At 48.3% G+C, this 71096-nt stretch overlaps 2 protein-coding genes across 4 annotated transcripts in view; both read left to right on the top strand.

Annotated features, from left to right (window-relative positions):
* Positions 1 to 24186: 24186 nt before the first annotated feature.
* On the top strand, positions 24187 to 42740 carry GRAP2 (GRB2 related adaptor protein 2). Of its 3 annotated transcripts, none has more exons than XM_081249162.1 (7): positions 24187 to 24390; positions 30602 to 30693; positions 33708 to 33827; positions 37549 to 37717; positions 39571 to 39759; positions 41211 to 41333; positions 41944 to 42740. In XM_081249162.1, the coding sequence occupies exons 1-7, from the start codon at positions 24313 to 24315 to the stop codon at positions 42124 to 42126; spliced, it is 954 nt and encodes a 317-aa protein (XP_081105288.1). In that variant the 5' UTR covers positions 24187 to 24312; the 3' UTR covers positions 42127 to 42740. The 3 variants fall into 3 exon arrangements, with proteins under 3 accessions (XP_081105288.1, XP_081105287.1, XP_081105286.1); XM_081249161.1 differs by lacking the exon at positions 24187 to 24390 and adding an exon at positions 25443 to 25539; XM_081249160.1 differs by lacking the exons at positions 24187 to 24390; positions 30602 to 30693; positions 33708 to 33827 and having other exon boundaries at positions 37222 to 37717.
* Positions 42741 to 64208: 21468 nt separating this feature from the next.
* The window catches only part of FAM83F (family with sequence similarity 83 member F), a gene marked incomplete at both ends in the record, with an annotated part of 29133 nt that continues 22245 nt past the window's right edge, over positions 64209 to 71096 (top strand). Inside the window, one exon of the mRNA XM_081249562.1 lies at positions 64209 to 64691. Coding sequence (XP_081105688.1) covers positions 64209 to 64691 — 483 coding nt within the window. The remainder of the gene's footprint in view (positions 64692 to 71096) is intronic.

The raw sequence follows: 71096 nt of genomic DNA, 5'->3' as shown, positions 1-71096 counted from the left end.
CAGATGGTAGGGTTGCTCAGCCAGCCGCCCCTGCTCTGTGCTGCCGGTAACCCCACCGCTTATGTCCCTGAGGCCAGTTCAACAAGGTCGCCTTGTAAAAAAATAAGACGGAGGAAGATTCTGGCTTTTCAGCCCCAAGAGTAAATTCCATCACTCTGAAAGTAAAACCATAATATGTAAATTTGATTCAACTTATGTCAGGTCTGATAAATACATGCACCACATACGTATTGGTGCATGGATGCTTAAACCATGTACGCTGACTGCCGAAAACAAAACAACTTACTGTCTCATTAGGAAGACAAGAGCTGGTAGGCCAACTCACCAGAATAAAGAAAAGAAAAATGGATACTCTAACTTCTATACACACACACACACACACACACACCACACACCACACATTTGTGTAATGCAACCCACAAGACAGTTGCCCAGGCAGTGAATGAAAATTAATGTTTTCCAGGATTTTCCTGTTCAAATTTAAACTGGTCCCATGAGCTTAGTGAGCTTGGCTTTAGGCCTCCATCCTCAGATGGAAGGCTGGCACAGATTTCAGCCTTAGTAGGGCAGTAAGCAGAGTAGGTAAGAAAGAAGGCTCAGGAGCCAGACACCCCAGGCTGGAATTTCAGCTCTACTGTCTTCCAGCTGTACAACCCAGGTAAGTTACTTATCCATCCTGTGCCTCCATTTCTTCACGTGTAAAATGGGAATAATATAACTAAAACTAACCCCAGTGGGTTTTTTATGAAGAGCAGATGAAATAATACGTGGTAAAGTGTTTAGAACAATGCCTGGTTCAGAGCAAGCCCCCAAGATATGGGAGTTATTTGGGACAGTAACTTCAAATGGGCTCACATATCCCAACAGGAAACTCTTGAGTTCTCTTTTGTTTTTAACTTTAATCTTCTTTCTTTTCTTTTTTTTTTTTTTCTTTTTGGCCGCACCACGCAGCGTGCAGGATCTTAGTTCCCCGACTGGAGATCAAAACTGGGCCCCCAGCAGTGGAAGCGTGGAGTCCTAACCACTGGACTGCCAGGGAATTCCCATCACTTTAATCTTTGTAGCACTTAGTTTCTTATTTCTTCTTCTTTTATGTATGTGCAGAAGGAAGGTGTTTAGCCATCCTTGGAGTAAAATCTTTCCTTTCATTAAAAACCATTATTAAGTGTCTTCAAGCTTCTTTTCTGCGGAAATGATCCAGATTACTTAATCGTTCTGTTTTACATGCTGTAATCATGTATTTGAACTTCTCAACCATCTCTAGATTTACTACACGCAGAAACATTGTCTAGGAAAATTTGGTTTTGGAATCCTTTATCATCTACAGTCCATTAGCTCAAATATTTAAAACTATTGTTCATAAGATCAAAGTTAAGTTCTTTACCATATTTGTCAGTTGGTTTTATTCTGTCATATTGCCATAGTCAACTAATTCTCAAATGCATAATTCAGCACAAGCCAAACCAGACAAGACCAGAAGTCATTCATTCATTTACCAAATATTTGTTGAGGGCCTATGATGTGCCAGGCACTGTGCTAGCCTCTAAGATTACAAATGAGACATGCCCTGCTTAGAGGAGCTTAGAGCTTGGGAGGGAAGACATGGAAGTAAACAAAGCATTGTCATAGTCTTTCATTAGATGCTGTACTTGAAGTGAGAAGGTGGCAGGATAACCTTGGGGCAGAAGGGAGGGAGAATTCAGCCCTGCTTGGTGGGTCTAGGAAGGCTACACAGAGAAGGTGACTTTTGAGCCATATTAAAAAATGGCAAGGAGGGACTTCCCTGGTGGTTCAGTGGTTAAGACTCCGAGTTCCTGATGCAGGCGGCCCGGGTTCGATATCTGGTCAGGGAACTAGATCCCGCATGCCACAACGAAGATCCTTCATGCCACAACTAAGACCTGGTGCAGCCAAAAAAAAAAAAAAAAAGAGGCAGGGGAGAAAAGGAGGAGAGTATTCAAGGAAGAAGAAACCATTAGCTTCCGTGGTGCTGGTATGTCTGGGGCCAGGATCTAAGGAGGATGCAGAAACACAAAGCTGCCCAGGTTGGCTGGGGCTGGGCCCACAGTGACCAGCCCAAGAAGCTTGAGCTCCATCCTGCAGGTCCAGGGAGAGTGGGGAGGGTGTGTTTTACACAAATCACTCTGGAAGCAGTGAAGAGGGGAGACTGGAGGCATTTGAGTCTGGAGTCAGAGAGGAAAAGCAGGATGCTGGGGTCATGGAGAGAGACTGTAAAGCCTCACTAAGGGGAGGGTGAAGGAAAGAAGGGAGTCATTTTAGGCATATTTAAAAGACAGGGTTTAAAGACCCAGCAGAGAGGGGTGCCAGAGTTGGGAAATAGGAGGAAAAGAGAAGGAAGAGTCCAGAAGGAGTTCGAGGTTTCCATTGTGGACCCCTGTGAGAGCCTCGGTGCCATATTGCACCATAATGGAGCGAATACAAGTTGGCACAAATCCTTCTCCTAGAAATGCTCCTCAAAGACATGTCTTGTTGAAGGTCAGTAGGGAATGTCAATGTTGTATGCAGAGGGCAGTATATATATTCCCTACTAGTTATTCTTTTTGAAAGACCCCTTAATATATGTGGCTTACATGAGCTAAGATAATATTCATTTAGGAGTTAATTAAAAATTAAGTTAATTTTTAACTTTCTGGAAATTAATTTTCCAGATACAGTGAGATGTTAGCATTATTTCAGTTGTCTGTGCCTGATAACCACTAAGATATCTACTTATCTGTTTACTTATTTATTAAGTAAGACAAGCTCCATGAGGTCAAGGACTTTGCCTCTTTTGTTCACATCTGCATCCCCAGCCCCTAAAACAGTGTTTGCCTCACCGTAGTTGTTCAATAAATATTTGTTGAGTAAATGAATGAATTTTCCATACGGGTGAAAAGAAATCATCATATCCTTTACTAATGAGGAAAGAAAAGAAAAAAAACCTGGACTTAAAACAATTTTTCATGAGCAGATCCAATTTGCAAAAATGGAACTGACGTTTAAAAGCTATTTTTCTTCCTGAAGCTCTACTTCTGGGAAAATCACAGCTGCCAGCTTAGATGGTGGTTTTAACTGCCCAGTTACAAATTCTGCACAGTTGTACACATTGGCAGAGCTCAACTTCCTTAAATGCTGTTGGACCAGGAAGGAAATGGTGATTTTCCTTATTGATTTCATGCCAGTTCCTCTTTTGTGAAAATTCCCGTGTGCTGTTCAGTGGAACACGTACAAGAAAACCCGAACACTGGGGGCCAGAAATTAAGTCTCTCATGTTCCTCTCTGGTGAGGTGATGTTAAACCATTTCTACTTTCAGGCTAGGGTGTTCAATTGTTTTCCCCTTTAAATTTAGCAGAGAGATTATTCCTCCTGGTGGATTGCACATATGCTCCTTTTGATCTGTGAAATAATTCATTCCCGGATAAACTTTAAGCTCCCAAATGATGCATGTAAAATACTGTCTTATGAATCGTGGGAGAAATGTTTCACATCCTCATCACTCCAACACGGTTGCTCCAAACCACTCTCTCCGAGGTTCCTTATTTTCCAAGAAGGAAAAAAACTTCAACGCACAGCACTAAGATAACAGTAATAGCAATCACACTTCCCATGGATGTTACTCAGTAAGTAGCCTCCTAGAGGCTACAATGTAGGAAACTCAGCAGCAGCAGCAAATCTTTTCCATGAGCTGGATACTGTGCTAGGTCCGTACACTGCAAAGAGGAGCAAGGCAAGGTTCCTATCCCTTGGGGCTTACAAATTAGCTGGGGCAGTAAGACAGAAACCACAAAGTAAAATTAATAGTTACTAATGAACTACATGGTCAGTAAGTGCTACACAGGATTGAGAAGAGGACAGTGGTAACCAGATGGTGTTCCTAGAGGAGATGGACTTGAATTTGACTTGGACCTTTAGTGGGGGACTGCAGTGAGAAAGGGCAAAGTGGTAGGAACATTCCTGGATGCCATTGCTAGGGGTCCCACCGGCTGAGGTGAAGGTTGTAGCAGCTAAGGTAGGGGCTAGATTGGGGGTGGCCTTGAATGCCACTCTATGATTGTGGGGCTTGATTCTAGAAGTAAAGTGGAATCATTGAGAATTTTGGAGCAGAAAGGATGTGAGCTAAGTAATGCTTTACAGAAATTAAATCAAACAGAGATCCACGCTATGAATTTAATTGGGGGTCTTCAGAATTGAGATAATGAGACCATGACCCAGGCTGGGGACAGTAGGATATCTCCATCATGCAGTACATTCCTGTGAATGCTTCTTATAGGGATTTCTATGAAATTGCACTCAATGTGCCTGACTGGCTCCATACCGTAAGACAGTGATTTTGTGATACTGCGTGCTGCTTGGAAGTAGACTCATTCCTTTAGAGCTCCACAGTGTGTACATGGAACAGGCCCAGGTGTGATCTCTCTGTAAACATCAGAGAATCTAGGCAACTCAGAGGATAAAAGCTGGGAGGAATCTCAGAGCCCACGAAGTCCACCCCCTCAGTTTACCGATCCAGGGGCCGGCCCTTTCTCAGGTTCACACAGCTCGTCAATGTCGGGCTCAGAGCGCCACCAGATCTCCTTACTGCACCCCAACAAAGCTTCCAAAGTCGGTCCAAATTCTGCTTTCAGGTGTGTGTGTATATATACATTCTGGCAGAATCCAGAAAAATCCGGTCCCTAACTGAGATAGTTGAAGCTACTTTCCTTGACTCTTCCCAGAACCATTCCCCCAGATCCAGTCCCTGCCTGAGCCCCCTCTTCATTGCTGCCAACTCCCTGCCTCCATGCTTTCCCACAGCATCTTCTGGCTTCCAGTTCTCTGCTCAGACCCTGTTGTTTCTTGTGTCTTGGCATGGATTGTGCTGTCTTCTTTGTCCAGAGCCCTTTATGGTCCCAGTGTAAGCCTCACCACCTTCAGGAGACCCCTTGGCCTCAGCCCCTCCCCTAGATGGACTCAGGTCTCCCTCCTTGGAGTTCTGCACTACCCTACACAAGCCTGTATCCCTGTGTCTCTTAGATGTCTTATAATTGCCTGTTTATGTGCCTGCCTCCCACCCTTCAACTGTGAGCTCCCTGAGGGCAGGGACTGAGTATGCATCACTGAACACCCAGCATCTTGCCCAGAGCCTGGCACATACGAGGCGTTCAAATGTCTGATGAATGAATGAATGGCATTTGCCTTCTTGGTGCATTCATTCATTCATTTAATAAATATTTACTGAGCAATTACTTATGATCAGTATTGCGGTTCACCCTTACACGTCAAAATACACCAAGGCACTCAAGCTCCAAGTTATGCACGTGTAAGTTATGCACGTGGTGTGTCCACATGCACATGCAGCAGAGACTGTGTACATGTCTACAAACACCAGAGCTGGCAAATGCAGTAAACTGTGTGCCAGATGTCTCCGAAATTTGCAAAGAACCAAGAACCAAAAATGACAGTTAGCTCCATAGAAGCCCTATAGAAGAAAAGAGAAAAAAAGCAAAAGAACAAAAGAAACTTGAGCAGAAGGAAGTGGCTATGGTTTTTTTTTTCTGTGCACTCAAGCCCAGGGGTGGGGAAGACTTATAAAATCATTCTGTGCTGGGCAGGTTCATGTAAACCTGAGTTCCTCAAGGGTTGGCTTTAGGAGCTGTTAGGAAAATTCATTGCCATGCACGAGTCGGGGGATTACTTTTTATTCCACTGGAAATTGTTAATGGGGACAGCGTTAGCGGCCCCTTCTTGCTCGGCCTGATAGAGAGACAGCGGGTTCACCCAAGCAATTCTGAAACCCTGATCACTGCCAATTAGGTGAGCATTGTCTGGCTGACATAATCAAGTGAGTATAAATATATTTATCGTGACTGGAGTGGGGAAGGGAGAGCAGAAAGATTGAGGCAGAAGCTGCCACCCCTTGCCTGGCTCCAGCCTGCTTCTAACTCAGCATGTCTGTCACCCGGTGCTCAGTAGAAGCCATCACCAGCTTCTGAGGTGCAATGCACAGCTGAGAATTCAGGACTAGAATTGTTTTCCCCAGAAGGGGCCATGTCTCTCCTTATTTTTCCTCCTCGCTTCTTCCCTTTTTTCATGATCACTTCTGTGAATGCTGCAGAGAGACAGGAAACCAGATGCCCCGCTGATCACATTTTAATTCTGCCCGGGCGGCCGCGCTGCCCCCAGTAGCTTATCTGTAGTTCAGAGTGATCTCGGGGAACGTTGCTGTGACAAGATTCCTACCCTCTCTGCCTGCCTGGGTGTGCATGTCTGTCTGGCATTGGGTTTATTTCATTGTCCACTCACGGAGCTTTTGTGGGAATATCTGTTGATGTGTCTAAGAGCTGGGCTTGAAAGACCCTGATAAAAATAGTCCAGTGCAGTGGACTAGATATAGGAGGAATTTCTCACTCTTTCACAGCTAGAAAGTGAGGCGAGTTGAAGTCATATCTGGTGGGGTTCATGTTGTCTGCCTGGAGAGAAGGGTCTGTTTGAGCATCTGCACAGATTTCAAAATGCAGGCTGCACCCATTCCTCCCCAAACCAATGGCCAGGGTCTGGTACAAATGGCCAAGTGGCATGGTTAGGGGGAGGTCAATGACAAAACTTACCTCTTGGCTGAATTTGAACTCTGGTCGATGCAGAGCCAGTCCACCAAACAAGAGATTTTTTTTTCTCCTCCCCTTGACTATTTGATAGCAGCATTTGTAGAGCTGAGTTGATTTCAGCTATTTCCTCCGCTTTCATCATGTGTGTGCTGCTCTGTCTTGGCATTTGAGGGCTGAAGACCCTTTCCAGTGGCTACAATGGATTACAAAACCCCTTCCCTGTGTCCTGTTCCCTTTAGTTTGTCTTCACAGCTGCAAATTGTTCTCAGCCTGTCTTCTTGGATTTGACAAAAACTATTTTATTACTGGTAGCACACGTATAATACTCTGTGATATAAGGGAAGGTGTAGGTACACAAAATAAATAAGAAGCCCGTGTAGGAGAAATGTCATTTTATAGAGATTGCTCAGCCTTAAGGCACCTGACCACCCTTATTCAGTCTATTCCTGCTAAATTTTTCCTTCTTCAGCTGCTCAGGAATTGTCAAGGCTAAACTCTTTTCAGCCAGCTACCGGAAATATGTATTTCCTTTGCTTTTCAGATCTTAATGGATGAGTTACTTCTTTTTTCTGTCTTCTACCTCTTGCCAGATATATTGTATTTCTGTTTTGTTTTGTTCTGAGAATGTGAGCTCATTTATCTCCAAGGGAGAAAGAAAGTCATTGTATATTTACCCGTTAACAAATTATCACTTTCAGTGAAAATACAACAGAACTCTCTCACTCTCTGAATAAATGTGTTACTCGCCTTGGCCATATCTTGGTTGGATGGACTGTCACTGCTCTTTTCAAGTGGGCTTAATTTTCTCTTGTTGGTTTTTGTTTCCTTGAAGCAAAGAGACTCTTGTTCCTTTCTTTGATCCTGCTTTTGAGGAATGTGCCTGTCTCCTTTCGGTCTTTGTTTTGTGAGCTGGTTCGATTAACCTCTTAGCATTTATCGAGGAATCTATTGTGTTGGGTGCTGTGGGTTCCTCTGAAATCCTCCCTGCTTGCACGTTGGATGGAGTCACTTATCTGAATGCTGACTTCCTCGTATTCCATTGGTTTTCCTCTGTGTAGACGGGGGCATGAAATAGCCATCTACCAAGAGATAGCACGATGTGGTAAACTGAACTAGAGTGCTGTAGTCAGCGAGACCCAGGTCGTAAAACGGTGCAGTCTTGGGCATATGGCTTCTCTTTTCTGAGCCACACATTCCTTGTTAGAGATGCTGATGGGAACAACAGAACAGTCTATTCTTCTTTGCTGTTCTCCATATTGAGATAACCACCAAACAGACAGAGAAGAGTCTGGTTTAACCAAATAATGTTGGTGCAAATTACAAATGTCTGTAAGAAGGTATTTTTGGCCTGAGCATTTCGGTGGCATTTAGTGCGGTGTCTGATGCATGTCATTTAGTTACAGGGATAAAACCTCTTGAACACACACAAAGCCCTTGACCTGGTAGGACATTACATCTTAATCATTTTGATTCTTTTTATTCAGGCTACTTCTTTCTAGGAAGTGGTAAAAAAGAAGTTAGTAGTATTGTACCAATGTCAGTTTCCTGGTTTTGATACTATACTATGGTGATACCTTTATTACCATTGGGGGAAGCAGGATAAACAGTATAAGGGAACTCTCTGTACTACTTTTGCAATTTCCTTTGGGTCTATAATTACTTCAAAATAAAAAGTTCAATGAGAGAGAAAGAAAGAGAGAAGGAGAATGGGGTGGCAATTAGGAGAAATGAATGCTCATCTTGGTTTTGCTCCCCAGCTAGACAAATATTCATATTTTGTTTTCCTCTTCCTCCCCTTTTCACATATAGCTTTTGTGAGCAGTCAGATATAAAAAGCTAGGGTACATTTCTCTATAAAAGAGGAGAAAGAAGTAGAATGAGTCAGGAGAACCCCTGCCAAATCGGGTCAGAAGGCCTACCACCTGCCCCTCCCCACACCCTTTACCTGCACAGACTTACCATCCGTATCCGCACTCACCTTGTCCTCCTTCCTTCCCGTTCAAGGGGAGATACCTCATCTGCTGCTACAGATGAACTCCTTCACCTGCACAAGGCATCCATGCCTTCCTGCTGTTTCCAAAGGCTCATCCTTCTACATAATCTCCCCATGTGATTCCTTCTTATCCAGGGTTTTAACAACCATCTAGATGAGAATAGCTCCCAAATGTATATGTCCACTCCAACCTTTTTTGCTGAGATCCACACCTATGTATTCAACCCCTGACTGGGAATCTCTACTTAGATATTGCGCATTTCAAACTCTTTCCAAGTGATCATTTCTTCCTACATTCCCTTATCTCCAAAAATGTCATCGCCATCTACTACATTGTCCATGGCAGAAAAACGAGAGCCTTTCTAGACCCATGCTGCCCAGTCTTGTAGCCTCTGGTCACGTGTGCTATTACGTGCTTCACATATGGCTGGTCCAAACTGAGATGTGCTGTAAGTGTAAACCACATAACAGACTTAGTTCAGAAAAAGAAGACAAGATATTTTAATATTTTATACTGATTTCACATTGAAGTGATGATATTTTGGATTTATAATATTAAATAGAACAAATTATTTTGAAAAATTTCCTTTTACTTTTTAATGTGCTACTAGAATATTTTCAATTACATGTGTGGCCTTCATGTGTGACTTGCATTATATTTCAACTGGATGGTGCTGCTCTAGACTCTTCTCTGCCTTTTAGCCACTCCTAATTGGTCAAAAAGTCACAGTGATTCTCCTGAGTTAGGACAAGGTATACAATATCAGCAACGTGCACAGGCTGAATTTGAATCCTGGCTCCACCAGTTTTTGATACATGTGAACCTGGGCCATTATTTAATCTTTTTGAGCCTCAATTTCCTTATCTGTCAGATGGACATAATGCTAGTTCTTACCCCTCAGGTTCAGACACCATTAAGTGAGAGGATACATGTAAAGCACTTACTATGGAGATAAAAGCATGTGCAAAGGCCCAATGCCAAGAGAAAGAGCACAGCTTCTCACAGTCATATTTCAGGCCCTCATCATTTCAGGCCAAGGCTACTGTAATAGTTTCTTCATCTCCAGTTCATCCTGCTCTCCAATCCTTCATATTGCCACCAGATTAAACATTTTCCAATGCAAATATTATCAAAACATTTAGTGAGTCCCCATCACCCTTGGGATAAAGTCCAACGTCCTTGGTATGCTATGCAAGGCCCTCCATGACCTGCCCCCAATGGAAACACCAACCCCGCCTCCTGCCAATCCCCGATGGCTATAATGAACACACTGGGCTCCCCAGTTCCTTCCTGCACACACCTCTCTCTCTATCTGTGATGTACGTGCCCTCTACCTGTCCACAAGTCTCAGCTCAATTGACACTTTTTTGGGGAAGCTTCCCCTGGTCCTTGCTGTGCCTGTGCCCATCCCAGGCTGGATTAGGAGCCACTTCTTTGGGGTCCTCAACCACTTGAGGTTTGGCTACATTGTCCTACTGCTCTTGCTTCTTTGGTCAATGTGTCTGTCTGTCCTACAAGACTCTGAGCCATCTGAGGGCTAGGATGGGCACCCCAGTCCACTTGGGATCTCCACGCTGAACAGGGTGCCCAGCACAAAGTGGGGCCTGGTAAATGTTTGTTGAGTGAATGCTTAAAGTATAGGAGATACTCCTGAGGGAAATAAGGAGAGTGAGAGCTAGTGAGGTCAAGCAACAGAAAATCTGAAGACTAGCCCGAGGAGAAATTGATGCTTCTTGGCCATGCAGACAGAATTAAGAGAGAGGAAAGAATCTGGGCAAGGAGTCAGTAATGGAGGATTTGAAATGAAAGACTATAAAAAAGAGAAAATCATGAAAAGAACAGAACCACATTTGGTACTGCTGGTGGTTTAGTAACTTCCTCTACAATGATTCCAGGAAGAAACAAGACTCTAGGAAAGCACAAATCATATAAAGAAAGGATGAGGTATCAGCAACCCATTCAAGGATTATTTGTTATCAGGACTAGATACATGGGTGATACAAGTAAACGTCAACCTGGTGACTACGTGATGAGACTACTAATAATTTACTGGGGCTGGTGCCCAGGAATTCTTTTACTGTGGTGCAAATGCCAAGCATGGAAAATTTTGACACATTATAGATATGAGAAAGCAGATAGTGAATTTGAGAATAATGATGTGAAATGCCAGAATAATCACAAGAGAAATATCTGAATGCATAAGAAGGTTTAGAGGATTACAGATTTACCACAAATATGGATTGCAAGAAAATTCACTTATAAAGACAGAAATTCCACTATATAAAATCCACTTATCAAAACATGCAGCATTCCAGAATGCATAATGCTAAACGCGTGTCTTTTGACACGCACACAATATTAAAACTTGCAAATAACACCAGAAAGATAGAGAAAGTAGGAAGTATGACATTTTGTGGCTCATGGGGTATATGAATGGGAAAATATATACTTCTACACACAAACCACAACCTTCACAAAAATGCCTAAAGGCTTCATTCCGACACCTCAGGTCTCATCCCACAGGATAGCTCACTCCTCAGTTTTCATGTAAAAGGCCTCATGGGACAGGTATGGTGTGAGGAGAAGGGACAGCAGGGAGAATTGAGGTGAGAGGGTGAAAAGATCAAACGATCCTTTGCCATCATTCTTGACAATGAGCCAGTCCTCTTTGAGAGTTCTGTGGAGAAGGTAAACATCTGGGATATACTTACGCTAGAAGGTATTTTTTGTTTATCTGAAATTCAAATTGAACTGGGCCTTCTGTGTTTTATCTCACACCCCTCCTTAGTGAGGTATACATTTCCTCATTCGTACTGCCTTGGAGCCACACACATCTCAATAATCGAGGAATGTGTGGGAAGTCGCAATAACTAACAATTCTTGAGTACACCTACTATGTGCCAGGCCCCATGCTAAGGGGTTTAGGGGGATATTTCACATGTTTTTCACAAGCACGCTAGGAGGCAGGCACTAGTATTATTCCTGTTTTAAAGACGAGGAAACTGAGGCTCAGAGAGATTAAATAACTTGCTCAGGGTCACCCAGATAGCCATTGGCAGAGCCAAGGCTTGAACTCTGGCAGTCTGACTGCAAAGCCCATGTACTTGCCCACCTCACCGGACACGGTGGCAGCAGCAAGCAAGGGGTAGATACATTGAGTCCCCAAAAAGAGTACGAGACAAGTGGGAGCATAGGGGATGACAGGGGTGGGCCCTGAGTGAGGCCTTGAAGGAGCAGTTGAAGTTAGACCAGGTGCCTTTATTTAAGCTAGAAAAGGGTAGATGCAGCCCCACACCAGGACTGGCAGCTTGATTAGAAGAGCACCAGATGGATTTCAGTCCCCACTGAAGCCTTAGCCAGGGGCCCTTGTACAGCGGACAACCTGCATAGCTGTACATAGCAGCCTGAGTTAGATGGCAGAAGGGGGGCCAGTGCAGAGGCGAGGATGCAGACAGGGTGATTAGAGGACAGTGAGGGGCCAGTCACTAAAGCACGTTTGCACGGGGTACGTGGTGCTCTGAAGTCAGTTTAGAGAGACAGGCTGGGGAGAGACTGCTGAAGGCCTGAAATGACAACAAGAGTCTTGAGTGGATCTGGGAGGGGGCATGGCAACATGACATTGACGAATTCTGAATGGAAAAATGACCCTCAGAAAGTGTGTGTGTCAGAAATCTTCAACACACAGGGTAGAGGGAGGATGGGGGCACGATAGCTAATGTGACAGCAGCCTATTTAAAGGACAGGAGAAGGGACTTCCCTGACGGTCCAGTGGTTAAGACTCCACACTTCCACTGCAGAGAGTCCTGGTCAGGGAATGAAGATCCCCGCGGCGCAGCCAAAAAATAAAAAATAAAAGACATGAGAAAAGGAAACTCAACAGACTGGAAAAGGGGACAAGGAGTGGGGAACAGAAAACACAAAAGAGGGAAAGTGGGTGAGAAGGTGAATTTCTTCCACTTTGCATTTCCCCAAGTGTCAAGGAAGAGTTGACCTGTTCTGATTTTTCTTTTCCTGAGGGTTGGAAAAAGCACAGCACAGTTGCTTTCAGCAAGGCATCTGGTTGCATTTTTCATGATACCCTAGAGAATAAAATGAAGAAAGAGGGACTTCCCTGGTGGTGCAGTGGTTAAGAATCTACCTGCCAATACAGGCGACATGGGTTCGAGCCCTGATCCGGGAAGATCCTACATGCTGCGGAGCAACTAAGCCCGTGCACCACAGCTACTGAGCCTGCGCTCTAGAGCCCGTGAGCCACAACTACTGAGCCCATGTGCCACAACTACTGAAGCCCACGTGCCTAGATTCCGGGCTCCACAACAAGAGAAGCCACCTCAGTGAGAAGCCCAACGAAGACCCAATGCAGCCAAAAGTAAATAAATAATTTTTTTTTTTTTAAATGAAGACAGGTCAAGTGATAACTACCAGAACGGGCGGGTTTGGAGTTGATACGCAAAAAATATAGATTAAGAGGTTAGCGTCAACCTGGAGGGAGTTTTTAGGTAAGGAAACTGAGTTCACAGGTAACCAATTTGTTTATCACCACACAACTGGTGAATGAAGGAGTCAGAATTCAAATCCAACTCTGCCTGACTCCAAAGCCCGCATTCCATTTATTATGGAATAAAGACCAAAAAGGCATTAAGTTTGCTTACGAAAAAAAGAGTTGATGGGCTTCCGTGGTGGCGCAGTGGTTGGGAGTCTGCCTGCCAATGCAGGGGACACAGGTTCGTGCCCTAGTCCAGGAGGATCCCGTGTGCCATGGAGCAGCTGGGCCCGTGAGCCATGGTCACTGAGCCTGCGTGTCCGGAGCCTGTGCTCCGCAACGGGAGAGGCCACAACAGTGAGAGGCCCGCGTACCGCAATAAAACAAACAAACAAAAAAAGAGTTGGAAGAGAAAAGCAGAGGGAAGGAATACAATAATTTTCAGTCTGAATTTTGCCCTAAGAAGAAAAAAAAATTGAATATGAGAAGATGATGCTCAAAAGTCCCAAATTCTTATGTCTAAGCTTTCGGACTGAAAATTATCATGAGACATTTTGGTTCCATATAACCAGTTCACCAAGCTCTTAGTCTATTCCTTCCAAGTCCACCCTTCCTACCGCACCCTTCCCCTCTGCCACGCCCATTCTCTATCATCTCAATACATTAGGGAAAGACCAGACCAACTTTCTGAGTCACTTCTGACTTTGAGAATCCAAGATTTAGGGCCCTACTTGATCAAAACTGGCAATTAAAAAAGAAAGAGAACTGCTATAAAACAAGGTTAATACAGGTGTTCCTCAGTTCAAGCAAACTCCAATTAAGACCTACATTTCCAAAAAGTAAGAATGTTACAGTTATTCATTTGATGGAAGCAATTCACAATATCCTCCGTTCTATTGGCAGCTTTTTAGTACATTTATGAGGTGACTTGATCAATAAAAATGTAATTACCTCCAATTTCTCAGTGACAGACTTATCAAATGAAGGAAACTATGCTGTCATACGGGTTCATGTCCACTTCTGCAAGCTTTTGAGACCAGTGAGCTAAAAAAATGATCCGCATTCCAATAATAAATGGGGGCTGGGGAATATAAGTAAAAGTGACAAGAAGATGAAGGTAGCTGTGGTCATGCAGTCATTCACTCTTCCCTTTTGTGCTTTGGTAAAGTTAAGGGAGCACAGAGCACAGATGGTGAGGGAAAGGCGGGGGTGGGGGGGTGGCGGGCGCTGTGAGTATTTGTGGTGTTTGTGAATGATGTTACAGCCCTGGTGACAACAGAGCAGGAAGATGGAGGCTTTCAAATATGTGATAAATGAGCCAAGCTTTCAGAGCCCAAATCAATAAAAACAAACACGAAGCGAACGGAAGGGAAGAAGGAAAAGAGAGGGCACCATAAAATCCCAGTGATATATTCTAGGGGAAATCAGGATGTGAATAGAAAATGAGAAGTGAAAAAAAGGGAGACTGGAGATGTGTAAAATGCCTGTCTGTCTTTCTGTCTCGTTCTTGGCTTCCACTCACATCCACCACCAATTCTCTTGCCCTTCTTATAGGGCTCATTAAGTAATTTCTGATTTTAGCTGGGTATTTTTAATGCTTCATTCCTGGTTGGGTTTTGCCAACAGGATTCCTGCTGTTTCTGCAGACAATTGTTACAGTTTTAAGAAACCATCAGGATAAAATGAGAAAGTGGCAAGTCTTGCAGCAGAGTGGGGCTAGAGGTAACGTCTCTGGGTCGTGGGCTCTTTCTGTTTCATTTTTGTTGTTGTTTTAGATTGATGTTTTCATGGGGTTATTTGAATAAGAAAAGTGTAGAAGATATTTAAACAGGAACATTTTAGATACACTTTTTCTAACTATATAGATCCATGGTAAATTACTAATGTTTTGAAGAGAAAGAAAAAGAAGTTGAAAACAGCAGAACACATTGTGGGGAAAGTGGATGGTGGGAAAGGTTAGACAACCATGATATCACAAGAGAGAAAGAGGCAAGGAGAGAGAGGGAGAGGAACAGAAAGGAAAGGAAAAGAGAACAGCTGCTTGTAAATTTATTAATTGAGATTGTTTCCACATCTGCAGTTGCCTTAACACATGATTGCTTGGTGTGAGGTCCGCCAGATTTATTGGAGTCTTTGCCTCTTTGACCAAGGAACAATGGGCTTGAATTTTGCAGGTATGTGAGAATTGCTCCCATTGGCTGATGGACAGCAGCCCAGGAAGGTTCAGGCAGCCCTCGAGTTAGCAATTATCCTGAACTAGCGCAGGACTTGCATTATTTTGCTAGGACCAAGAAGAGAGAGCACGTACCCTAAACTCTCACCTCATTTTCTCATTCATAAAATGTGAATGATAATAATAATAATAATGCATGTTGCAAAGGGTGGCCGTTTGTGAAGCCCTTGGCACGTGATAGACCATGGCAATAAATGGAACTTAGTCTTTGCTGGTTCTTGTTCCTAGCCATTGGTGAGGCATGTTCCATGTGCTCTCCCTACATGACTGTCCTGGAGCTTCCTGTTTAAAGACAGCAACGCAGTGACCAAGCTCTGGGCCCACGGCAGGGTTTAGAGGCCAAATCAGTTTTGTGTTTCTCAACCTTCCATTTCCCCACTTCCCTCTGGTTAGTGCTATCTTTTCTCTTTAGTTACTGGATCGTCTTGACTACAAGCATTGTACCTTCTGGTGACATTGCAGCCAGGGCCCCATAGTAAGTAGGGAGAAGCTAACACTTGCCCAGGGTAAGTGGGGGAAAATTGGGCCTTGAAAAGCTGAAAAGGAGTCTATGCTTGGATTGAGAGTTTTGAAATTTTTGAAATTTTTTGAAATTCTTTACGAGAAAGAATGGTAGAGAGCTGAGAGGCAAAAATACTTTGGAGAAAGACACACTAAACTGTTGATCCCCAATGATGAGCTGTGCCTTCTACATCCTCTTCCCAAAACACTGTGGGGTGAGGATTATTCTCTCCAGTCTTGATGAGAAAACCATGGCACAGAGAATTTGTTTCCCCAGCTACCAAGTCGGCAACAGACTTGAGATTTGAAACCAGGTCACTGTTACTGGCAGCCTCACCTTGCAGAGACTGGCAAATTAGGAAAAAAAGAATAGAATTTGCTTGAGTTTGAAAGAACTTCCACATTTTGCTTCAAGAAAGATTTTTCTTACAAAAAGTGTGAAGACGAATGAGATTTTATATGATGTGCTTTGAACTTAAAAAGAAAGTTATGTTTTATGAACCAAACTGGTGTTGATGAAAGAAAAGTAAGGTAATAAATAATCAGAAGAAGGAAGAGCAAATGACCCTTTATCTGGGCACCACTCAGTTTATGAGGCAGGGGAGGGGAGTGACTTGCACAGGGACCATCTCCTGATTTGTCTCCTCCCTCTTCTACTTCCCTCCCCTTGCCATCCCTCCCCCCCTCCACACACACACACGCAACAAAAAACCTTAAGCAGGAAAAGAGGAGCTAATTTTAAAAGAAGAAAGCATCCTTGAGACCAATGTAATCTCCATAATCCACAGTGACAGACGGGGACCAGCAGAAGAGCAATTTGATTAAATAAGGATATCAAGGACTTAGAGGGACTCTCCCATTGTGTCACGTCTGTCTGTTAGTTTTTGAAATATATTTCTTTGGCTTCCAAACCTGGAAACCAAGTGCCTTCTAGCTGGGGAGATGTTCCCATTTGGAAAATAGGAAAAAATCTCAGGGCAAATCCAAGGGGTCCAGGCAGGGTTGGGTTCCCAGGTTGGACTGAACCTAAGAGGCTGGCAGAGGGTCTGCAGGAAGTGCTGGCAGAGAGAGGCATTAGAAGGTCAGGGTGGGTACTGCCAGCCTTGCAGTGGATGGTTATGGGCTGAGCCTGAGGCCATTGCAGAGAGCATGCCTCCCTTGCCCATGTTTCCTATCCCACTGCCCGCTGCCCATTTGTTAACCTGTCATCAGAGACCGCTCTGTTGCCGTTTTCTGCACTGAAGCAGCTAGAGGATGAATTGTTCGGTACGGAACACACCTGCGCGGGGAGATGGAGCAGTCCCTGAAGGGTTCCGTTCATCGGCCACTTCCTAGTGGCTTCAGGACTGGCGTCAGCAGATCAGCTGCCGAGGAATGATCGTCCTCGGACAAGCTTCAAAGGGCCCCTCTAGTTCCGTGTGTTCACCCCTGCTGGTCATGCCAGGGGATTTATGCTTTCCTGGGGCTTATGAGGGGGAAATAATGAGTCACCCGGGGACAAGAGGAAAATAAGAATGTCCCATGGGCACAAAATCATTTAAAATGGAGGCTTTTAGAGGGTACAGTACAAAGATCTCAGCCAACTAGCCAGAAATGGTTTGTGGAGTATATTTTGCTTGTCTTGGCATACTCTGGTTGCAATAAAAATCAGAAATGTTTATATCCCGTGGAGAGAGTACCTATGGAAACAGGCCAGGTCCTCCTGAGAAGGCCCCTGAGATCCTAAACCCAAAAAGAAATGGTCCTGCCTCTCTGACTTGGGAGATCCAGATAAGCATAGGAGTTGTTGGTTGTAAATCTTTTAAAGGAGAAGCCCATGGTGGCCACTCCCAAGTTCACGGCTATCTGCAAGCTTGGTTGTAGCCGCATGATTCCAACTCCCACTTCACCCTCCACACCTGGCCTCAGATCCAAGTCTCCAGAGAAACCAGAAGGAGGATCTTACTAGAATAGGACTGGAGGCTCTCTATTTTAAGGGCCCCAGAGGATGAGTTAGAAGTAATTGAAGAGCAGGCACAGTAAAGGAATCTGTAAGCCTTGTTAGACATTCAGAGAGAAGGTTAACATTTCCAGCATGGCCAGCTAATGAAAGAGGTAGCCTGTAAGCGAGGTTCTGCTGGTTTCGAATAGAGCCAAAATGTCATTGAGAGCGCAAAGGGAGGAAAGGCCAGCCCTTGGTCACTTGGCCATGTGCAGCCTTTTTCTTTTCTTTCTTGTTTTTTTTTCACTTTCTTTTCCAGAATAAATTGGTTTAGGTCTCTAGAATATTTCAGCAGAGGCTAACAGGTGAGTTACAGGTAGTTGTCCATCCTATGCTTACAGATTTTCAAGAAGAGCCATCTATGACCTTTCTTGGTTTCCTGCTCTGTCCAATGCCCAGTAAGAGGTGATAAAGCAGAAAGGCCCTAATCACAGCTGTAAGGTTCAGATAAAAGAAAAACACACAGTAGGGATTTCAACACAAATCATAAACCTAGACTCAAAGTAGCAGAGAGGGACTGGTCACTTTGAGATGAAAGGGGACCAACTTTCCAGGGAGCTCAGAGAGAATTTAAGCATCAGAAAATGTGTAGGAGCAGATGTCTTCCAATTTTTATCCATCAAAGCAATTCTGTATTTTATGGGTTTGAGACTCTTTGAAACGTTAAAGTTTATATGCCTTAAAACGCACCAGAGAGAAAGAAGACAGTCGCCAAACTGTTTGGAGAGAGGTTGCGGGGACTCGAGATGCGTAGAAAAGGTACGAGATGGAATCCACTGTTTGGGGCGCACCATTGCCCTCTATTGGATTAAATAAATCAGACCTTTAGCGTGGGTGCATGCTTCATTATCTCTGGCTGAGTTTGCCCAGAAGTCAGGGCACCTTTCAATGGGAAATTAATCCATCCTTGTAAACGGGTCCTCCGGTCTGCTGCCCTTTCCCTGAGGAAATCAATTACAGTTATAACTCTGACAGCAGGCCGTTTATCATGTTTCCAGTCACTCAACAAGCATTTGCTAGGTGCCTAAGCACTGGTGAGGTATCGTAGGGCATCTAAGAAGAAATAACAACTGTTACTACCATTTATTGGATGGCTACTGTGCCCCAGTGTCTTTCTACACATTTACACACAGGACCCCCGTGAAGTAAGGGTGGCTACTTCCGGGTTAGGGATGAAGAAACTTTGATACTTGGGAAGTAAATGCCACCTCTGAGGTTCAAATCCAGGTCCAGCTACTCCTAAGATCCCAAGAAGTTTACAGACTATCAGGGGAGATAGATAGGATATTGATAAAAACGTCTATACCAGGAGTCCGTAAACTACGGCCAGTAGGTCAAATTTGACTCATCACATATTTTGGGGCACAAGCTAAGATGGTTATTACTTTTCTTGAATGGTGGGGAAAAATCAGAATAATAATATCTTGTGGCATGTAAAAATTATATGAAATTCAAGTTTCAGTGAGCATAAATAAAATTGTATCAGAACCCAGCTCCGCCTGTTCGTTTACCGTTCTCTCAGGCTGGCTTCTGGAAAACGGCACGGATGCGTGGTCATGGCAGAGACTGTACAGCTCGCGGAGCCGAAAACCCTTTCTCTCTGGCCCTTTACAGAAAAGGTTTGAGGACTCCTACTCTATATTCCGAGGTGTGATGTTATATATCAGTAGAAGAGGTTTTTAGAAAGCATTTGGGGTTAAGAAAAGGGGGAACTAATATTTAACCCAAGGTGTGAGGTGGTAGAAGGGATACACAGGTGCGCTCCGTTGTAAGACTCAGTGCACGAAAACCCAGCCTTTCAAACAGATCAATTAAAAGATAGCTATTTGCATAACAAATTTTCCTTTCCATTTTGTAAAGGGATTCACCACGGGGTTCCTTTGTAGAATGAGCCTTCATAATGCATGCTAATATGATTCCATTTGCAAATACTCTCTTCATAATAACTCTCCAAGGTGTCAGCATTTTTTCCTGGCACTGTGAGCTTTCCCACTTCTGAAAAGTCACTGAGCTGACCTTGTCAACTCAGAGGAGGAGGAGGCACTTCCTTCCCACGGTCTCCAAGAGGGGCTTTGCCGGGCAGATGAAAGGGTGTGGATTCCAAGCATGCGCATTATGTGAACCTAGAGAGCTGGCATAATTTTACATTTTCAGCTCAGCTCCTCTTGGTCAGTGCAGCCAAAGTTCTAAAATGTAAACTCCTCACTTCTATCAATCCATAAATCAATACAAATTATGTTGCTCATGTTCTGATAAATAGGCTATAAGAAATACTTATCAAGAGCAATGTTTCTCTTCTTTTTTCGAGACATAATCTTAACCACCTGACAACAGAAACTGGGGCAAGTCATATAATATTCAACTTAGGGCTCTCCCCAGCAAAACAGGAAGTGTGGTCGCGATTCAGTTTAGGACCTGGCTCCTTCTTTCCCTGGGTCCTGAGCCGGAATCTTCGGAACAGCTCCGTGCTGTTATGCAATCGCTCTTTTCCAAAGACAAGTAAAACGGAAACCTTCACTATTCATAGCCAAATTAGGAGGAACTGAAATCGTTCAAGAAGTTGCTTGCCTGGTACCATTTGGATGCTAACTATGCATTTCTTCTGAACATATCCCCTGACTCTGGCTTTCAAATGGAGGCTCTTTTAAAGAGCTGTCTCCTAGCTTTTGTTTTCATCCTCCATGGTGACTTATATTTTAGAAGTAGATAAGCATTCCTGGTATATAGCCTGACTATTTTTCAGGTTTTTTGGTGGTACAAGAAGCTTAAATGGCAAGGCCAGGGCAGAGAAAATCGTGCTGAGGATGTCCTGTGTGGTGCTGTCCAGCGGTGGTCTGTGTCTCAGGGTTGCTGATGGGTATTCCGTGCAATTTGTAAAGCAGGAGGGTGAGAGAGATGCAGAGGGCTGGTGAGAAGCAGAGCCAGCATCAAGAGGCGGGAGCCCTGCACGGTTCAGAGGCGGGGCTCCTGAACAAATGGCTCCATCACTGAGGCTGGGATGAGGGGGTAGGCTGCTGGCAGGGGCCTGGCACCTGGACGCTGTCACTTCTCATTCACGCTCTATGGCAGGCAGCATTGCAGCCATTTCTAAAGCTGATCACTGGAAGGGAAAACGCGTTTAACCCATCTGTGAGGCGCTCTGAAGAGGCGTCTGTCTTCATCTTCCCCTGAGCGCGCTGTAACTGCAAACAGCAGCAAGAAGGCTCCACCGCATTCTTGAGTTCTTGAGACTGCTGCCCTTTCTCTCTCTCTCTCCCCACTCTTTTCTCTCTTGGAATTGTTGCTACCATGTTTTATCTCCATCATTTACTTGTTTTCTTTTTCCAGTTGCAGTATGCAGCGGTGGTAGGTACAGATTACCAAACAAAATGGATAAATACTGAATAAACTATGTTAGTTCCGTTTTCTTTTTTCCCTGGTGGTAATTTTTAACTTTTCAAAATTAAAACTAATGGAGATAAAGGAATAGAATGTAACTTTCCACGCATTTTTATGATCAAACAGAAGACCAACCCCTGGGGCTGGCACATTTACCATTCTCCGCTATTAAGGAAGCAGAGAATGGTAAATTCAAGGGAAGAACTTGCAGAGCCTGGTGATTTGAATGAAAACAAAGCATCCCCCACTCCACCCTGAGCATCTCCCTCCCACTAAACTGCATCTGAACAGATTTCATTTCACAAACGGAAATGGGACGCAAACAGATTTTTTCGAAGTGATTTCATGAAGAGTGGGCCTGTTTAATTGGGGTTTCTGAGCCAGGATTAATATTACAAGCTGGGGAGCTCTGTGATGTGCCTCTGTTGTTGGCTTTGCCACACCACCTGCCCCCTGGGGGAAGGCAGAGAAAAGTGCCACCATTCAGAAGCAATTTTACTTCTGCCCCAGCCTTCTCACTGAATGACTTACAGACAGCCTGGACCAAGAACCCAGGCCTGATCTGAGTTACATGTAATGTAGGAAAGATCTCCCCAAGCTCAAGGTCATATCTAGAGCATGCGTTGGATATTTTTTTTCATCTCTAATGTATGTGACTTTCTAATATGTTTAGCATTTGCCCTCCCCTTGTCTCCATCCTGCTTATTAAGGTAAATTTGCATAGAAATGGGATCTCAGTTTTTAGGACTATTCACCTGACACTTGATCTCTTGATGTGACCAGTGTCTGCTGCTGATACCATGTGGGTGACCCACAGAAGCCCATCTTCCTGCACACCAGAGGCAAGGCCTTAATTAGGGAAGGCTTTGCATGTTAAAGTAATGGGGTGAATCAAATCAGCGAAGGCATTTAGCTTTCACTCAGGAGGACAGAATACTTCTTCCTGTTGAGTGGGTCATCCTAGGTCACAAAAATTTTAATTTGCTTTAGACGGACAGATCTTGAAGAAAGTGCGCATAAAGTATATATATTTTGGGTTTGGAAATAAGTTTTGGCTGGGGATAAAGCTCAGACAGTGAGCTATGACATTTTCCTTTGGATCCCGAAATATTTTTTGCTTAATATCTATCTTTGGGATTGGTAATACTCACCACTATAAATTGCGTTTGGAAGACCAAGCAAATGTGGAGAATCGGAGGAAGGCGCCCCTTGCTATCACCAGGGTTGCAGTCTGCTTTAATCCCCTGATCTCCGGGTGCCGTCCCTTCCCACGGGCAGCCACCTTCCTTATTTACCTAAATCTCGTCACTTGGGCAGAAATTCCCACTGAGAGGATAATGGTGGTTCCAGTTGCCTGGTCACTGAAAGTCAGTTAGGTTTGAGGGTTTCTAACCTACAGGGTTTCAGACTTAAGCAAATTTTGCAAAACGTAAATGCCAAACAATAGCTCTCAAGACGGTGTCCTTGACAGTTAGCAGAGAACCAAAGAACTTGAGCGTCATAGAGAATAAGCCTCAATTTTCTTTTTTTTTAAATTAATTAATTTATTTATTTTTGGCTGCGTTGGGTCTTCATTTCTCTGCGAGGGCTTTCTCTTGTTGCGGCGAGCGGGGGCCACTCTTCATTGCGGTGCGCGGGCCTCTCACTATCGCGGCCTCTCTTGTTGCGGAGCACAGGCTCCAGACGCGCAGGCTCAGTAATTGTGGCTCACGGGCCTAGTTGCTCTGCGGCATGTGGGATCTTCACAGACCAGGGCTTGAACCCGTGTCCCCTGCATTGGCAGGCAGATTCTCAACCACTGCGCCACCAGGGAAGCCCAAGCCTCAAATTTCAATGAGAAAAGTTTAGAGGAGGTGGGAGAAATCAGAAGAAAATTTTCGTGGCTTTTGGCTAGGCTGCCTTTGCTGAGGCTAAATTCATTCCATAACGTTATTCTAAAATATAAATGTTATGCTACTCAACTTTATCTTGTATAGCATTTTGCATCTATTCTTTAATTTCATCTTACATCCTTATTCGTTGAACATTATGATTCCCATTTTACGAACGAGGAAACTGAGTCTCCAAGAGGTTTAGTACTCGCACAGATCACACAGCTGTTCACAGACACAACCAGGACTCTGCTATCTTTCTATTACAACCCCACTGCCTCCTAAAAAAACCCAACTATATATATATATATATATATATATATATATATATATTTTTTTTTTTTTTTTTTTTTTTTTGCGGTACACGGGCCCCTCACTGCTGTGGCCTCTCCCGTTGCGGAGCACAGGCTCCGGACGCGCAGGCTCAGCGGCCATGGCTCACAGGCCCAGCCGCTCCGCGGCATGTGGGATCTTCCCAGACCAGGGCACGAACCCGCGTCCCGTGCATCGGCAGGCAGACTCTCAACCACTGTGCCACCAGGGAAGCCCCAAAGCCCCCAACCATATTTCATTTGTGGGCTGACTTATTTATCTTTACACAGGTCTCATGTATTACTAGGAGGAGCCAATGTTTTAACTCAATTCAGAGGTATTAAAATGCAAATTTCCAAAATGTACTTGGCTTACACAATAATAATAAAATAAGGAATCTGACTAATTGAGTCTCCCAATTCTAAAACCAGAATGCTTTCCACTCTCAAACCATGTAGAAGGCCGCTAAGTTCCCCACTGATCAATGCTGTCTAATTCTCTTAAATGATTCAGACGTAAAAGAGAAAATGGCATCTGTCTAATTAACACCGCCTGGCTAAATATAGCTGTCGAGGGACGGCCTCGGGACAGTGTTTACAGAACAGTCTTTCCAGTCCCCCAGGCCTCAAGTTAGAGATGATAGCAAGTCTTCTGTCCTTATCAACCGGAAACAGAGATGCCCCAGAAATGCTTACAGGCCAGGACAGCAAATGCGGATGAAAGGAGAAGGGGAAAGGTGGTTGCTGGCCTTCATTTCCTGCTCCTGGCATCTGGGGATTCAGAGAATGATGCCGGGAAGTGGATCCTAGCAGCTCGTGCAGCTCTTTCTGAAAACAAAAGCCCTCACTGTGTGCCTACACCTTCCTCTCTGGCCTGGAGACCTTGGACCGTCTCTATCAACTGCTAAGACTGCCCTCCTCCTGGCAGAAAGGCACAATGACCACGTTATTTCCCTTCCAGCTTCACGTCACAACATGGAAGCCATTGCCAAGTTTGATTTCATGGCCTCAGGAGAGGATGAACTGAGCTTTCACGCTGGAGATGTTCTGAAGGTAAGTGATGCGGGATCCAGGAGAGCCAGGGAGAGTTTAGGTTACTCCGGTTTAGCCACTGAGTTAATCTAACAATCCATCCTTTGTTTCTCAAGAAATGCACACAGTTCCTTTCAAAATGTGAAGTTTGCCTCATTCAAAAGGGTTCCTTCTGAGCACCTGTGCACCAGCTACCAGGCCGGGTGATGGAAATCCAATTGGCATAAGCCACCATCCTTGTCCTGAGATGCTCGTGGTCTGGAGGGGGAAACAAATCCATCCAAAGGGCTGTCACAGATGGTCTTATCTGAGTGCTCAGGAGCACAGGCGAGGGGACAAGTGATCCCACCTTGAAAGATGGGGTTGTAGGAACGGGTGGCAACATCCGTTGTCAAAGAACACAATGAAGGTGAGTCGGGCTTTTGGCTAAAGCTCAGAGATGGGCAAGCCCAGGCAGAATTAGGTCAGCATTGCGAGTTTCAGCACGGCTGGAACTTACAGGAGGAAGGTGTGGATGGGGACCCTGGAAAGTCAGCTGGAGGAGATGCGGGTCAACAAAGGCTATGCACACCCGCCACTCAGGGGTTCCTTACAACTTTTCTTCTGCCCGCGCTTGAGTTGTAGTGGCCACTTGCTGAACTGAAGAGGCCTTGGGCTTCTCCCACATTTCATGCACCATGCTTACGGACTCTGCATCTTAGCCCCGGTTTTGTGCAAAATAGCATAGGCGGCCTTCAGGAGGCCACTGGGGAATCTCTGGCACCTATGCCCCCCTGCCTGGCCTCAGAGCACCTCGCATACCCTGATCCCCGGTCCTCAGCAACCCATATGGGCCTCCTGAGACTGCCCAGTGGCACTGAGACCACCACTGTCTCTCCACGAAGATAAATGCTTGCTATGGAAAGAACCCTATCATACATGAGAGGGTGACTCGGAAAGTGTCTGTGGAGCACAAACCAGGTGGAATGACGTGGTTTGGAATTTTAATCCCCCAATGTTTATCCCCCTGACTGCTCTCATCTTGCAAGATCTGGTAATGTGGCTGCCAAGAGTACGCCTTCAATGTTGGAACTTCTCAAGGTCAAAATATTGCTTGGGCTGCTGACCCAGGAAAAAGTGACCTTCACTTCCTTGGGATCTTACCAAGGTCACAGAGGTGTCTGCGACGAGGTGAGCAGTCCCTCCCTTCCTTGTGGGGTATTGTGACCATGTGATTATCTACCATTCTCCAGTGTTTTCACCCAAAAGAGAACCTCCCTGGGGGGTTGGGGGCAAGTCCCATCCCTCATCTCCCATTTCAAACAGAACCTACTATCTGGCTTAAATTTTCCCTAGTCCCCAGAAAAGGAAAAAGGAAAAAAAAAAAAAAAACTTTCCTCAACTCCGCTTCTCTGTTCAGCTCCTAACTTCTTTCACCTCCTCACTGCCAGCACTGGGAAGAGTTCTCTATGCTGGGTGCCTCCACTCCCTCACTTCCTGTTCACGCCACTGGAACCCTCTGGAATCTGTCTTTTACCCCCAACACTCCCTTAAAGTCCACTGGTGATCTCCTCATTGTGGAATGTAAGGACCCTACTAAATGCCTGCAGGATTAGACCCTGCTAAACTGCCCCTCTCCTGTATCTGAATGAAGCTCTGTCCCACACCTAAACACTATTCTCTGCTCTGAATATTTTTCTTTTATCATATCTCGCAAGCAATCCCTTCTTCAATGGAGAGGAGTCTGGTGCAATAAAAAGGAGCATGGACTTTGGAGCCAGATAAATCTGAGTCTGAGTCCCAGCCCATTAGCTGTGTGGCCTTGGGTCAGTCACTTGCCCCCTCTGAGCTTCAGTGTCTTCATCTATAAATGGAGGCCATGCCTATCTTGCAGGGTTATAGAAAGGATTAGGGGTAATGGTCCTGGCCCAAATTGGATGCTCAATAAATGATCACAGTATTGTCAATATCACCCAATTCCTGCTGCCTCTGACTGTTCAGACTATTGCTATGTTCCTTTGACTGACCTCATCGCCTCCCGTCTCTTCCTCCTTCATTCTACGTACCAGTCCCAGAAGGATCTTTCCAGAAGATAAATCAGATCATATTACTTCCTTACTCAGAAGTGTTCAGTGGTTCCCCATGACCAGTTGATGGAAATCTAAGCCATCTGGCCCCAGCCTACTGCCCAACCTCATCATGCTCGCGTGCAAGAACATGTACACATACATACACATATACCTACATACATACACACATGCCACACACACACACACACATCTTTGCGTATGAAATGCCCCAGGTCACGCTGCAATATACAAACTCTCCTTTTTCAGGGTCTCCCCATATTCTGAATGCCCTTCTCTAACACACACATATTTGACCACCTCTACCGGGGAACCCTCACTAACCCTCCCCGCTCCTGACCACCCCGGCCACAGGGGTAAAGAGGAAAGGGGAGGGGGCTTGTCAGCTGAGCCTCACAGAAGGTCTGTATCACGGTGGTCAGTGGGCCTGCCTGTAGGTCTCCATGCACAACTCCATGTACAACCCTCTCCTCCAGAGATGGGTAACAAGCCCCAGGATCCTGGAAATTGTTTTCTTTTCTTTCTTTTTTTTTTTTTTTGGAAATTGTTTTCAAGGCTAGCTCTTAACTGCCCCAGCAATTCACTCATGGAATGTTCTTTCGTGTTTGGCCTTTAGCGCTAAAAAGACTAAACAGGCATTTTCATTAGAAGGTACACAAAATGTCTCACTCACCATCAACCGCCCCCTGCAGACTTTGAGTTCCCCGGGGCGCAGGCCCCAGCTTGTTCATCTCTGTATTCCCGGCACCTAAGTACAAACAGCAGGTGCTCACTAGATGCTGATCCCAGAATGGCGAACAAGATGCTGGACACAGAACTCTGGCCAAATGACTCGATCCCGTTTCTCCTGCGAGAGACACATTCCAAAAGTCAGGGGTTGGATGTTTCGTGCTCATATCAGCCCCTCTGGACCGGCAGCTGCACACAACTCGCAACTTACGTTTCCCACTCGAATCTGCAGGTCATTATTAAAAAATGTCTCTCGACCCAGGCCATCTCTATCTGCTTCTGTAATACGTCTAACACAACCCCGTTTCTTCCTACTAAAACAGCAACCGAAGAGCCCCCAGAGTTAGACCTATGTAATTGACTTCTTCAGTGCTTCAGATTTCTGCTATGCCTCTAAGAGCTATAATTTCATCCAATTTTAAAATTCACCCAACCGTACATTTTGTCTTCTTCCCACGTCTAACTTATTCTCAGGCCATGTAACCCAGAAAATGATTCCGGTAGGCAACGTTGTAAGAATTAAGTCACAGCAAAGCTAAGGGTAAAACCTCGTGCGTTTAGGCTGAACTTGCCCAGCTCTGCACGATGGGGAAAAGAGATAGGGGGACGGAGGAGATGGAGAGATGAGAGGAAGAGGAAGTATGGGCCCTGAGCCAACAACGGCAGGAGGAAAACACCTCCCCCCAAAGACTCTTCTTTGCAGAAAATGAGATCTTTTTAAAACCTTGCCTTCTACAACCACAGAAAGCCTATAAATGCGCCTCTCTGGGAACACAGTCTCAGGCCGACCGGGCACCAGGTGGTGGGGAAAATGGCTGGCATCGTGGGACAATCTTCGGTTGCTAGAGGGGGTCGATGGGTATGAGCCACGATTACTAAAATTACAGCCGGTTTGGGGTCAGAGAGCTCAGTGCGAAGTGTGGTTCTTACCGTGCAGGATCAATTTCCAAACGGCCTCTTTTACCTCATCCCTGCTCACCCTGGTATCTGACAGCTGCTACCCAAGCCGCACATCGCCTTCCCATGCGACGGGAGAAAGGAATTCCAAAGCCTTTACACTTGGGGGATATGGCACAGAGTGAAATGCCCCCATGTTCCTTATGTGCAGCCAGGCCCTGCTGCTGAGCTCCCTGGCTCTTCCTGTGACCTAGATTTCCCACCTTCCCCACAGGCCCCTCACCACACATGTACCCACACGCCCTTAGTGATACTGACAGTCACATTTGATGTCAGAAACCATAGTTTTCTTTTCTCAGCAATTCTAGAACTCAAACATGGGACACACTTTTATTTCTTCAGAACACATGATTACATTCAAAACATACACATATAACACTTTAAAGAACTTATAAACCCTTCCGTGTCCTTCAGAGCTGGAGTTCTCCCTCATAAGGATAGCACATTTTACAGAATTATATTTAAAAGCACAGCCTGTACTCTCTGAAGGACGTCCAGGTACCAGGGCGCATTTGATCCTTGCATCAGCTCCGTGAGGTGCCGGCCAGTTTTTATTGCCCGCATTTTGCAGATGGTAGTTGACTCGCCTGAGGTCAGACAGCTAGTGACAGGATCAAGCTAGACCCCAGGCCTTCTCATCCCAAACTCAGGAATGATATTAGAAATAGGTCAACCCTGCTTCTCAATTACTTAGCTCTCTTCAGCTCTCTTCCCATCTCTGGGAGGGAGAAACCAGAGGCTTCAAGTCCACCCACTTTTGGATGACTCGACTCTGAAATCTAGCTCCAGCCCCTACTCCGCTGAGCCCCACACATATCTCCAACACTCGCTATGCCTTCCTTCTCAGAGCGTCCCGGGGCAACTTGATTCCCCTAGAGGCGACCTGAAGTCTGTGAGTTTTCCCTCAGACCTGCTCCTCCTCCTGTATTTTCTATTTTAGTAAAGGCATCGCCACCCACTCAGTCTCCCAAGCCAGAAATCCGGAGCCATCCCAGGATCCCCCTTCTCCCTAGGCTCTGCGAAGAGTCAGCAAGTCCTGCCCGTTTGTGCTTCCTGATTCCTCTGAAATCTGTCCTCACCTGTTCTCAGGCCAGATCCCCTTCGTCTCTTGCCTAGATGGCTACACGCGTCTTCCTACACTTCCTCCCCTGACTTTACCTCCCAATCCATCTTCACGCTCTGATACATACAGCATGCCGTTCTTAACTCTGATTCTCACTGTGCTACTTCCCTGTTGAAAATCCTTTCATGGCTCCCCATACGTTTCAAGATAAAAATCCAGGCTTTTCAACGTGGGCTACAAGGCCCTGTGCCCCTGGTTTCCCCTCTCTCTACTCCTGGAGTCACAATCTAAACTGCCCCTTGACTGAGGTGTTTTGTCCCCAGAGTGCACCTTCCTTCCTCACTCCCCGGAAGTAGTTCTTTTACCATCAGACTTCGCCTGGGTAGCTCCTTTCATTGCCTGGGCAACCCAGATGGCCTCTCCTCCGGGCAACCTTTCCTAGCCATCTTCTGCTTTCCTCTTTATTATTGCATGACATTTTCAGCTACAAGAAACAGAAACTAAAATTGGCTTAAGCGACAACAGAAGATTTATAATTTCTCCTGCAAAGTCCAGAAGTAGGAGGGCTCCTGGGTAGCTAATTCAGCGGCTCCATGACATCGCCAAGTTTCTTCCCATCTTTTTGTTCTGCCATCTTCATTTTGAATTATTGTTGAGTCTGTGCTGCATATTTTAGAAACAGTCTCAGTGGGGGGGGGCGCAAATATTTGTTTTTTGATGGTAAAAGATTTTCTGAAATAACCAGAAGCCACATAGAGCCACATCTGGAGGGTCATATGAGTAATCAGGGCAGGTGATGACATTTGGGGTCGTGGTTGAGGTAAGACCCCACAGTAATGAGACAGAACTTCTGGTTTTGCCTATGATCTGGGTCTAAAAGAAAGTTTAGAAAAGGCATTCCAGGTATCTTGAGTTATGTCCAAACTCTTTGTGAAAACATGGAGTGCGAAAACCAAGAGTTACTGTTTTCAAAGCTAGCCCCCACCTGATGTTTACGTTTTAATCTGCTGGTGTAAAAAAGGAAGAGCAAATTAAATTGTAAAAGGTTCCTTGTTACCCGGCAGAGAAGGAGAAACTACCTGCCTAGATAAGGAGCTTAAAGTGCTAAGATCTGGGACACGAATCTCCCAGACAGAAGGAGAAAAGGGGTTCAGGGAAGCCCCTGATCCCTGAGTCTGGGAGGTCACACCAGGGTGGGGTCATATGAGTGGGTGGCCCACGTGGACAGAAATAGCTTGGGGTCAAGGGAAGCCAAACTCCAAAGATAAGCCAGCCACTCCCCACTCGAGCAGCTGTGTGGCTTCTTCGGCTCATTTTCCTCTAAATCCCGATGCGCCTTCTTTGCCCTGCAACCCCTTTCTCCCGCTTCTTGGAGTTCTCCCCGCAGCGTCTTTGTCCTTCCTTCTCCTCCCTGTAGATCTTAAGTAACCAAGAGGAGTGGTTCAAGGCGGAGCTTAGGAGCCAAGAAGGATATGTGCCCAAGAATTTTATAGACATCAAGTTTCCTGAGTAAGTATTTCCAGCCTGCTGAGATGGGCCTGCACTACATACTCCCCTTTACTGCAGCAGCCACTAAAATTATCCCGGCACAGCCCAGACGCTGTCAAAAATGGCTGCCTCTGGACAGGGAACCACGCAGCTGAAGGCCATGGGTGGGAGGGAGATTTGCATTGCACAGCATTCTCGTTTGAATTTTATACCATGGGCAAGAATCACCTATTTTAAGTTTATAAACTAACAGCATGTATAATTGCAACCATGGGGTTTCCAAGAATTCTGGGGGGTCACGGGGTGCACTCTCAGCCACTCCACCTCAACAGCTGCTCCTGCAGGGCTCTTCTCTTTTATCTCCCAACCCACCCTCCATCCCAATCAGGAAGACAAAGCTCTCGGCCTTCCTGAAACCATGTTCGCACCAGTGAGAGAGGTCAGGGAAATTCCCTCCATAAAGAAGAAATGAAAAATTGAGATTGGGTCTCCGTGCGTCTCAAGAATTGACCACAGGAGTGAGATAGAAATCTAACGTTGTGTGAGGGTCAGGGTCTAGCCGAAGAGCAAAGGTTTGTTAGGTATTGGTGACTCTGGTAAGGAACCAGCAGTGACCACTGAACCAATAGAATGACCACTGACCTCAGCCAGGGGGCCCCTGAGGCTGCCCTGTCATCTTCTAGGTGAGCACGGCACACCTGCAGCCCCTCTTCCACCGCGCTCTCAGCGGATGGCCTGGCTTCCAGGACAGCGGAGGCCCCCAGAAAAGCCCCTCAACCCCACCCGACCTGACACATTGCATCCACCCACATCCTGCAACTGCGCAGACACTGCCTTTCCTGCAGCTGTTTGAAAGAACCATCTGCGCTTCGAGCAGAAGTTCTCCCCTCTCTCATGCATCAACTTGCCTCCCTCTCTGCCGGATCATTCCTGGCAGCAAACAAAGATGCCACAGTTTCTCCCATCTTACCAAAACCCAAAAAGCGAAACCAAACAGCAAAACCCTTGATCCCAAACCCCCTTCCAGCTACGACTCCACTTCTTCAAAAGAATCGTTATATTTGCCGTCCTAAGGTCCTCTCCTGCCATTCTCCCTGGAACCCACACAACTTCAAGGTCACCGAGAACTGCTGGTCCCAGTGGCCAATCGTAGGCCATCACGTCAGCACTATTCGACGTGGGGAATCTCTCCCTCCCGTGGAAACACTTTCTTCCTTTGGCTTCCAGAACATCCTTCTTCCTGGTTCTCTTCCCGCCTCCCTGGCTGCTCCTTCCCCGGCTCCTTTGCCGGTTTTTCCTCGCCTCTTCCGTCTCCTTTACAGTTAGGATGTCGCCCTCCCAGTGAGACCCCCCCATCACCATATTTTAAATGACTCCCCCTCCCCATCTCTCCTCTGTTTTCATTTCCTCCACAGCACTTACATCAGCTGACACACTTAATATTCCAATTACTTTGTTGTTTATGGTGTGTCTCTCCCCACTGCACTAGAATATAAGAAGTTCCACAAGGGTCCCTGTCTCTGCTGCTCACCACTGTATCTGCTCTATCCCCAGAAGGAGGCTCAGCACACAGTAGATGTTTAATAAAAGCTGATAGCTATGAATGAATAGCTTTTGGAACGATGTGTAATAGGAAAACCTGGCACTCGTTTCATATGCAGTGTGTGGACATTTTTGCAAGTCTTGAGGGAAGTCACTTATCAAATTCCAGATGGAGGACAAGTGTGTATTTTCTAAACAGTCCCCTCACTGTTTGCCGCCTCTTCCGAGATATCTCCTCTGAGGATGGCTGCTGTGGAGGGAGTCCCATTCTCTTCCCCTCCCCATTACATTTCCTGTGGTGGCCACTCATCAGCACTGTAGGTTTGGATGGCAAACACTCTGGCAAGATCTCCAGGCAGATGACTGGCAGAAACCCTCTGCTTCCGGCCCCTCAGAGCCCAAGCAACCTTCCCCTGCAGTCCCAGGTCTGGAGGAAGGACATTCTTCCACCACCCCTGTCTGTTCAGTTCCTACATTCCAAAGAGCATGGGGAACTGCTCACAGAGGAATCCAAAGCTGTGGCCTGTTGGACCTTCATCTTAAAGGGACACACACACTGGCTTTCCAGGGGTGGCAATTAGAGCAGCCACCTTGGAGCAAAAGGACACCGCCCCACCTTTGGCCGCTGAGGGATTGCAAACACTTGTTCCGCTTCTCTATGGTTGAGAGAGGTTTCTGGCCTCCTGCCCCGTGGCTGTAGCCACTGTTTGACTTGCCCCTGTGCAAGTGTTTGGCCTTTTTCATATACGCTGTACCCCCTGCAGCAATGCTTCCAAAGGCTGCCAGCCTGAAAGAGCAGTTTCTCCTTGGTTTCTTCTTTTCCAGGGTAAAGATTATTGTCCAGCTTGGTTTTGGGGGAGGGCCCAGGAGCTGGCTATGTAGACGCCTCTCTCTGGCTGCTGCCAGCCTTGCTTATTTCCAAGTGTGCGTGCGGGCCTCCCTGGGTGCCTTGCAGCCTCTGCCAGGCACGGAGCACAGCCGCTCCCGCCCCACGCCACCCAGGGGCCCTGGGCTGTGACTCTCTTTCCCGGCCACCAAGGTCTCAGCCCGGAGCTGGCACCCAATGCCCTGCCCATTGCCCTCAGTGCCCCAAGGGGTCCCTGTCCCCGCAGTTCTTTTCTGGAGACATCCCTCTCACAGCTGCCGGCCGGCAGCCACTCCCCGCGGTGAGTCACTCCCACGCTGTCCCGTTTGGTGCAGTGGCACATTTCCATGATTCAGGATTTCCAAGCAGGAGAGAGACTTCTCCTGGGGGGACGGGACAGGAAGTGCCTCAAGGGGAACACCACTTGCCTCGCCTGCAAACTGCTGGAGTGTTTGTTTAGTTTCAAAAACACCTGGACCCTCTTTGGTCTCTGTCTGCTCTCTGCTGAGCAGTCCCCAGCCTCTCTCCCTTTGGGTCATCTCTCCCCTACTTCCTTCCCTCCCTACCCTCACCCCTACCATCACTCTGGCATCTCACCAAGATCCTCTGCTTTTATCTCACCTGATAGATGGTTTCACGAAGGGCTCTCACGACACCAGGCAGAGAGCTTGCTGATGGGCAAGGAGGTTGGTTGCTTCATCATCCGGGCCAGCCAGAGCTCCCCGGGGGACTTCTCCATATCCGTCAGGTACCGGCTGTTCCTGACTCCTCCCTGACCTACTAAAGCACTAAAGCAGCAAGGTGACCTCTTGAACATGACCTATTCCTCAGGAGCATGGCGGCCAAGGGGCCCAGGCATCTTATCAACTGTGAAGCTGTGCCTTTTCTTTCCATAATACACATACACAACTCCTTAGTTTGTGGCCCAAATTACATGTGCGTTCATCTGCCTCCCCCTCCAGCCCAGGTGCTTCTGGAAAGAGGATTTTTATCAACTTCATCTCTGTGCCTTTTACAGCACCCTGTACCCAGTAGGTGCTGGATGAGTATCTGTGGAAGGCGTGGGAATGGAGAAGGAAAAGAGAATTCCCAACTGTCCACATCCGCCTTGGGGTTGAGATCTTAACCTTTTCTTTTACTACTGATGCTTATTTGAAGAAGGGTAGAGAAAAATCAAACCCCAAGTCACCGCCATAGGACACATCTGTAGTTGTAAGTGGCTGCACAAAACGAAAGGCTACCTCCGTGCCCCGTAATGCAGCAAAACTGACAGGAACAGAGCAGAACCCAGGAGTCCTGGGGTGGGGGGACTGTGACAGCAAGGTCTCGTTAACGTGCAGCACTCCCGGGAGGAAGTGACTCAGTTTAACACGACACAGCCCCACAAGCAGAAGCCCCAAGTCTGAACACACGGCATGTGGTCAGCGTGTTGGGGATCTCAAGTCACACATCGGACTTGGTGACCACATGTGAAAGTGCAAGAATTATGGTGATGGCAGTACAGGGGTTGGCGCGGCAACCTGTACAGTGAAACCTCACTGTCAAGTTACCTGATGGGAAGTGCTGTCTGGATTCTGCAATATAATCTGAAAGGCGTGCAGCTTTAAGTTCATAAATCCAATCTCGGGTAATAAACGGAGGCCACTTTACTATTTAGAAAGAAAGTGTCCTGTAAGGAATAAGTAGGAAGAACTTAAAAATAATGGGTTAACCATTTGCATGCATTCGTGCCCCCAACGTGCTCAAGAATAGCTTGGTCTCCTAAGCAATGCCCTTGCAGGCTGGCTTAAACTCTTCATTTCCCTTAACTAAAGCTTCCTTTTTCACATCTTGGGTGATGGTAAATTTTAGCTCAGGCTAATATTGATGTATCACAAATTCTAAACTTGTTAGGTCTTAATTAATGAGATTTTGCTCTATTAATAAATCTTGCAAGTCAAACCTATTTCTTAAGGGCCACAATTCGAGGCAAGACCAAGCAAATTGTTCGACTGAAAGGTGTTTCTCGGTGCCTTTGGTCTGCATGATGTTGCTGAGTCTGGCTTTTTCAGTGAGCAATTAGGGTTTCTAGTTCCTTGATTAAATTGAATTCTACAAAAAACGATCAGCCTTGACATCTGCCACAGTCTTCCCCTGCCGTTGAGGCCATGCAGCTTCTCGTGATGGTGATTATTACTGTAATCAGTATTACGTCTTCTGCAGAAATGTAGTATAATATATTCCAAAGCAGAATCATTTTTATTTATTTATACATCTGCTTTCTGTCATGGGCACAGATAATTAAGAGCTAATTGTAGTTCTATCACTTAGCGTTTGTTAGGGGTCTGAAATACTAGACTTTAGAGTCTGGAGCCCTGAATTACACCCTTTCCCTGCCCCTCTCAGAACTCGAGACAGTGATCCAGCCACTCTCTCTCCAGCACCCAGATGACCCACTACAGCCCTGACATCCATCCTCTCAGCACATGGGAGTGAAAGGGTTAATGTTGCTCATTCTGAGTTCTTTGACTAAGAGGTGGTGGATGAATAATTGTATCACAAGAATATTTCCTCCTCCTCACCCCGATGTGGGGAGTGATGGCTGTGAGTTGAGCCATGTGGTGCTGCACTGAACAAAGCATATGTGAGTGACCACAGCCAAAAGGGGAAGAGCAAGCAATGATTGCCAAAGCATTGGCTACGACCCCCAAGGTGGTTAAGCAGAGGTCACTGCATGGGTTCACCTGGCTATGAGCAGAGACCCACACAAAAGATGAGAAGGAAGATCAGAATTCCCGTCTCCTGGCTTCCCTTGTGGCACAGTGCTTAAGAATCTGCCTGCCACTGCAGGGCACACAGGTTCGAGCCCTGGTCCAGGAAGATCCCACGTGCCGCGGAGCAAATAAGCCCATGCGCCACAACTACTGAGCCTGTACTCTAGAGCCCGTGAGCCACAGCTACTGAGCCCGTGTGCCACAACTACTGAAGCCTGCACCCTTAGAACCCGTGCTCTGCAACAAGAGAAGCCACGGCAATGAGAAGCCCACACACCACAATGAAGAGTAGCCCCACTCGCTGCAACTAGAGAAAGCCTGCACTCAGCAACCAAAACCCAAAGCAGCCAAAAATAAATAAATAAAATAAGTAAATTTTTTTTTTTTTTTTTTTTTTTTGCGGTATGCGGGCCTCTCACTGTTGTGGCCTCTTCCGTGGCGGAGCACAGGCTCCGGACGCTCAGGCTCAGCGGCCATGGCTCACGGGCCCAGCCGCTCTGCGGCATGTGGGATCTTCCCGGACCGGGGCACGAACCCGTGTCCCCTGCATCAGCAGGCAGACTCTTAACCACTGTGCCACCAGGGAAGCCCAAATAAGTAAATTTTTAAAAAAAGAATTCCTGTCCCCTCTGAACACGGACCATGAAATCCATCCCTAAGAACGAGGTATCTTTACTCTTCAACATGCTTTAAGTTTGTGACCTTTCTTCTGCCGTCAGGCAACTGGTATCCTTAACGCCAGTTTATTTTTAGACATAAATGTGTATCCATTTGACAAAAAAACCTTGACATTCCAACAAGAATGACTTGGTGATGGAAAAAGGCTAGAGCTATTAGTAAAGGCCCAGTCCCCTCTTTCCAATGAATAAAATCCAATTTCTCCATCCCTGGTACAAACATGCTCCATCACTTGTGAGTCCAGCTGTTGTCAAAGGTGCTGATCTAAAAGAAGTTAGCATGAAAAAAAAATAATAATAATAAACAAAAGAAGTTAGCACATGTGCATGGTGTGACAGGCCCAGCTCATTAGACTGGAATCAGAGACCCCAGGTCCTTGTCTCAGCTCTGTCACTCACTCACAGTGACCTTGACAAGGCCCCTCCACCTCTTTGAGGCTCAGCACATTTTTTCCCAAAAGCTCAAAATACTTTGCAACCTTATTTATGCAAAACAAGACCAAGAGATACCCATTATGTAGAGAACAAAGCGTGGCAGATCTCTCAGGGTAGTTTATGGGCTTAAAGGAGCTGGTTCAAACTATTTTCTGTTAACAGACAGGTAACAAGGGCTTGAAAAACTCCTCTCCTCTGAGTCTTGGCAGAGTCCTTAGCCTGGTAAGTTCTCAGGTGTTGCCATGTTTCAAATAAACATTGTAAAAAAAAGTCCTTGACCTTGTAGTCTTTAAAGCACTGGGAACATTTTTTTTTATTATAAAAGGTCAGTTCCAGCGTCAGAAGAAAGATTACCTTCTCCTTATGTTAAAAAAAAAAAAAAAAAAAAAATCCCCTCTAGCTCAGCCTGTGTCCAGAGCCGTCCCTTCCACAAATCTCCCCCTGGAGTTTGCCTGGGCCAGCCCACCTGCCCAGGAATGGGCCAGCCACCCATACCTCTGCTTCCTGTCCAAACAGAACTCCAGCATCCCTGGATTCAGTCAGCCCTGGAGGCAAGGACATGGTCACCATGTAACAGACAATTTGGATTTGCCTTGATCCCTAGGCATGAGGGTGACGTTCAGCATTTCAAAGTCATGAAAGACAACAAGGGTAATTACTTCCTGTGGACAGAGAAGTTTCCATCCCTCAACAAGCTGGTGGACTACTACAGGACGACCTCCATCTCCAAACAGAAGCAGATCTTTCTGAGGGAGAGGACCCGGGAGGAACAGGTATGCTGCAGGTCCCCACTGGCCCCAGTCCAGAGATTCTGGGCAGCTCGGGTCCTACACGAACCACCAAGACCATGCATCTGACGGGCAGGTCCCTGCATATTCTGAAATGCAGAGATCTCAGTTTAAATCCTAGCTTAACACTTCCTAGCTATGTGACTTTGGAAAGTTCTCTAATCCTCAGTTACCTCATCCATTAAAATTGAGATAACAGTGACAGCTACCTCATAGGATGGTGTGAAGGTTAGAGAAGATAATGTATCCCCATTCCTTGCATCATTCCTAATCACGCCACAAGCACTCAGTACACATGGGCTCTTATTATGGATGCTCTTATTTTGTTATTCACAGACGTTACTATGTCACAGTTTTCAGCCTAGCTCAGGAGCCGCCCAAGGATGAAGGGGGGTGGGGGGATGGGGGGCACTATACATGGGGATATTAGAGCCTAGAGTCCAGGACTAACGCAGCAGGTAGAGCTTTGTGACCGAATTTGGCGGTGGGGGAGGGTAGAAGCAGGGGGCATCGGAGGAGGAAACTGGAGGTGGGATTCTTGCTCTTGGAACAGTTTGGGATATGAAGTATAGTTTTAAAGAAAATGCATCCGACAGACCTGGCTTTCGTTAAAACCTGATTTCATTGCAAGAGAAGAAAACTTTCTGAGTATCGGTTTTTCTCATCCATAGAATGGAGAGACTATAATGCCTCCCTCATTGGGCTGTTGTGAGGATAAATGAGACATCATTACAGCCCTTGCCACAGGGTCTGGTCCATAGTCGGCACTAAGGAAATGTTAACTAGCCTCCATAAGTAAATTCACACACACACACAATCTATACAATATGTTTCAAAGGAAATAACATGGTTATAGGAGATGGGTATTACAGGAACAAGCACTGACTAGAAGAGTTGAAATCCCAGGGACAGGTTATTTGAAAAGACATTGAGACTTTCAAAGCAACATGTGCTTCAGGGAAGTAAAGAAAACCATCCCTTGCAAGTAATGGGTTGATTTTAAGCCTGAGAAGTTACAATCAAAGGAGGAAAGAGTGTTCCCAAATGCACACAGGAGTTCAGAAAGATAAGCAAAGGTTAAACCCCCACCTTGTAAATTCTTTTAACCAGGAAATGGACAGAGGTATTCATTTATTAGGATGTGCACACAGAGGTGAAAGAGGAAATATAAAAATGCATTAAACTGGATTTAATGAGTTCATTTTGCAAAGTGCTTAGACCAGTGCCTGGCATATACTAAGCCAAGGGCCCTGTGTAATTGTTTGTTAGATAAAAATAACAAGAAAGTGTCTCTGAGTCAGGAGGTTGTGGTAGCTTTCAGGAGAAAGATCTTGTTTCTTCCCAACGTGCCGAGCAGCAGGCCTGGTTTCCATGGTGCTGCAGGAGCTTTGCTGTTTCGGTCTCTATCACCAGGCTATAAATGACAGTTCAAAATCATGCAAAGTCAATAGCAGAGCTTATCTGGAGGGTAGGATGTCCAGCAGTGTGGCAACATGCGATAAGGGGGGTGGGGAGTGGCACTGTGTTGGTAAAATGGAACATTTAAGCTTGATTACACAGAGAAAAACAAGCCCACTAGGAAGGGGCTAGTTGGGTGCCACGTGGAAAGTCTGTGAGCCAGAGACTCAAACTCCCCAAACTGGGAGAATCTGATAATGCAGTGGTCGCTTTGAAAATGTAATGGTCTGAACCATCGATTCTCCCTAAGCTGCCCTCACCCCATCAGCTGTTTCTTGGAGCTGTCATGAGCTAAGTCTGGGAACAGCTGCCAGAAGAGTGGGGTAGGACCAGGAGATGCGTGAGGAGGATAGATCCGCATCATCTCTGTTCTCTCCCAGGGTCAGCGGGGCAACAGCCTGGACCGGAGGTCCCAGGGAGGCCTACCCCTGAGTGGGACCGTGGGAGAAGAAATCCGGCCTTCGATGAACCGGAAGCTGTCGGATCACCCCCCGCCCCCTCCCTCGCAGTATCCCCCCGCAGCACTGCCACCACAGCAGCGGTACCTGCAGCAGCAGCATTTTCATCAGGTATCTGGAAAGAATGAAGTGGGGCACAGTGAGGTAGGGAGGAGGACCTGCTCCCCCCCCGACCCAGGCTTCAGTCACCTTGTCCCCACTGCCACTTAGTGTATGAAGACTCCCCACAGTACTGGAAACAACCAAGGCAAATAAATGCTGGGGACCTGTTTTGGGTCCAGGACTGTCAGCTGGGGAGGAATGTCCCAGTCCAGGCCAGGCCCCGTCAGCTCTCACTGGGCCCATACAGAAGATCCTGGGCCCCCAGATGGCAGAACTATGGAAACTGCCCTTGGCGAAGAAGTCTCTGTGAATTAAATGGCTCCCTGCTTGAAAACACACACACACACACACACACACACACACACACACACACACACTCTCTTACCCTGAGGACTCAGTGAACAATTGTTTCATTTTCCTATCAGCACAATTCCAAATCTTTTTTTTTTTTTTTTTTCTTTTTGCGGTATGCGGGCCTCTCACTGTTGTGGCCTCTCCCGTTGCGGAGCACAGGCTCCGGACGCGCAGGCCCAGCGGCCATGGCTCACGGGCCCAGCCGCTCCGCGGCACATGGGATCCTCCCAGACCGGGGCACGAACCCGCATCCCCTGCATCGGCAGGCGGACTCTCAACCACTGCGCCACCAGGGAGGCCCAATTCCAAATCTTTTCATGCCCTTTAACCCATCTGGCTGTCAAGATCTACAAGAAAAACAGATTAGCACCAGAAATGGATCCTTGCTTATTTATTTATTTATCCCCCGCCTTGTCCCAGACAGGATTTTACGTGGCTTGCCCAGAGTGACAATACAGCCAGATAACATCATCCCTGAATTCTGAAGCAGGGCGTACAAAGTCCTTTGTGAGCTGCCCCTACCTGTCTCCCCAGCCCCATCCCCTGCTACCGTGCCACGTGAACATACATTCCGGCAACACTGCACTAACTTTAGTTACCGGAATTTTTCACTGCGTTTTCTCTCATGCTTTTGAGGCTTTTTATATGCTGTCCCCTCTGCCTGAAATGCCCTTTCTTAGTCAGTTCAACTCCTCTTTAAGCTGGAGTTCAAGCATCATCTGCTCCCTGATCACCCAGGCCAACTTAAACACTCTTCTCTATGCTCACTCATCACTTAAAAGTGTATGGTTCCCCCTCTAAACTGATGTTCCACGAAGATGGGGCCTTCTCTTTCCAGCTACATATCCTCATGCTTAAGACAGTACTAGACACATGGTAGGTGCCAGATAAATATTCCTTGGTTGAATGAATGAAATCTGGCATCATCTTCACAATCTAAGGTCTGCTTGTCATCCTTTCCCCTCTCTCCATTATCTGTTGTCCTCAGCAGTAAGTATTCTTGGAGCACTGGCTGTGTCCATGTCATCAGAGCAAGGTGCTGGGGGAGCGTGTGAGGGAGGCTTCTGGCGATGTGGTGACGGCTGTTCTGTCACATCTGTTTCTAGGAACGCCGTGGAGGCAGCCTGGACATAAACGACGGGCACTGTGGCATGGGCAACAGCAGCGAAATGAATGCTGCCCTCATGCACCGGAGACACACAGACCCCGTGCAACTCCAAGCAGCCGGGGTATGGGAACTTCCCTCTCTGGGCTCGGTGGAGGAGGCCAAGGGGCCAAGTAGAGAAATGGTTGGTCCTCCACGAGAGACTGTGTGTCAAACTGCGCTCAGAGGTGGTGGGAACCCAGCGACTGACGGTGGGGCAGGAGTTTCCCGTAGAGCTGATCCCAGCTGGCACCATCCAGCCTGCTGTGCTCAGTTTGGCTTCGGGCCTTGCCCGATCCTCATATTCCCTGACTGCAATTCTAGCAGAGGGAGGCAGAGGGAGATCTGTTGCGCTGGCATCGAGGGCTGTTAGTCTGGGCACACTGCGTTCTGTTTGTCACTTGAAGAAAATAAAAAGACCACCTATTCATGTAGAGAGAGTAGTTCTCAAGGATCCTCTTGGAGCCTTGGAGGATAACATCTCGGTTGCTCAGAGCTGTGCATCCGGGTCTGCTTTCAGTTGCAGTGGGGTTTGAAATGTCTCTGGAGAGCCATCCGTCAGCCTTCAGGGCAGGCAGTTCACAGAGAGCTTTGTCTTGGTACCAGGGCCCGCAGATCCTCTTCCGTGTGCCCGTGGCTCAGAAGGCAGCTCGGCTGGCCCCAGCTCAGCAGTACCTCTCTGTCTTTTCCCCCAGCAGCGAGTGCGGTGGGCCCGGGCGCTGTACGACTTTGAGGCTCTTGAAGATGATGAGCTGGGATTCCACTGCGGAGAGGTGGTTGAGGTCCTGGACAGCTCCAACCCATCCTGGTGGACTGGCCGCCTGCACAACAAGCTGGGCCTCTTCCCTGCCAACTACGTGGCACCCATGATCCGGTGAGGCCCTTCTGGAGGGGTCGGAAGCTTTTGTCTGAAGCTGCCTGCAAGTGATGGAACAAGGAAGAAAATCTGGAGCTACACATACATATATATATATGTGTATATATACATATGCACACACATATATATGCCTATGTATCCACACATTTATAATAGTAATTTATTGGCAAGTTAGTTGGTTACTTAGATGATATGAAAGGATCTCAGGTGAAGAATTATATTCATACTTATCTTTCTGCTCCCCTCAGTGGGTGTGCAGAAGGCAGTGGGGGCGCTGGGAAGTGGGAGGCAGGGAAATGACACCGACATGCCTCCTGCCCTTAAGCTGGCACCGCTCCCTCCTCGTCTTGGGAATTCTGACTGAGAGGATCTAAGCGGGATCCACACCTGGTGTTGGACGGCGGAAAAACTGGGTGGGGTTGGACTTGGCGGGGCATGTTCTCCTTTACCTGCCTGTCCTGCTCCCCGCCCCCTCCGAGGGTGTGCGGGGCTGCTGCCCTCCTCTCCCCGCGGGGTGGGCACTGCTGGGTGGAGGATGAAGGCGCAGCTCTGAGCTGGGAGAGGGAGGGGATGGGAGGGGAGGGCTGGAGCAGGGGGCGTCCCGGGGCCTGGGCCAGACTAGTCCCCTGGCGGATGCTCACCTGAGACCTTCCTCTCCCTCAAGCGAACATTCCCCAACTAATTCTCTTCCCTGTGGCTGAGGTGGAGAAATGGAGGCCCTGTGAGAACCGAGAACTGGGAAACGGAGCGGTTTTTCACAAACCCCCCACTGGCTTACTTGAGTGTAACATCTGTTTCCCCAGCAACCAAGAAAGCAGCATCCTAGACTCTGTAAAGCGCCCGGAGAAGCCCCGGCTGAGAATGGCAGATTTCGGAGCCACTGTTTTATGGTTACAGGGGTGTCTCTTCAGGGCTCTATTTGTTTTCCCTCTTGGTTTCCTGTGTGTTGAAGATGCTTTGCCCAGCAACACAGAGGGAAGCCCACTCCTCAAGGGCACTGCTTAGCAACTGATTGATTGATTGATTGGCCGTGACCCTGGGTGGCAGCTGGCTTTGAGAGAGCTTCCTGTTCTCTCTGACTGTTGGGCCACCGCTGGCACCTCCCCGCCCCACGAGCTGCACCTGGGAAGGAGCCCCATGGCCACTGTCTCTCCTTCACCTCAAAATAGACTCGTGTCTCCCAGGGCTCAGCCTGGGCGCGTGAAGCGCAGATCAGGCTGGCTGGGGAGCAGGGACCCTGGAGAAGGAAGCTCGGTGTCTTAGGGGAACCAGAGCAAATGTGTCCGCCCCCGAGGACATCTAGGAGGGGTGGTGGGCGGGTATACTGAGACCAGAAGGAAAGGGCTCAGGCGGAAGTGTTGGTGAAGGAGCTCCAGTGTGGGGGGGTGGGCTGTTGCTTTGTCTTCTTCCCAGCCCTTCCTGCTCTGAGGAGGGACGGGGCAGCCATCACCCAAGGTGATGTAAAAAGAAAGAGGTTCTGACTCAGAAGTAACTGTCAGTGTAACATAGGCTATGGCCTGTTGACTCTGAAATCTGCCATTCTCTGATCCCCATGTCGCCTTTAGAGAAAAAGAGAAAAAGAAAAGACTCTGTGGTGGGTCTTGGGAGGGAAGAGAAAATAGCCTGAGAGGGAATCCAGCGAGTGAGGAGGGGTCTCTGGAAATGAAAGCACAGGAGGGAGAAGGGAGCGGAGACATTTCAAAAGATCCAGGAGCGGGCTTCCCTGGTGGCGCAGTGGTTGAGAGTCCGCCTGCCGATGCAGGGGACACGGGTTCGTGCCCCTATCCCGGAAGATCCCACATGCCGCGCAGCGGCTGGGCCCGCGAGCCATGGCCGCGGAGCCTGTGTGTCCAGAGCCTGTGCTCCGCAACGGGAGAGGCCACAGCAGTGAGAGGCCCGCGTACAGCAAAAAAAAAAAAAAAAAAAAAAAGATCCAGGAGCAGCGTGAGAGGCCGAAGGGAGGAAGAGGGACAGGAGTTTGAGTGGGACAGGTGAGGAAGACACTGGAGTGACAAGTTGTGGGCAGATGAGGCACAGGCAGGAGGGACAGAGGCCGGTGGGCAGGACAAACCTGGACAGAGAAGACACTGCAGGAACCAAGACAAAAGAACAAAGGCCAAGGAGCCCGGATAAGCTGTTTCGGTGCTGGGTGATGTGAACAGGTTACAGAAAATAAAAGCCAAAGTAATGTTTGATTTTACAGTATTTACAAACCATATGCTTTCAGCGGTCCATGAACTTGGTCCATTTGTCTGATTCTGTGGGAGGACAGAGGGAAACGACTCGGTTCTGGCCTGGGTTTTGTGCCTTGAAACACTCCTCAAGAAAGCAGTAATAAAACAAATGCCTTTGTTTTGCTGGACTGGGTCTGGTGCCTGGGTCACACGCCTCTCTGGCGGAGGGCGGGGGTCACCGGCCTGGAGAAGCTGACCACGCAGTGTGGGCAAAGGTCTCAGAACCCCTGGATGTGGACTTTCTGTTCCACCAGAGTAACTGAGGTGCTCAAACGGCCTCGTCCCTGCTCATCTTTGAGGCTCAATCCAGAAGGAATTGAGAGTCATCCTAACCACCCACAGAGAACAAGGGCCCTCAGGAATCAGACTAAGAGGACAAGGACCACGCGGTCCACACTGTTGGGGGAGGGGAGGCTGACCCTCCTTGGCCTCTGGTGCTGCCCAGGGGAAGTTGCTCCCCACCCAAGGGCATTTCAGCACCAAGGGCGGGTCCCCCCAGGGCCTCTCACCAACCACACAACCAGGAAACAACACATTGTCTCTGAATTCGGTTGAATGAATCACTCTGCGTGATTTGGGGGCCACCTGGAACTTCCAGAGAAAATCCGGTTCCTGTTGGACCAGTTCGGTCTCCCTAACTGCTTGCTGAGGCTCGCAGTACTTCAAATATCTTGTACCTGCCACTGCCCACCCACTTTTTTTTTTTTTTTTCCTGTACGCGGGCCTCTCACTGTTGTGGCCTCTCCCGTCGCGGCGCACAGGCTCCAGGCGCGCAGGCTCAGTGGCCATGGCTCACGGGCCCAGCCGTTCTGCGGCATGTGGGATCTTCCCGGACCGGGGCACGAACCCACGTCCCCTGCATCGGCAGGTGGACTCTCAACCACTGCGCCACCAGGGAAGCCCTGCCCACCCACTTTTAGATGGCCCTAGGGTGACCTGAGGCAGCGCTTTTCTCAAAATGAACCTGCCTATGAGTTGCCTGGGGAGTGTGTTCAAATGCAGAGTCTGGTTCAGTCCTGCAAGTCTATCAAGCTCTGAGGTGATGTTGCTGGGTCCACAGACCACACCTGAGTAGCAAGGGCAAAGAACTTGGCAGTGAGCTAACTGTCTACGAAAATCTAATTGAATCTCTCTTCTAGGGATATTTAGGCATTTTTCTCTGTTGCTAACAAGTAGGTCACTTTGGCCGTGGGATAGACAGACATGATTCAGAGCTGTCATAACGTCATTTGCGCTTGGCAGCCCAGACTTCTTATTTTAGCATCTTCATCTCCATCTCAAATCAAGAAACTTTAGGGCAAGAGGCATTCAGATGAAATACAGACAGGGATTTCCTAACAGTAATTATTGTAAACACGAGCAGAGGTTACAGAAGTTGTGAAAGCTTTCTCAGGAAATCCTTAAACTCCCATCAGCTACGATCCTGCTTGGAGGCCGGGGGGGGATAGCCTTGTGACGTCATCAGATCTCGGGTAACTCAAAGCAAAACAGGCCACGTGTGGGACAGACTGGCGTGGTCAAAATATTTGCTGTTTGCTTTGTCTAAAGTTGGCCTGTCTATACCGAGGCAAGAACCTAAGAAAAACCTGTCATCTCAATTCTTCTCTTAAATACTCCTTAGACTCCTCCATTTCTTTCTATAACCACAGCCATGCCACCATCATCTCTCCCTTAGGCAGCTGAATTCACCTCCACCCTTTTCTCCCTGCACGCCCTCTTGTCCCCAGTTCATTCTCCACACATTCTCCAATGTAAATCTGAAGGCACCACTCCCCTGCCCACTGCACTTAGGTTTAAATTCAAAGTCCTAATGTGGCCCTGTGAGGTGTGGCCCCTCCCTCCCTCCCCATTCTCCTCTGGTTCCTCTCTCCTCCTTGCTTTCATGCCCCTGACCCACTGGCCTTCTTTCAGCCTCCAGATGACCAAGGATTCGTCCCCATACCTTTCACACCTGGAATGCATATCCCTGCTCTTCACCTGGCTCACTCCTATACATCTCCAGGTCTTGGTTTAAATGTCACTTTCTCAAATTATCCTTTCCTGACCTCTAATCTAAAATAATCCTTCCCGGGATTTCCCTGGTGGTCCAGTGGTTAGGACTCTGTGCTTTCACTGCCGAGGGCCTGGGTTCAATCCCTGGTCGGGGAACTAAGATCCCCCAAACCACGTGCTGCAGCCAAAAAATAATAATAATAATCCTTCCCGTTAGACTATCTCGTGATTCCCAGTACTTTTCCTGAATAGCACATATAAGATGATGGAGCCAGGCTGATTACTATGACTATTAGATGGTAAGCCCCCTGGTGACAGCATTGTCTCTGTTTTGTAAACCACTGTACACCCGGCATCTAGCACAATTCATGGCACACCCAGGTTCAATAAATACTTGTTTAACGAATGAACAAGTGAGAACTGCCTCATCTTACTTATCATTCATTCTGTAGCCCAAATGTCCCAGGCCTTACAGACCCATAGGTACAAACAAGGTGATATTAACATTGATGCCCAAGTTATAGTAGCTCTTAGCCATCTGCCCTCAAAATCTCCAGTTACTTCTGGAAGCCCAAGAGACAGAGGCTGGTGTCTCTCATGTGTTTAAGCACCAGTCTGCTTGTGTCTCCTACTTTGGCCATGTTCAATTGCCCAGGACACCCTCTGCTGACAGCATCTCCCCTGATGCGGCAGATCCACTGTGCATTGCATCTGTCTGCTGGTGAAACAGGCCAATCCTTCAGGAAACCAAATCTGCTCCACAGTCCACGTGGCGAGGGGTGTGGGGGGAGAATAGCCTGCACCCAACTCTGAGTAGCTCTTGTCCCTGGGCCTCAGAGAGGCATTGCTTGGGTCCAGGGTCCCTCACAGCTTGTTCCCTTCTCACCGGAGCCCCCTCTCCATCAGACAGGTTAGGGATGCCACCTGCCCCACCATCTCTCTTTTCTGTCTCTCTCCCTATTGCCCCTTTTTCCTTCAGCTGAAAAAAAATGCCCCTGTACCTCTTCAATTGTGCAATAGGGTCCCATGGGATGTGTACCCAAGTTGTACAGTCTGGGCTTGGTTATAATTCATTCATTAAATCAACAAATATTTACAAAGCACACCTAGGGGCCACACACAATCAGCCATTGGGTCCTTTCCATCTGTCAACCCTGCCCTGTCTCTGCACCTGTGCCACAGTCATTGCCTCATTTAAAACTTCCCTCTCTTCCCTCCCAGGTGATTGCCATGGTCTCAGAACTGGCCTCCCTGCCTCCTGGCTGGCCCCCTCAATCCAGACTGCCAAAGAGAGCTTATTAATATGCAAAGCTGATGAGATCAGGCTTCTGTTAAAGCCTTCAGGGCCTCCCCATGGCTTTCAGGCTAGTTTAACCTCCTTAGCTTCACACTAAAGACATTTTGTGATCTGACTGCTGCCTGTTTGTTCAGCCGAAATTTCCATCTCTCCCCAGAATGAGTCACGTTGTCTCAGACCTCTGAGTCTTCCCACCCTGTTCCTTCTGCCTGGAATGTCTTTCTCCCACTTTTTGGTCTGGACCAGTGCTGTCCAATAGGACTTTCTGCAATGATGATGGAAAAGTCTCTATTTGCTCTGTCCAATGTGGTGGCCTCTGGCCACACGTGCAGTGTGTCTAGTGCAAGTGAGTTAAATAGCCAGAAGTGGCTACCTTATTGGGCAGCATGGATCCAGACAACTGCTAATCCCTTTACAGTACTTAGCTCAGGGCTCAAGTTCTGTGCCAGGAAGCCACCCCAAATTCATGGCTGATGTAGATGCCCCTCCTCTGTGTCCTGTAGCATCCTTGTTCTGTTTCTATCCCCATACTCAGAACTTCTCTATAGTCAGTGATGCATCAACCTGCCTCCCCCACTGGACTGAACATTTCTGAGGGAAAGGGCAAACAGTTCACCCAATGAATGGTTGGTACATCAATGCATGAGTGCTCTGGTAAAGGTTTAACTAGCTCAGAGGAAAAGCCCTGATTTGTTGTATTTGTCAATTCTGTGATGTAAATATTCCTATTATGTGTCCAGAGAATAAGACAAGGCACAGAAAGGGAGAAAATATTTGCAAAAGTCATATCTGATAGATCTGTTATTTAAGCCTGTTATCCAAAATAAACAAAGAATTCTTAAAATTCAACAATAAGAAAATGAACAACCCAATTCAAAAATGGGCAAAAGACTTGAACAGACACCTCACTGAAGAAGATAATGAGATCACAAGCAAGTATATGAAAAGGTGGTCAACATCATATATCATTAGGGAAATGCAAATTAAAACAATGAGATACCACTACACACCTCTTAGAAAATCCAAGATCCAAAACGCTGACGGCACCAAATACTGGCAAGGATGTGGAGCCACAGGAACTCTCACTCACTGCTGGTATGAATGACGTCAAATGGTACAGCCACTTTGAAAGACAGCTTGGCAGTTTCTTACAAAACTAAACCTAGTCTTAACATATGGTCCAGCAGTCATGCTCCTTGGCATTTACCCAAAGGGCTGAAAACTTACGTCCACACAAAAACCTGCACGTGAATGTTTATGGCAACTTTATTCATAATTGCCAACACTTGAAAGCAACCGAGATGTGCTTCAGTAAGTGAATGGATAAATAAACTGCGGGACACCCAGACAATGAGATATTATTCAGCACTAAAAATAAATGAGCTATCAAGCCATGAAAAGACATGAAGGAAACTTAAATGCGTATTAGTAAATGAAAGAAACCAATCTGAAAAGGCTACATACTGTATGATTCCAACTATATGACATTCCAGAAAAGGCAAAACTCTAGAGACAGTGAAAAGATCAAAGGTTACCAAGGGTGACTGGGGAGAAGAATAGGTGAAACAGGGGATTTTTAGAGCTTCACAGTGAAACTAATCTCTGTGATTTTATAATGGTGGCTACGTGTCATTATACATTTGTCAAAACCCACAAGAGTGAACCCTGACATGAACTATGGACTTTGGGTGATAGTGATGTATCAATATAGGTTCATCAGCTGGGACAAATGGACCACTGTGGTGGGGGTCATTGAAAATGGGGGAGGCTATGCATGTGCAGGGATGGGGAGGATAGGAAAAATCTCTATCTTCTGCTCTAAAAACTACTCTTTAAACTGCTCAGAAATCAAGTCTATTTTTTAAAAAAACCCACCATGGCTGACTTCAAGCTACCAACATGACATCACTGAACTCAGACTGAGGAAGAGATGTGCAGGATTGGCTCTCACAAATCCAGTCCAGTGGTGGTAGGAGCCTGCTCCAGCCACCACACCACTGCATGAATAAATGAAAGAATGAATGAAGTGTGTTAGACGCTGGAAATATAAGAGATGCCTTCAGGCTCTTTAAGAAGAAGCTTAGGTCTTCCCTGGTGGCGCAGTGGTTGAGAGTCCGCCTGCTGATGCAGGGGTCGTGCCCTGGTCCGGGAAGATCCCACATGCCGTGGAGCGGCTGGGCCCGTGAGCCATGGCCGCTGGGCCTGCACGTCCGGAGCCTGTGCTCCACAACGGGAGAGGCCACAACAGTGAGAGGCCCGCGTACCGCAAAAAAAAAAAAAAGAAGAAGCTTATTCAGACCTGCAAGAAGCTGGGCATGCAGCTGCAGGTCTGATTTCAGTTCTAAACCATCAGATAAAAGACTGAGGTGTCATGTCTTTGACTTATTCAGGAAGAGAGACTTTTGTTTCCTTTGGGTCCTTTACCTTCAATAGCAAGCCTTGTCCAAGAAACTACTGAGTGCCCAACTCAGATTAGAGGAAAGTGGGTGAGCCTGAGGCTAGGAAGCAAGGGTATCAGTTAGGAGGGTTCTCCTGCAAGAACATGGAATCCTGACCGGAAGTATCCTAAACAACCAGGGATTTGTGATGTCCCACATCAGATGTCCAGAAAGGAGGGCAGTTCCTGGCTTGCTGAATTCAATGGTCAACAATGCCATCCTCTGAGCATCAGCGGTGTCCCTCCTCAGCGGCCGTCGCAGTTCCAGGCATAACATGCAGGCTGACAACGTCCAGTGAAGAAGAGGCACATTCCCTCCCAATTTTAGTTAGTGAGAAAAACCTTTCCCAGAAGCCCTTCAGCAGCCATTTCTTCAGATCCCAGCGGCAATGACTAGATCACGTGCCTTACTTAAACCAACCGCTTCCAAGGGATGAGACCACCGTGACTGGCTTAGGCCAGTTAGTGGGACCCTACAGGAGGCAGAACCTGGGAACCCAGGCAGGACTCTGCCCGCGTGGAAGAAGCAGGTAGGGGTAGGGTGGCAGTGGGCAATGGCTGTCAAGACCCAGTCTACAGGGAATATTAGAAGAAGATTCACCCATTTTATGACCAGGCCACTCCATAAGAATTCTTGAGATATTAAGGGACAAGAAGGCGATGAGAGGGAACACAGCTCCCCAGATTCCCTCTCGGGTTGAAATACCTACATGGACACACACACATGTACACACACAAACACACCCTGCCATCAGCCCTCCTCTATGGATTCCCAGATGCAGATTAAGCCAACATGTAAATGGGGACAGGTTCCATGCTGTTCAAAGTAACCGGAACTGTACATAGTAAGGCCCTGTGTCTGCTGTGGGGACAGAGGCCCCAGCCAGCCCAGGTCTGAGCCATACTCCCAGCAATTCTCTGGTCCTGGTGTGAGACTCCCTCATGCAGGTGCTTCCAGGCATGGCTCTAGCCAAGGTCATCTTGGCCACGGTCTGATGTGGGTGACCCCGTTTTGACTGGTCTGAATTCCCCAGGGTGAGCAGCGCGTGGTGCCTCACTCCAGCTCTGACCTGGTTATGGGGAGTTGCTAGGTAACGGCTACGTGGCCTCTGCTTCCCACGCCGAGGAGGCCTGTTTACCATGGCAAGTCCAGATGAGTTGGGATGTGCAAAGGAAAGGGAGCCCTGGCCGGGGGTCTTCAGCCTGGACTCTGCCCTCACTCTCTCTGGACCACTGGACCTTGGGGAAGTGTATTCACCTCTCTGGGCCTCAGTTTCCTTGTCAGTCAAATGAAGGAGAGGCTGAGTCTCTTTTCTCTCTAAACCGCTGACACATGCAGGCAGCATAAACTAAATAAACACTGATCATCAGATTCCTCTTAGGTAGGAATGACTCAACATGAGTGCAGAAAAGGAATGGGTTGAGTTATTTGCATTTAAAATAAAATAGAGAAACTAGCAAACCTGTGTCTCCATTAGGACACATAAAAGTTACAGAGAATCTGGAACTTCCCTGGCAGTCCAGCGGTTAAGACTCCATGCTTCCACTGCAGGGGCCTCAGGTTGGATCCCTGGTCAGGGAACTAGGATCCCACATGCTGCACGGTGAGGCCAAAAATAATAATAATAATAAATTTTAAAATAAGTAAAAGCAGAAGTTACATAGAGGGCTTCCCTAGTGGTGCAGTGGTTAAGAATCCGCCTGCCAATGCAGGGGACACGGGTTTGAGCCCGGGTCCAGGAAGACCCCACATGCCGCGAAGCAGTTAAGCCCATGCACCACAACTACTGAGCCTGTGCCCTAGAGCCCGTGAGCCACAACTACTGAGCCCACGTGCCACAACTACTGAAGCCCGCGAGCCTAGAGCCCATGCTCCGCAACAAGAGAAGCCATGATGATAAGAAGCCCGCACACCGCAAAGAAGAATAGCCCCTGCTCACCACAACTAGAGAAAGCCCGCACAAAGCAACGAAGACCCAAAACAGCCAAAAAATAAAAACAAATAAATAAATTAAGTAAAAAAAAAAAACTTACACAATGTTAAAAAAAAAAAAAGTTGCAGAGAATCTTCCTTCTGTTGGCAGAAATTTAGCTTCTGGAATCGATGTTCGTAAGTCCATGGGGCTCCCCGGGTCCTTTTCCAAACCCAGACTTCCTAAAGAAGTCCCCTTAGGGTCCACAGCTTGCTAAAGCATGCTGTCCTATCTGGGCTCTACTGGCCCTTCTTTTCCCGTTGGAGCCACGCCACAGGCCCAGCCCTCCCCAGGTTGCTGGGGCCAGCCGCGACTCCTACAGCGTGGGCTCTGCACTAGCCTCTGGGGTCTGTTACTTGGTCCTGCCTTCATTCTGAGACCTGGTCCCACCCTCTTCCCTGCTCCCTGCAACCAGCTCCCCACCCAGGCCCACATGCTGGGACCTCTGCAGGGCCCAGCTCCTCACCACCCCTGCCCCTTGCTCATGCCAATCCCCCTCCCAGAATCCAGACGCCTCCTACTGAAGTTTCCTAACCCCGCCGCCATCCTGCCTGTCTGCCCACCTGAATTTCCAAATACCACAGGCTGCTTCACCCCTCAGCATTCCCGTGACCTTGTGCCAAAGCCCCTGGTGTGCCAGCTGCATGCCACCGCCACCACCACCATGCAATGCCCGTTGTCACAGGTGGTCCCTGTGACCCCATCCTACCCCAAGCAGCTGATGTGTTTTCCCCTTCCTCCTAGACCCTGCCTTCCTGGTCCAGTTCTAAGTCTTGGCCATACCTGATCCTTCCCTACTGCCATGCACACACGGCGTAAAGGATCGCATCTGAATGTGCCCCAGGATGCTGGAGTCAGATCAGGGAGCATTCTCCACCCCCTCGACAGAGTTTCCCCCCGGTTGGGGGCAGAAGGAGGAATTAGTACCTTGTGCACAGGGAACGAGAACTACTGGGGTGGTCAGGGCCAGTGGCCTTTCAGCTGCCAGCTCTGCTCTGGGGCACTCTAGACCCTCCCAGCCGGGCAGAGAAAGCCCCATCCTTGAGTCATGCAACCCAGTTCCGCCTTCTTTCTAACACTCCTGTAGGCAATGTGGAAAAGCCGAGAAATCACAAGCTTTGAGTCAGACAGACCTGGGCCCCAGTCCAGACTCTGCCCTTGACGAGTCCTGAGCCTGGACAACTCCCTTGACCTCTCTGAGCTATTCTAGAGAACTGGAGAGAGTAGCATGGAGTTGTCATGAGAAGTAAGCAGAATGATAGAAACTGCTTGGTGAGGGCCCAGCAAACGGTGGGCAGCCCCCCACCCCTGCCATCTTGGCAGAGATGGGCTTCCTCACGCTTCCACCCCACCCCAGACATGTTGCTGCAAAGACCTCCTCTGCTTTGAAACTTACCTGCCCTGTATTCAGCCCCCTGGGGTGAGTCTCTCCGCCCCTATCAAGCTGATAACTTGCTGATGTAGTAAATCAACGTTGGGGGAGCTCTAATCCCTAGGCCTCACCCACCCCTTTCCAGGTGACGGCTGCCCCGCCATAGTGACCCACCAGGGACAAAGTACGGAGGGTGTTGGACAAATGAAGGAGTGATTCTTGAAGGGAGAATGCCAGGCCAGGCAGAGGTGTCCCGCAGCCACCATGACTTCCTCTGGCTGGTCTGCCTGTCCCCAGGCTCTCTGCTACCCAGATTGGGCACTGGAAAACCTTTCTCCTGCCATGCCTGGCTTGGGGTTCAAGCAGCCTCCCAGAGATGCGGGGGGAAGGTGGAGGCAGGATGTCTGGGCTCCTCTGCCCTGAACGTTGCCCGGCATTTCCTTCTTTGGAGACTGTGCTCCTGCAGGTCCCCACTTGAATTTCCCCTTCCTTTCGATTTACCTCTGTGCACATCCTAGCCAGCCTGCAAGGCCAGGGAAAATGCCACCTCCTTGACTGATTTCCTTGATTCCACCCTCAGCCTGGAGTAACTCTCCCTCTGCAGAAACTTCTCCTGACACTTGCTCTCTGGCCTTGCCCTGGAGGGATGTGTGCCCTTGAAGCCTGTGCCCTGTGACTTCGGGGGTTCCAGTTCCCCAAAGACAGAGATGAGCAGATACTAAGCAAACAAATAATTCCAGCCCAGGTCCCTTGGTTGGGTCAGAGCTGTCATAAAATTTGTCTAAAAATATTTCAGACACAGCCCAGTTCCCAGCACTGCCGGCCACTGGGAAGAGGAGGTGCTTCGCAGCACTCTGCCCGCAGGGGTGAAGATTGCCCACGCTGCCCCACGTCTGCCCTGCGTCTACAGCCTACGAGGTGTGCTGCTCCAGGAACTCCCCACGTCTGTGCTGCCGCCAAGAGGAAGTGAGAGGGGGCTCCGTCCCTCCCCGCGGCTTCCCTCCTAAAGCCTCCCAGCCTCAGAGCAGAGTTCTTCCTCTAACACCTAATGTCGTCCACCATGGGCTCTCTCTGCCTCTGGCCCGTGCTGTGCCCTCTGCCAGGCACATCCATCTCGAGCACCATTTGCATCCCGCCATTTCCCAGCTCACGAACCATCCATGGCTCCCAACTGCCAACAGAGTTAAGTTCAAACTCACCTTGGAATTCAAAGATTCAAGAATTCAAAGATTCGGGACTTCCCTGGTAGCGTAGTGGTTAAGAATCCACCTGCCAATGCAGGGGACACGGGTTCGAGCCCTGGTCCGGGAAGACCCCACGTGCCACGGAGCAACTAAGCCCGTGAGCCGCAACTACTGAGCCTGTGCTCTAGAGCCCGTGAGCCACAACTACTGAAGTCTACACACCACAACTACTGAAGCCCGCCCGCCTAGAGCCCGTGCTCTGCAACAAGAGAAGCCACCGCAATGAGAAGCCCGTGTACCACAAAGAAGAGCAGGCCCTGCTCGCCGCAACTAGAGAAAGCCCACGCGCAGCAACGAAGACCCAATGCAGCCAAATATAAATAAATAAAATAAATTAATTAAAAAAAAAAAGAATTCAAAGATTCAAGATTAAAAGATTCAAGAACTTTCATGAGGCAACCTATATCTCTGGTCCATCCCTCTTCCCATCCTTGCCCCATCCCTGAAACACACACACATGTACATATTCACAAACATGTATACAGACATACACATATACACATACGCACACTTATACATACACACACATATACATGCACATACATACACACAAATACACACTTTATATACACACATAAATGCACACATATATACACACTTACATGACCGAAACTAATTTGTTGTTTAACCTGTATTTGCTTTGAGCATTACATTCATTCACTCATTCATTCATACATTCATTCATCCATTCAACATTCCCTTGGTGCCAGGTCCATATTAAAGCTGGGATTAAAGCAAATGTGGAGAGCACAGTTTTCTTACTTCTCCAAAAGTACTTACTATTCAGCCAGCTTTCTAATAGCTTTTATTTAATTCTGACTACTTTAAATTTAAATAGTAGCCACCATATTGGACAGTGCAGTTCTACTGTAAAACCTTCTGGCCCTTGGGTCCCACGAAATTGGTGGCAAGTAGACTTGGGTTTGAATCCTTAGCTGTGTGACCCTGATTGGGTTGCTCAAACTCTCTGAGCCTCAGCTTTATCAGTTACATCATGAACAGGTTTTAACACATAAACGTAAAGATGAAATGAGCAAATGTATGCCTGGAGCCTAGAAAATGCTTAGAAAATATGTTGAATCTGAGTTTTTGTCTCTAGAAATGAAATAATTATTTGGATCATGATCCCTATCCTACTATTAACCTTGTCAATATTTTTGAAGTCTTTTGAATATATTCAGTTGGCCTGAAATAATATAGAAATCCTGCCTCCTTCGATGTTTCAAGGACAGCAGGGGAGACAGGTTCTGGAAGTCCCTTTGTTTTCTGAGCTCCTTTTGAGCTGGGAGTGTGTCCGTGTTTTTACTTAAGTCCCCTGTAACATAATGCGCTATGTATGTTTGCTGATAGAATCATTGTATTCACTGATAACAATACTCAGAATTCAGTCCAATAAATATTTAGTGCATGCACTCTGGCTAGATACTATGGGAAACACAAAGCAAACCACAACAGTTCCTAACCTTGGAAACTTAATCTAACAGCGGAGGCAACATGTTTGCTTGCGATCGTGTTGCCCTCTGACTCTGGGTGTGAAGCCCTTGGGATGGGGCCGTTCTGGTCAGGCTAAGTGCCTCTGCCCGGGCTGTGAGAGGTTGGGGGGGGGCGGCAAAAGCCTGGTTTGGGGCATAAGGTTGCCTTGGTCCACCTACTTCGTGGTCAGGAATCTCCTTCTGATATTAAACCAGCAGAAACAGCCAGAGCACGAGGCATTGAAGACCACAGGGCAGAACTCAAGCTAATCTGCCATGGCCACCCGTCCAGTGAGCAGCTTTTGTTCTAGGTCACTGCATCCCAGGTCACACAGTGGTCTGACTCTGACAAGGAACGCAGCAGCCAGGCCCCAGGGGGAAGGGCCAGGGGAGGAGTCTCCAGGTGGGGCAAAACACCATCCCCTGGGCCTCTTCCTAGGCAGGACTTCGGCTGAACTCTGCCCTCTGTTCCCTTCCTGATCCTGCCCCCACCCCCACCTGCCCTTCCGTTTGCACCTCCCAGGAGTATGTGGATGGCAAAATCTGGCTTCATCTTTAATTAATTAATTAATTTATTTATTTATTTATTTATTTTTGGCTGCGTTGGCTCTTGGTTGCAGCATGCGGGATCTTTTGTCGCCGCGCGTGGGCTCTGTAGTTTGCGGCACACCGGCTTAGTTGCCCCGCGGCATGTGGGATCTTAGTTCTCAGACCAGGGATCAAACCCGTCTCCCAGGCATTGGAAGTCAGATTCTTAACCACTGGACCATCAGGAAAGTCCCCTGACCTCATGTTTAAAGTGTACCCTACCACACATATTGTCTCTCTCTCTCTCTCTCTCTCTCTCTCACTCTCTCTCAGCTGTGTAATTGAATGGCTGAAAGGACATTCAACTGAGTTGCCTTTTTTGTTCCAGGTTCTTATTCCTATGTTCTTACTGCATCTATGCTGAGGAAGAGAGAAAATCTTACTCATTTTTTTTTTACATCTTTATTGGAGTATAATTGCTTTACAATGGTGTGTTAGTTTCTGCTTTATAACAAAGTGGATCAGCTATACATATACATATATCTCCATATCTCCTTCCTCTTATGTCTGCCTCCCACCCTCCCTATCCCAACCCTCTAGGTGGTCACAGAGCACTGAGCTGATCTCCCTGTGCTATGTGGCTGCTTCCCATTAGCTATCTATTTTACTTACCCATTTTTAAGAAGGAATTCCTGGTCAGTTTGAAGTAAAACGATAGTGGAAAAGGGGGAAACTGGGGTGAAAGTCCAGTGTTTAGGGTATAATGCCTGGGAACGCCACACTGAATAAGACAGTCCTGACCTCCAGGAACCTACCACCTGCTGGGGGAGACAGGCCATCAGCACAGAGCTTGAGTGCTAAACAGGGGCTGAGCGTGAAGTGAGGGGCCCTAACCCAGACCCAGAGGGCCAGGAGAGATGCTGTGGAGGAACTGACCAGGCTGAAGACAAAGGATTCAGAAGAGTAGCACATGGACTGAACAGAAAAGCATTTCAGCAGCAAGAAGTCCCCAAGCAAAGCCATGACATATTGAGGAAGGGGGAGAAGAAACCTAACAGGTTTGGATCGTAAATGGCCACAAGGTGCTTGACTTGTAGCGTAGGGATAATAGGGAACTTTGGAAGAGTTTTGTGCAGGGAAATGACATAATATATTTGCATTTTAGAAAGGATATGGGGGGAGAAGTTCGAGTTGGGAAGACCAGTTAGTGTTACCGAACCCAGGTCCGGCTGCTCACCATTCAAAAGACAATAAAGAGACCAGTTTGGTGGAAAGGAAAGTTTGCTTTATTTTGGATGCCGGCAACCGGGGATGGGTGGCGTGGGTGGGTGTGGACGTCTGTCCAAAGGCCGACGCCCTGCCCCCGACAATCAGGGGGCAAGGGCTTTTATAGACAGGGGGAGGGGCCTACATGCAGAAACAATACAGTCAGCTCTGACAGTCATCTTGAAATTGGTCATTGGTGGTCTGACCGGCCTCATCTTGCTTGATTTAGGTACAGTTAATCTTCAGTTCCAGGTTCGGTTTGGCCTCCATTTCTTTGAGGCCATTTCTCGGAGTTGTGGCAGCTTATGTCATGGCTACAGTCTGGTCGTCATGTAGTTCACTTCTTCCACCTGGTGGGAGTTTCAGTATCTATAAGACAGCTCGCAGGACATGGCTCAGAATATTGTCCACAGCCCTTGAGGAGGAACAAAAGGTCCTTGACTATATGACTAAGCGATTATTTGGTGTCCTTTGACGGTTTTCCTTTGTTTCTGCATTTTCTCTCTTCTCTGATTAAACTTATTCTTTGACTAAAGGTTTTCCACAGACAAAAGGCAGGCCAAGGACATGGTGGTGGCAGGGGCAAGGACCATAGGGTCTTGCTCTGTTTCGTTAGGAGGCTTTCGTAACAATGCTTGGGATGGGGGGAGTGGTAACAGGGATGGAGTGAAAAGGGCTGATAGGAGACATCACAGAGGAGCCTCATCTGGCCTGGTGGCTGTGAGATGGGGGAAGAGTCCAAATGCATCCGTGTGTCCCACTAGGGCCACCAGGCAGGTAGTGGTGTCATTCTGGAGGACAGGGACCCAGAAGGATGTGTAGTGGGAGCAGGTAGAGGAGGAGAGGGTGAAGGAGTCCTTCGAGACACGCTGCCTCAGAGGTGCCTGGGGGGCGTCTGAGCAGAGATGACCAGCAGGCAGCCTGATCAACTGGTATGGGGCAGAGGAGAAAGCCCTGGAGCTGAGAGAGGACTGGGAGAGTCCTTCGAGCCCTGGGGAGGTGGGAGCACCCATGGAGCGTGTGAGGTCTAAACAACAAGGAGGCCAAGGCTGAGTGCTGAGGGACGCCAACGTTGAAGGGATGGACAAAAGAGGTGGAGAAGGAGTGGCGGGAGGTGCAGAGAGGTCAGGGAGTCGGGGTGTCGGGAAGCAAGGGCAGCTGTGAAGCGGCGGGGAGAGGAGCCTATAGGCTTCCAAAGTTGCAGATACGACCAAGTCCCCAAGTCTGGAGGTCGAGGAGGGCAGGTACTTGCCTAGTCCAAAATCAGCGTGCAATAAATCACTCCTGAACGAACAGAGATAATAGCCCGAGATATGTCGTGAATGGCAGGAGAGAAGTCTCCGTGTGTTCACTTCTCTGGGCTACAGATTGGGTCAGAGGTGAAGGCGGCTCAGCTAGTTCAGTACCAGGATCTACACCCCTCCTCCAGGGCCCCAGCTATAATCACCTCCTCTTCCTCTTTCATCCTCTCCGGGATAGGCAGCAAAGCACGAATCTCATAGAGGCGTGAGAAAGCCCCCTAAGTTTTATAACAGGTCTTCATGACACAAATTGCCGCAGAGGGAAAAAAAGTCAGCCCTGAGAAGCTTATCTTAGAATATATCATGAGGTGGGTTATTCTGTGACTCGAATTACACGGGAGGACCTAGGTAAATAGACGCAAACAGGGAGGAACGCAGCTACAATGACTGTAAACGCCAAGGGGTCAGATTTCAACTGCACACCCAGCCGGCAATGAGCGCGGGGCGAGGGGAAGGCGAGTGACATCAAGAGCCCAGGCAGAGGGGGAGGTGTCTTCCGGAGGAGAAGGAGGCCTGAGGGGAACTGGAGGAGGAGACACAATTTCTCAGGAAGGCCCCAGTCACCTTGGGCAAGGTGGCTTCCGAAGCTGGAAGAAATGCAACCATGATGGGCCCCCCAGCTCAGGGAAACGCCAGATCCAGGACTTGAGGGACCGGGAGAGGACCAGAGGCTTTCCTAGGGAGTCACCACCGCATGGGATGTCCACAGACACAAGGTAAATTGGGCCTGTGTCTAAAAGAAATCAGTTTCTGGGCTGGTAAGGTATTTTAAAAATCTCACTAATAGTTGAGAATCTGCCTGCCAATGCAGGGGACACAGGTTCGAGCCCTGGTCTGGGAAGATCCCACATGCCACGGAGCAACTAGGCCCGTGAGCCACAACTACTGAGCCTGCGCGTCTGGAGCCTGTGCTCTGCAACAAGAGAGGCCGCAATAGTGAGTGGACCCCGCTTGCCACAACTGGAGAAAGCCCTCGCACAGAAACGAAGACCCAACACAGCCATAAATTAAAAAAAAAAAAAAAAAAAAAAACCTCACTAATAATGCACAGGGGATCAGGCCTCAGGGATGTGTGTCCCAGCACCTCCACTGGCTGATAACCTTGAAGAGGCTGTCTCACCTCCCAGGGCCTCAACTTGTTCATCTGCAGCACCTTACACTAGTCCCTTTCACAACCTACTTCCAAAGATCGGGGGGACCAAATTAGATAACGGTACGTGACAGTGCCTCCATAGCCTATAACCTGTCTGTGAATGCCACTGTGTCACTCATCACCCTGCCTTGTAAAGAAGGCTGTGGGTATCTGACTCCCAGCTAAACCAAGGGAGCCACCAGAGCAGCTAACGATCACGTCTGATTCCTCTTTTTTATTCTCAATGGCAAGCATGTTATCTAGTACACGTCAACTGCTCAAAAAAGTTGGCTGAATAAATAAGTCATTGGTATGTAAAGGGAACTATCATGAAAAGACCACTGTGTGTTTCATAGCAGTTAGACCTAAGAAAGCTCTTTTCCACTGCGAACTGTTACTAAAATAGTGTACTCTGATTCTAACCTTCTGTCCTATTCTAACTTGTGTCACATAATATTTGTGTCCTTGAGATAAGGATTTTGAGAGCAAAATCCTTATCTCAGTCATTCACTTCAATGTAAGCTCCACATGGGCAAGAACTTGGTTTTGTTTAGAGCTGTACCCTCAGCACCTAGAGCAGGGCCTTGTGCTTGTTACAACTCAATAAGGATTTGGTAAATGAATGAGTGGTTTCTGACCCTCAGCACAACGCTAGACATTCAGCAAATGTTTGTTGAATGGATAAATTATTAAACAAGGGGAATTCTGTTTCTTTCTAATGTCCCTTTCTAGCATTATCAACCAAGGCAGTATAGCGAGGTGGGCTGGCAGGCAAGATGGTCTTGCCTGTCTGGAGTCAGATGGTCTGAGTTTGAATCCTGGCTCTTCTACTTAGCAGCTGGGTGACCTAGAGTGAGCTACTGAACCTCTGTGTATTTCAGTTTTCTCACCTGTAAAATGAGGATAATAATAATTTTTCTAATAGGATTATATGAATTTCTTTGAAAGATACCTATTTTGCACAGTGCCTGGCACATAGTAATTGCTATTTTTTAATGACCATATCAGTCTCTTAATAACCTGCAATGGCTCCCCCAGCTACGGAATAAGATTTAAAGTCAAGGTCCCCAGGGACTTCCCTGGTGGTCCAGTGGTTAAGACGCTGCGCTTCCACCGCAGGGCACTTAGGTTCAGTTCCTGGTCAGTGAACTAAGATCCCACATGCCGTGGCGCAGCCAAAAAATAAAATAAAATCAAGGTCCCCACAATTTGGACTCCAGGTCCCTCTCTTTCCAGTCCCATCTTCCCACACTTTAACACTAACTACTCTTTACAGGCTACTACGCTGTGCCAGACACTCCACTAAGTGGTGTATATCCATTAATTTGTTTCCCTTCTGGCACAGCTCTATTAGGTAGGACTTATTATTGCCCATATGTCACTAATGATGTGGCCAAGGCTCAGAAAGGAGAATTAACTTCCCCAGGCACACACAGCTTGCACCAAGAAAGTGGGATTCCATTCCAGGACTCTCTGACATGAAAGTTCACGCTCTTATTCACTGGCTTCTGAAATCCTTGCTATGCCAGTTGGTCTATGGACCAGCACTACGAACATTACCTGGGAGCTTCCTAGAAATGCAGACTCCTGGGCCTCACCTCAGACCAACTGAATCAGAATCTGCATTTTAGCAAGATCCCCCCAGGTGACTACTGGGCACAGTAAAGTTTTAGAAGTACTGTTGCCAACTACTTTCCATCAGTCAGACACAACTGCTAATTAAATCAAACATGTGATCTTATTTAATACCTACAATAATCTGGGAGGTCACAGGGTGGTGGGGTGGTCAGCATTGTTATCCCATTTTGTAGATGAGGATACTTAAGGCTCCGAGGGTTGAGTATCTTGAGCTGAACCCACGAGTGCCTTATGCCAGCATGATGTTCTGACCACACCCAATCCCAACTTCCTCTGCCTGGAATGTCTTCACTCCCTCTCTTCCCCTTGACTTCTTCTCCTCCTTTTAGGCTCCACTTAAGATCCTTTCCTGGTAGGTGAAGACCTTCTTATCTACATCCCACTAGTCAGATTAATTTCTTCTTCCCTCAAAGTTCCCACAGCTCCTTGCACCTACCCTTTTCTTGGCCCTAATTCATTCTTTTTTAAAGAAATCGTACTAAGTACATTCTGTGTGCCAGGCACATAGTAGGCATTGAGTAAATGTTTACTCCCAATGCATTGCTGATTGAGTTTATTAAAAGCATTTTCATCACACCTGTCTTATTCTCCTGTGTGTTTTTCTATTCCTCCCACTGCTCTGAGCTCCTCTGTATACTCAGGGCTTAGAGTTTGGCATCTTATAGGGCATCAAGTCATCAGAAAACAAACTAAATGCTGTCCCATCTAAAGATGAAATTTGTCTATACTTAGAGTGTTACTAGGAGTGAGGCCTTCCAATTCCCAAGAACAGCAGAGGACACGAGTGAGACGATGGACACCTCTCTGCTCGCCACCCCTGACCTGACACAGGATGCCAGAATTGACTACTGTCAAAAAATTTGCAGATATTTGAAAATCTAACCCTCATTTTTCCAGGCCATCAAAGGAAGACCCAGAAATATTAGGTGATCTCTTCTAAGTCCCCAGGGTTAAAACCATGTCCTCAGTAACCTTCTGTCATTTCACAAGAGAAGTAGAAAGGGCAAAGGTGGCCGTGGTGCAGGGCAAAGATCTCCCAGACACAGAGAACCTAATAGTCCCCTGTGTTGCCTCTCCTTTACAGGGAGACCTGGGCAAACCACATGTTTCTAGGGTGTTGAACTAGTTTCTAAAGCTCCTTCCAGCTCTAAGATGCCGTGCTATAAAATGAGAGAAATGTGAACCTTTGGTTGCTATGATCTGAAAATATTTTGAATGTGGAGAATCAAATTGTACAGCAGTGCATGAACAAAATAATATGTTAATGACTAAGAAGATTGTACTTGATCCAATGGGAAACAGCAGAGCTGCTGGTGTGTGTGTGTGTGTGTGTGTGTGTGTGTGTGTGTGTGTGTGTCTGTCTTCCTCCCTTGAGTTCAAACATATATTTTAAATCACTAATATAGTAATCAAGCCTCTGGCAGCCTATCTTGCCCAAACACACACACACACACACACACACACAAACCACTTCAAATTAAAATGGGGGGAAAAATTCCACTGCTGCTGCTTACACCCTTGCTGTATCTGGGTGGCTTTTTTTTTTTTTTTTAAGAAATTTTTGTCCTGGTGAAAGTGTTGGATTGACAGCCCCTGGAGGGGCCTCTTATCTCAGACTGGGACACGTGCACGTGGGCCAGGAGCTGGGGGTTTTATTAGCATTTCGCTTTTGCACACCAACCGCCCCTGCTAGGCCGTCACAATCTGGCCTAGCAGAGGGCCCCCGGACCCCCAACCGAGGAGTGGTCAGATCGGCCACCCCAGAAGCACCCTGGCCAGACCACATGCTCGGGGCCCTAACAGCAGGGAAAACGGACGCGCTGGGACGTGTCTGGCTGGCCCGGCAACAGGAAGGGTTAGGTCCCCAACCTTTCCCCCAACGAAGGGTCGGGGCCAGGAGATGAAAGCGGGCCAGAGGGCTCACGTGGGTCTAACTACGGCCCGGCTCCAAGTTCCGGCCCGCTCCGGGGCTCCCACCCCGGGCTGGGCCACGTAGGCCTAGGCGTCGTCACGTCCCCAGCCGAGCCCCCGAGGCCCTCTGCGCCGCTCGCGCCCCGCAGAGGCGGAGGGCGCAGCTGCCCCTCCCCGCCCGACGGCCTCGCCCGCGCCGATTGGCTGCCCTCTCGGCCAGGTGAGGCGCCCCGCCCCTCGGCGGCTCCAGGTGCGGCGGTAGGACCCGGGCCGGGGCCGGGGCGCCATGGCCGAGTCCCAGCTCGGCTGCCTGGACGAGGCGCACGTGAACGAGAGGGTGACCGTGGCGCAGGCAGCCTTCTACTACTGCGAGCGGCGGCGGGCCGCGCTCGAGGCGCTGCTGGGCGGCGGCGAGCAGGCCTACCGCGAGCGGGTCAAGGCGGAGCAGCTGCGGGACTTCCTCTCCAGCCAGGAGCGTCAGGCCCTCGGCGCCGCCTGGAGCCCCTACGAAGAAGTCGCCGCCGCCGCCGCCGCCCGGGGCAAGGCCGAGGCCGAGACCCCGACGCAGGCCGCGGCCGAGTCCGGCGAGTCCTTGGCCTACTGGCCCGACCGCTCCGACACCGAGGTGCCCCCGCTGGAGTTGGGCTGGACCGAAGTGGCCTTCTACCGCGGCGTGAGCCGCGTCACCCTCTTCACTCACCCGCCTAAGGAGGAGAAGGCACCCCACCTGAAGCAGGTGGTCCGGCAGATGATCCAACAGGCCCAGAAGGTAGGCTCCCCCCCGCCCCCGCATGCCTGGCCCCTTGGACCAGGCGCCACCTCCGAGGCAAGGCCTGGGCCTGGCCGCCCTGTCCACCCTCTGGAAAATGGTCCAAGAACCCTCCCTTCCGTGGGGCTGGTGAGTCCTCTGGAGAGCATGGATGTGAACGTGTTTGGCAGATTACAAGGTGCTGGGACAGTTGCTTGTCGTCACCATTACAGTGTCCAGAGGCGCTGGCTTTCCTCTGCTCTGTGCTTCTGTTTCTCTGTCTGGTTTCTCTCCCCAGGGAAGAGTGTGGGCTGTGGAGTCCTGTGGTAAAACGGGCCACTCAAAGGTCTTGATAATAACCTGTGTGCTACCCAGGGATTTACAAAACATACCCCTGGCCATTTTCTCATTTGATCCTCAGGCAACCCCAGGAAGTGTGGTGTGGCCTCCCACCCCAAGCCATGCTGCTCTTAGGAGGTCCCCCAGAGTCAAGGCTGGCCTGGCCTCTGGCCCCTGACATTCACTCCGGCTCTGGGCCCAGTGCTAGAGCTCAAGGAGTCTAGGATGAATTAAGGGATGTATTTTGAGCACCTACTACGTACCTGACTCTGTGCTGGGTGCTTTGACAAGGCAGATCCCTGGACTCAGCAGGTCAAGAAGAAGCTCCTACTTACGGCGTCTACTCTACCTGGGGATTGAAAGGAGGTGATGTTTCCAGAGTGGCTGGTATTCTAATACTGGTGGGGCCAGTAGTTCATAGGGCAGGGGGAAGATTTACTCTGTACCCTTGGGTAGGGGTACCTGGGTAGGGCTTCCAGATAAAATATAAGATGTCCTGTTAAGTTTGAATTCCAGATAAACAACAAGAAAAAATTAGGTATTATTCAGTATGACCCAAATATTGCATTGGGACATACTGATGCTAAAAAGTCATTCACTGTTTCTATGAAATTCAAAATTAATGGGGACATTCTGTATTTTTATTTGCTAAGTCTGGTTCCCCTACATTTGAGATTTGTTAAGAAACATCAGCAGCCTTCGGTGCCTAGTTCAGAATATACAGCAGGAGTGGCTTGGGTTCACCATTATGATTCAACTCAGTAACTGTGGTTGGTGCCCTTTTATCCCTGGAGGCTGAACGAGCCTAGAAAGACCAGTGGTGGGCCTCTTCCTGGAAGGCGCGATGCAGGTAGTTGGCTAGATTGGCTGCCAGAAGGAAGGGTTAACTTTTCACTGTCCATGTTTCCACCCTCCTTCTCTAAAGAATTCCAGCTTGTCTACCTGAGCGTTCTTTGTATATTGCATTCTGCAAAAGAGAAAGACAAGTTTGGACAGAGGAGGAGAAAGGACGTGGGTGACAATACTGTGCAGCAGGGTGCAGCTGGGGTCAGGGCTCACGCTGTAATACTAACAAGCCTTGATTTATGCATCCTTAATATGTGCCAGCCACTGTGCTAATGATTTACATGCATTTTTTCTTTTGCTTTTCACAACTACAGGGTAAGATGGGTATTTTCCTTATGTTTGGATTCAGAACAGTTCAGTCACTTGCCGAGCCAGGGTTCAAACACCAAAGTCCTTCTTCTTAACTGCTGTGCTGTCGGATGATGGTACAACAGACTAAACCAAGGAGCTGGAATGGAACTCGTCTGGTCACAGCCTGGGCTGCAGGTTGTGAACCCCTGTTACAAGAAGGGGGAGACAGGGCCCTGCCCACTAGAACTTCTAGTCCCATATGGGATGTCAGGAATCTCCTATGTAGTGGAGTGTTCTTAACTCTTTGAATATTTAACAACAGAAACTTTAACAACTGTGAACCTATCCAATGCATACGTATTAAACCAGTAATTATTTCCTGAGTGCCTACCGTGTGCCAGGCACTAGCCATAGGAGGATATAAGGTGGCCTTGGCCCTCCAAGAGTTAATTCAAATGCTAGGGGATGTGCTGGAAGGAAAACAGTTTTTGAGGCTGGGTATGCCTAATCTGGGAGGGCTTCCCAAGGGACGTAAATTGCAGAGTTGAAAGGAGAGAGAGAAGGAAACTGGAATAGGCAGTTTCTCCTTAAGAGACTCAGGAGAGAGATTTTCGCTTCAGAACAGCAAGTGGCTTTGACTGGCAAGAGGAAAGAGCTGTTGTGGTGGGAGCTGAGTATGTGGGGGGCCTGGTGTTTAGAGCCTGGTCCTAAAACTGGGTCCAAAGCAGGTGACCACCCCTCAGGAAGAAGCAGCTTCTGGCCCCATCTGTGCCCGAAACCCACAAGCCCTCTGGACCCCGACTGTTCATCCCTGCCACTCACATCTGTGTGGCACCTTCTTCCCAAAGATCCTGTGAGTAGGCAGGGCAGAGAGGTTGACCTTGTTTCACAGGTGAGGAGACTGAGGCGCAAAGAAGGAAAGGGGCTTGTTGCCCAAAGGTCACGTGGTTGGTTATGGAAAGACCCAGATCCCTAGCTTCCGCCCTAAAGGCTATGCCTTCCAACAACTACCTGCCCACCTCCCCAACCCCAGCTTGTCCAACTGGCAAGCAACCCTCTAGATCCTTCCCCCTTCCTTTTCCCCCTGAAACACCCTGGAGGGAGTTTCTTTTGTCTCCAGGGAGAGTCTGGCTGCTGTGAGGCTGGGTGGGACAGACCGAGATGGTTTATATGCAGAGACACAGGTGACTGTTGGGGAAGGGGTGGGGGGTCAGAAGGACATAGTACACACGTCCAGCTGTGTGCCAGAATTTCATATTTTATCTCTTTTAATCCTCAGAATAACTTCGTGAGGGGCTGTCATTTTTATTCCCGAATGAAAAACAGGAAACCAAGCCTCAGGGGGAGTGGCTGTGACTTGCCCACAGGTGCAGACCAGTGAGGGTTTTGAACCTGGGCCTCCCGGTTATGGACAAAGGAGCCTAACTAGGGGACACTTTGAAAATATGATTGGGGGTTGGGGAGGAGGGGCAGAGGGTGGTGGCCAGTGGGGAAACAGCCCAGCAGGGGTGGAGGTGGGACCACGTGGAATGGGAGGAGGCCTTTGAGTTGGTCAGTCTTCACCTATCTGCTCTCTGGGCCTCTGCAAATGGCAGAACGCCCTCCTGTGCTGGAGAGCCAGCATTCAGACACTCGGCCCTGGTTCCTTGTGGGGTGGCAGTTTTTCCTGTCGTTTTAATCCCCCTTAGGTGATCTGCTTATTTTAGTGTCACTGAACGATGTACTTTGCTTAAAGTACAGGCGGAAAACGTGCCTTCAGGGACCCAGAAGTGAGTCCGTGGCCTCTCCCACGCTGGCAGAGAGGACCAGGGGAGGTTGCTGCCGCTTGGGCTGCTGTGACCACTGTAACTGCAGGGCGGGGGCAGGGGGGACTGGACTTAAATCGAGACCGTGTGTAGACAAGGAAACGGCTGGTTCTCATTTACAAGGGCAGAGTGAGGGGACCAAATAACTGCGATTTGGAAGAATAGTGCATTTGGTCATTGGACAGATATTTCGAGGTTTACTATGCGCTAAGCACTTCAGTAGAAAACAGACATATAAAACACACCTCTGCTCTTAAATAGCCTAATAGTCTAATGAACCATCATTTTAATACAGAATGATGGGTGCTTAACAGAGGGCGTGGCAGGAGGGGCACTGACCCAGTCCCTGCACCGGGTTAAGGAAGGACCTTTGGTGCTGAGGGCCTGTCTACAAGCGTGTCTGAATGCAGCGAGAAGGGTAGAATTGCACCAAGCATCCACCCATCTTTGCACCCCAGCTCCCTTTTGACCAGCGGCATCCATTTTTGAGTCTACTGAGTAGGTTTAGAGAGTACTGCCTGTGCTCCAGGAGCAGAGGAAAACCTGCTGGCCACCCACCTTGAAGACTGACCCTTGGCCCCTGTGTTCCTGAGCCCCACACTCCAGGATACCAGCTCCTCACTGCTTACCACAGTGCCTCCCCCAGCATTTCCTTTGGGCCTCAAAAACCGTGTCAGGCAGAGGGGAGGCCCCTGAGGTCCAGAAGGGTCTAATGATTTGTCTTCAGACCAAGGACAAGGAGAGGACACAGCTTCCCCAGGTCCCTGGTCAGAACTACCAATGACCCCGTGTAGATACAAACACAGCCCAGGAGAGGGTGGCTGCTGGGCCGGGAAGCTTTGATTAACTGGGAGCTGCTACTCTTTATTCCTATGGCAGTGAGAGGAACAGGCCCACCTGGTTGGTGGGGGACAGAGGGGCATGGGTAGCAGGCCCAGCCCTACCCCATCTCTGCCTGTCAATGGTTGGTCCCTTTCCTTCAGGGTCTGGCTCAGAGGCTAACCCTTCTTTGGCTGTTTATCAAATTTTCAATCCAAAAGCGACTTTTTGTGCTCAGACGTGGCTCCTTGTTTGTGCCACACGTGTGCCTGGCACACAGCTCGATTTAGGAGAGCCCATTTTATCCTTGGGGACTAGCAGCTTTGGAAGAGCTAAGGCTCCCTCCTACACCTCTCCGTCATCTTTGTAGGGCCCCAGCGGCACGGGCAACCAATGATGTTTGTTTAATTGATTGGAAACTGCCTCCTATTGGCCACCCTCCCCTCTCCATCCCTCTAGGGAAGCAAGTGTCTGGAGAGTCCCCAGTTGAACTGCACATTACCGAGGGACCCCTTTAATCCCCATTGTTACAAGCCACCTGGCAGCAGAGAGGAGAATGCTCTAAATTGGGAGGAGGGGGGTGCAGAGGGCTTTGGGGAAAGGCTCCAGGGCAGGAGGCATGGTTGGCCAGGTTAGCAGCCTTGGTTAGAGGTCTGGGCAGCTGATGGGGGTGAACAGCTGGGTACACATGCCCAGGGGATGTGGCAAAGTCTCAGAGGCTCCAGTTCACTTCACCAGGAGGCTCAGCTTTCGGGTGGCAGCCTTTGCCACTGTCTCGCCCCGTTAGCCTCAATTGGCTCTTCCCTCATTCAGATACATCCAGCAAATAGCACGCAGCACCTTTTCTGTACCAGGTGCCTGGAGCAGGCACCATGCTGGGCACTGGGATATTGACATGAAGCAGATTCAAAAAGAAAAAAGAGAGAGGAAACAAAATAAACAGTTTACATATATATATATATATACTTAAATATCGCTGGTTTGTGAAATCTGAGTCTGGCGGTACATTCGTCAGCCACCTTGCAGCCTTGTTGGAGAGCTGGTCCCGATTCTCGCCTAATACCTTTCCCTGTTCTCCTACCGTTCCATGTCAGAGGCTTTATCTAGAGCTCCTGAGCTGCCTTTGAAAAGCCTGATTCACTGTGCAGAGCAAGAAAAGGCCTCTCAGGGCAGCCCGTGACCTGTGGGTCCAACACACTGTCCCCCTTGCCTAACTCTTCTTCCCTCCCTGAGTGACCATTCCTCACGGGCGTTATTTCCGAGATGCGGGGCAGTTCCAGAGTCCTTGTCCCCTTGAGGCTGGCGGATAATGACGCAGCTGCAGTTCCAGGGACTGAGCACTTCACAGTCCTTCCAGGATCTTGCCTCGGCCTGCCCCAGCATCCCTGCCAAGCCCTTGGCTCTATGGCTATTGGATTCTGAGTCTCTGTCTTTTATGCTCAGTCACTGATCCTGGGAGGTGGGGTTTCTGGGCAATGGAGACCCAGCTTCACGTCAAGGACTGAGAATAGGCTCTGAAGTTGAAAGGTCTTGATTTCTGTCCTGACCTGGCTACTTGTAAACTGTGTTCCTTTGGGGTAAATCACTTCCCTCCCTGGGACTCCTGACCTGCAAAATTGGAGGGCATTACCTAGATTTCTGGATGGTTTTGAAAAATCAGGAAGAAAATGTATGAAAGCAGAGGATACCAAGAAAGTATCGTACGAACATCAGTTGTGCTGGAAAGGTGCTGCTGCCGTCGCTCTCCCCTCTCAGAGCAGGGAGGGAAGTGTGGCTGAGCTTCCTCTCAGGACGTGGGGGCTGCCTGCCAGGAGATCAGAGTTAGGATGATCAGGGGTTGCTTCTAGTCTTCAGGTTGGAGTCCCTGTGCAGGTGCGCTTCCTGTTTCCTCCTCTGGGTGAGAGGAGCAGCTCCACCTGCCCTCCCCTCCCCCCAACCCCCCCCCCCCCCCCGCACTTCTCAGCTGCCTTGATCTGATGTGGCTGTCAGGGCAGCTGTCATCTGCCAGGGTGCCTCTCGTCTGCAGGGCTGTGGTAACGGAGTACTCAGCCAAGGGTCTTCTCTAGCATCTGCCACAGGCCGAGATGAGACAGGAAGGCACGGAGGCTCCCCGGTCCCTGAATCAGGGGTCCCTGAGGGCGTTCCCCTGCAGAGTCATCCAGAAGGGCCAGCTCAAAGAGCCCGAGGGCAGTCTGGAAGGACTCCTCAAGGACTAAAGCTTGCACAAGTAGGCGCTGGGGCATGGGGACACAGAGGTGGGGTGGGCTGTGTTTCTGTCTTTGGAGAAGAGGGAGGCTGAGGCTTGGTTCCTCTGAAATCTGACCCT

Source organism: Mesoplodon bidens, assembly GCF_964165515.1.
Source record: "Mesoplodon bidens genome assembly, chromosome: 11".
NCBI classification, from domain to species: domain Eukaryota; kingdom Metazoa; phylum Chordata; class Mammalia; order Artiodactyla; family Ziphiidae; genus Mesoplodon; species Mesoplodon bidens.
Note: the sequence above shows the minus strand (reverse complement) of the source record. Positions and strands in the feature narration are given on the sequence as shown.

Coding starts and splice junctions, on each gene's coding strand:
- GRAP2 (XM_081249162.1), top strand. CDS start 24,313: ATGGAAGCCATTGCCAAGTTTGATTTCATGGCCTCAGGAGAGGATGAA. Junction 30,694..33,707: donor ATAGACATCAAGTTTCCTGA/GTAAGTATTTCC, acceptor CTCACCTGATAG/ATGGTTTCACGAAGGGCTCT. Junction 41,334..41,943: donor TGCAACTCCAAGCAGCCGGG/GTATGGGAACTT, acceptor CTTTTCCCCCAG/CAGCGAGTGCGGTGGGCCCG.